This window comes from Meles meles, chromosome 4 (genome assembly GCF_922984935.1).
Source record: "Meles meles chromosome 4, mMelMel3.1 paternal haplotype, whole genome shotgun sequence".
Lineage (NCBI taxonomy): Eukaryota > Metazoa > Chordata > Mammalia > Carnivora > Mustelidae > Meles > Meles meles.
The window spans coordinates 89,981,543-90,053,631 of record NC_060069.1 but is presented as its reverse complement, the minus strand read 5'-3'; the positions used below and the strand labels follow the sequence as shown (position 1 = coordinate 90,053,631).

The following is a 72,089-nucleotide window of genomic DNA, read 5'->3' as shown; positions in this document are numbered from 1 at the left end:
GACCCAGGCCAGATGGCTCTGAGGGGACATGGCTGCAGGAGAGCTCACGAGTGGGATGGTGGTATTAGCCAAATTTGCACTGAGTCACTAGTCCTCGGTTGGATCCCCTAAAGAATGGTGGTGCAAGGTGTGTGTGCAGAGTTAACAAAATTTGCACTGAGAATAAACACAGGGCCAGTAGAAGAATTCCTGTGTGGGGTGCATGGGTAGCAGGACAGTTAGCAAGTACCTGTGCCGTGACACCTCTCAGAAGGTGGCCCTGTGTTTATGCTTGGAGTGGAGGGAGAAAAATGGCACTTGCCAGCTCCTTTGTTCCTAGAGAATTCCCCAGTGTGCTCTGAAGTCAGATGTCCCTTCTGTTCCATAAGCTGTTGTTTTTACGTTGTCTCATTTTGGGCAGTTGTCTCTTTAAGGGTGGGGACCCAGCTATCATTTGTCTGGGTTCACCAGGGCTGAGTCAGCTGATTTTAAAACTCCAGGTTCCAAGTCCAACTGGTTATATAAACTCACAGAATTTAGTCCCTGTGGTTGTCAAGGCCAGAAGTTATGAGGATTCATTTTTCCCCTGTGGGCTCCCTGATGCTTTCCTCTCTTTATGACTGCAGTTCTCGCCCTCCTTTAGGCAGCTCCCACCCACCATTTCTGCCCCTCCTAACCTCTCTGAGGCTGCTTCTTCTCTACACTTAGTTGGAGAGTTTGTTCTGCCAGTCTTCGGATCACTCTCCCATTTGTTTACTCAGATGTGTGTGATACCTAATTATAAACATGGGACAAGGTGAGCTTAGAGCCCTTCTACTCTGCCATCTTCACAAATATCTTCAGGTCCCAAACTTAAACCTTTGAAATAGAGCTTTCTCCTGACAGACACCTGTCCATATTTTTCACTACAATGTTCCATAATCACCTCAAAACTCACCTCGAATCACCTCAAAACTAATCCAGTAAGAGATGAATTTCCTTCCTTAACTTCTCTTCGGTCTGCATTCTTATGTGGATGGAAAATAAACTAGTAATAAACAATATTATAATGTATACTAATAATAAATTAGATACAAAGTTATTTCAGAGTGTTAAGTTTTGTCCTATTTAGTAATTTGACCCAAAGATATTTATTTCTTTCCTATATCCGGAGCTCACATCATTGATGTCATCTCAAATCAGAATATTACTGAATTAGGTGGAAGGGAATATTAACAGCCTAGAATTAAAATATGTTGGACAGGATCATAGATCCTAGGAAATCTGATATATGTTTATAGGTTAGACATTATGACAAATAAATCAATAAAAAAATTGAAATAGATATGCATAAAAGATGGACTCATTTTGAACACAATTGAAAAGATTAGGAGTAAAAAAAGAAAAAAGTGAGTTATTCTTTTTCTTAATTTTAATTCTTAAATTTTCTGTTGTATAAATTTAAAAAAATCACTAATTTTCTCTTATGAGGCAAATCTGAATAATTTCCTTTAAAGTGAGTTGCACTTTAACTATTGTATGTGTGTGGGCAAGAGGTAATTATATGTATATATGCATGTAATGGGTTTTGTTCAAACATTTCCAAAATATATAAGGTAATAATTAATTACCTCATTATGCTGGTCCCAACCCTGAAATAATCACTATTAAAAATTTGTTTTCATACAGATGTAGGTCTATAAGATAGACCTCCATTCTGGCTGTCATGCTTTTTAAACATATAACTAAAAACATTTTGTATGACTTTTATGATTGCATACCTGTGCTTCTGCTATAGCAAATAAACTTTAAACTTTTGCACTTCTCTCTCTTTTGTCTCTTCACACACACACACCCACATGTAATTATTTTTTATTTTATAAAAAAGTGATCATAATTCTGCATACTTTTGCAAAGTAGCTTGCTTTTCCTTCACCTACTATAATGTAGATATTTTCTATCCTGTCTGTCCATATATCTATGTATTCTATCATCCAACAGACTTACAATTTAATTTTAAGAAGAGAGAATTCCATTCTATGTGCACATCATAACCTATTAATTCATCACTATTGAGCATTTTACATATTTATTAATAGTCTTTTAAGGTAAAATCTGATATGATAAAAACATCTGTGGACATGAAGTAAAGAAAGGCATTTACTTTTTTTACTTCTCATTTTCTATAATTTTAATATAGGGGAGTTTTACCTGGTCATCTCCAAAGTTATGCACAACTAAAGTCCTGTTTTCTTTTGAGGCCCAGCTCAGGTCATTCATATGTGTGGGATTGCTTTGAAATACTCTAAAGAATTCTACCAATATATAGCTGATATTACTACCATTATTATGATTTTGCAGTCACTCGGTGAATTGGGAACTTGAGTTAAGGACAATAGACTAGGGATCTGCTCAGGCATCCCAGAGAAACACAGCTGTACTCTAAAGGACTCAGACTAGTGGTAGGTTTATTATAATAAGTAAAGCACAGACAGATTACTGAAAATTTGAATGCCCCATTTGGGATTTGGACATAAAAATGAAGTATATACTATTTCGTTAGCTTTGAGTGGGAAGTTGTTTGCAACACTGGCTGTGTATTTGTACTACTGGGAAGATTTTTAATAAAGAATGCATTACCCAGAAGACATGCCTAGGGATTTTGGTCTAATTGGTCTGGAATGAGGCTGGGAATTGGTACTTAAAAATTTCTCTACACTGGTATTTTTAAAAATGTGATTTTTTACATTCAGACTGGATGGAAAAATCACCTTTATAAGATAAAGTTGGTTTCTTTATATTTTACATTGCATTTCCCCCACTTCTGTTCTTCTCCTTGCACCATTCTGGACAGAGTATTCATTATGACTTTTGTGTTCCTATCGCTTTATTATCTGAAAAGCCTATTTAAAAATGGTGGGGCATCCTTGATCAGACCTAGTCACCCCTGTGTGATATGGAATCACCAAAGCTTGAAGAAATTTGGTCTGTGTATGTGCCTCAACTTTGCCTATACATTTCCTGTGAAGATGATCAAGATGCAACATGCAAGTTCTCAAAGTGAGGAGATTCCCTATATGATTCTAAATAATTTTAGATTTTATGTAGTGATCATTTAGCTTTTAAATGAGGAATAGCAAATCAGAATTGAGAATCTACTTTCAATTTTATGCTTAATCTTCATGGTTGCCTTTATTTAACTATTTGATAAGAGAATGTTACTCAGTTTCCTTGGAAATATAGGAATATATGCATTCACTGAATTAATTGAAAATGTATTCAGTCTGTTCATCAAAAACAATAACTACTAAACCTTTGTGTTGCATGTAATGCATATATAAAACCATCTAGGATGCTTGGGTGTGCCTCAGTCAGATAAGCGTCTGCTTCTCAGGATGCTGGGTGGTATCAGCCTGGCTCCTTGCTTACTGGGAGTCAGTTTCTCCCTCTGCCCCTCCCCCTACTTCTACTCTCTCTCTCTCTTTCAAATAAATAAGTAAAATCTTTAAAAATAAATACATAAAAACCTGTCTATTTCTTGTTTAATAAGAAAAATGACATCAAATTTCACCCTTCTATATAAAAAAAAATCAGGTTTTTTTTTTTTTTTTTTTTACAGATTATAGAAAGAAGAAAGTGAATACGCAATAGAAATTTGACTTTCCATGTGTCCGCTGGTATAGCTAAGCAGAACTGATAATGTGAAGCGTTGCTGCCATCTGCAGCATGAAAGACTTATTAAAGGCATGTTCCCCAGAAGTATATAACTGGGTTTTGAACTGCTTATTTAAAAAGTAAGAACCGTTTACTTCCTCTATTAGTCTTTCTATGTATTTTCTAATGCTAGATTTATACATACTTAAAAATGTAATAATATATTTTAAAACACTCCAAGCATGTGTGAACTTGATATAGGTACCAAAATGAATACTGACATTATATATGATTATGCTGAAATTAATTTTGAACAAGCAATTAAATGATAGACTAAAATAGCCTTTATCATTCATTGATACCAGGAAATATTTTCTGAATCTTTTATGTTTCACAAAGTTTTATAGAAATTACTCCAATAAAATTTAAACTTTTTTTTCAGATAGTTTTTTTTTCCAGGTTTACCCATTACTTTCTTAATTGTTATATAGATTAGTAATACAGGTATCCACAAAAAGGATGCCAGAATTATACTGTCAGGGAATGAAAGATTTTAAGTTGTTGTGTAGATGTTGCTTTCCCAAACAGAGATAGCACGTAGTGTTGAAAATATTACCGAGGCCTTAGGGTGATGACAACATTTCTCTCCTAGGTTTCTAAATTCTCTTTCTCTGTATTAAAAAAATTGCTCTTTGCCATTTCTTGTCCACTCATATTCTCACCATAGAAGGTAGCAAAAAATTAATGGTGCTGTGAAACTTGCAAGTTACTTAAAATTCCTGAACATTAATTTCCAGACCTGTGCTTTTGTGCCTATAATAATCATTTTGTTGTGTTGTTGCACTGCAGTTAACTGAGAGCTGAGTGTTAGAAGTTGAGCATATTCTACAACATGCTCATTAATGTTAGCTTTTATATTTTCTTTTTTTAAAAAAAGAATTTATTTACTTATTTGACAGACAGAGATCACAAGTAGGCAGAGAGTTAGGCAGAGACAAAGAGGGAAGCAGGCTCCCTGCTGAGCAGAGAGCCGGACGTGGGGCTTGACCCCAGGACCCTGGGATCATGACCTGAGCTGAAGGCAGAGGCTTAACCCACTGACCCACCCAGGCGCCCATAGCTTTTATATTTTCATGAAACAAGTCATTTAATCATGTTTAGTTGTGTCCAAGAAAATAACAAATTTTCATATTTTAAATATCTTATATTTCTATTGTAATTGATCATTAAAACTTGATATTTATAATTAAGTGGAAAATGCCAAGGAAATGCATTTTCAATTATTTTGATAATGGTATTTGGCAGATAGTCATAAAATACTGACTCAGTCAACAAAACCTAGTGTGATTATCTCCTTTTCTTTGACAAGATTTTTACTTTATTTTTTCTCCTTAAAATAAGTCATAGGTTCCTTAAATTACACAAGTTAAATTACTTAAATCTGTGGTGCCTCAATTGAACCCCTGGACAGATGGATAAGCTATAATACATGTCACTAAGTACAATGATCATTTGTTTTTTGAACAAAAAAATCATAGCATAAGAAGTAAACAAAATCCATTTGCATTCAGCAAATTTTTATTAAAAAGTCCTCTTCTTTTAAGATAATCCACAGATTCCAGATGTTAGAAGAAAAAATAAATAAATGTTTATAAAATAAATAAAAGAAATAAAAGAAAAAAGAAATAAATGTTTATAAAATACATAAAATAAATAGAAGAAAAAATAAAACAATAAAAAATAAAAGTTTATATAAAGAAAAATTGCTAAACTTGAGAACTCAAAATATTATATACAATAGGTTCTTTCCCCCCTCATTTTAATAACCAAACTACAGCAGAATGTTACAATAAGAGTCAGTTGTGAAGTATTAATATTTTATATCATTCAATATGCTTTATCCTCATTTTGATACCAAACAACAAATCTAAATGTATATAAATAAACCTCAATGAATGAGAATTGTAGTGAACTGCTCTGTACACTGCTGGGCTATATTCTGATGCTTCCGATCACCTATCAAAACCTCTCTTTTGTAGGGAAATGTGGGTGATTTATCTAATGAGTTTTCATTTCCTTCCTCCAGGATGTATGGATAGGGAAGGATAATCAAGGTTTTTGTTTCTGTTTTGTTTTGTTTTTCTCCAGTACCTGTGGTTCACTCGGACTCAGTTTCTGAGTTCCGTCTAGCTTCTAAATAATTTTTAATGCCACCAAAATATGCTTTGGCCAAGTATAGACAAAACGCATCCAGGAGAAGCTATTCTTAGAATCATGATGTAGCACTACTATGGGAGGACAGTTGCAGCACAGCTGAGTGGGAAGGGGTGACCTCATTGCTCAGGAAGGGCCAGTCTCATTACATGCATCCTCAACTCATGGGGCCTCTTCATTCTTATTTTTTAAGATTTTATTTATTTATTTTAGACCTCGAGAGAGATTGAGGTGTGGGGGCAGAGGGATAGGGACAAGCACACTCTGTGCTGAGAGTGGAGCCTGATCGAAGACTCAATCCCATGACCCTGGGATCATGACCTGAGCCAAAATCAAGAGTTAGAGGCTTGGGGCGCCTGGGTGGCTCAGTGGGTTAAAAGCCTCTGCCTTCGGCTCAGGTCATGATTTCAGGGTCCTGGGATCGAGCCCCGCATCGGGCTCTCTGCTCCGCAGGGAGCCTGCTTCCTCCTCTCTCTCTGCCTGCCTCTCTGCCTAGTTGTTATTTCTCTCTGTTAAATAAATAAAATATTAAAAAAAAAAAAAAAGAGTTAGAGGCTTAACCAACTGAGCCACACAGGTGCCCCAGGGTTTCTTCATTTTTGATGATAATTACACTATTTCTAACTCCTTTGTGTTTGTGCTGTGGTCTTGGTGTAGCATTTTTTCTTTCTTTCTTAAGCAACTCTACACTGAACACGGGGCTCAAACTCACAACCACAAGATCAAGAGTCGCGCGCTCCTCTGACTGCACCAGCCAGGCCCCCTGCTCTTGGCTTGGGATGTTCTCCTGGGTGTTCACTTCCTGACTTTGACCCCACCTGCCCAGGGGGCACACACTCATCTCATACATTGTTATCCACTCTCTAAGAGCTCTAATCTCTCACCCTAAATGCATTAAGTGCTTCCTCTTTTTGTGCCTTGATGTACATTCTTTTATCATGGCACCTGTAACACTGTATTGTACCAGTTATGGTGAATGGTGTGGCCATTCCTTCAGCTTCCCACAACAGAGACTGGGGCTGGGCAGAAATGGGGACTTACCCTTGATTTGTTAATACTCCTTACATCTCATGTCCAATCAAGTGCCAGGTTTTGTTAATTCCTCTTCCACACCCTGCCTTGCAAGGCTTTGTATGATCTAGCCCCTGGCCACTCATACCTTAGTTGCACAGGCTACCTGGATTTCTCAAACTTGCCCTACAGGCTCTTGACTCTGAACCCTTGAACTCACTTTTCCTTCTGCCTGGAACTCTGTTTTTCCACATATTCTAATGAATTGCTGCTCTTTTCCCCTTTCTCTGCTCAAATGCAACAGTAACTCCATTTTTCTCTATTTCTTTATTCTGAATTACTTTTCTTCATGAAAAAACTGATTGTTCATCATAGCAATGAGTAACAATCAAAACCAGTATTAAACTTGTTTAATCAGTGATTGATTACAAAAGTGCACACATGTATGAAAAAAATTCAGTAACATTCCCTGCAATCTGCTTTTGAAAAATCAGGTAATCAGCCACAGCTTCAGTCCAGTGAACATTTTTGAGAGTCAACCAGTCAGAAATAGTCTTACTCTGGGAAACACATTTCTGTAGCTAAAGGTAACACTCCAGCTTCTATACCTCACACTTTTCCAAAACCCTGTGTAAGCTTTCTCCTTTGCTTGTAAGCTATGTATTATAAATTCAGCTCTCCCATGTTCAAGCAAGCAATAAATTCACCTTACTGTTTTAGATATTGAGTGATGGCCTCTATCAGTATTTACGATCACCTACAATTACATAGTATTTTTTGCTATCTGTTGGTTTATTGTCCATCTGTATTAGAATATAGGCTCCAAGAGGGCAGGCACTTTGTTGGCTGGAACTTCATGCTGGTGTCATGCCTAGTACATAATAACAACATCATAAATATTTGTTGAATGTATCTTTAGAGTAGGAATAATTGCCACTTAGCATAGTATCTCCACTCTCTAATATAGCACCTAGTATATAGAAGGAACTCTGTAAAATATTAGTTAATAAGTGAATGAATACACTCATTGATCATGCATGTTTTAAAATATTTTTAAGGGGTGTCCTTGAAGTAAACCAATAATTATTCAGATCTCTGTGGGTCTCTGTATATGTCTTATATACTCATCTCTTTCTTCAGAAATACACAAGCTGAAAACATGCCCACTGGCCTGTTTGACATATCCTTTTGGAAGACTTAAAGGAATGACCAAATCAGTATGTTTAAATCTGCTCTTTATGCCCAAACCAGATCCTCTTCTTGTTTTCTCTCTGTCAGTAAGTGGTGTAGGCTAGAAACCCCCTTTCTTCCTCAAATCAATTTCCTCCCAGTATCAAATAATGGTGATTTTTGTCCCCTAAATATATCTTGAATCTGCTCACTTCTTTCTGTTCACTTGAGTGCCACATGTCCTGACTACCAATAGCTGTCACCTAAACTACTTTAGTAACCTACTAATTGGTTCATGAGCATCCTTTCCTACACTCTCCCGGATCTAATGTTTAGTCAGTTAACTCTTCTTATGAACTTTCATCAGACGCTTTGCTGATGAGACAGAGTCTAGAATCTTTACCATGGCTTCCAGGCCCTATTCATCCTCTTCTTGTACCATATTCCACCCCATTACCTAAACTTCAGTCACTGGCCTTCTTCAAGTCACATGAGATTGTCATGTCCTCCTCCTCCCCCATCACAGAACTTTTGCAAATGTTAGGACCTAAGCCAAACACATTCTTCCTTCTACTCCACTTATTCTTTGTATATTAAATATCCATTACTCCCTCACAACCTGACCAAGTCAAATACCCCTGCCCTACTTAGCACCTTATCCATCTCCTGTAAATACTTATGTTTTAAGTCTAACCTTTGTGTGTGCCATTTTTGGATTAAAAATGATCTCTTTGAACTATAAACTCCACCAAAGAACGTGGTACTTTATTTTTGGCATATGGGAAGGGGTCGGTAGATACTTATTAACTTGAAAGAAAGGCATTTGAAGCTGGCCATGTCTTTCCTAGTATATCTCAGAATAAACAGGGTTGAGCCTGTGTTCTGAGAGGTTGGTGGGGTCAAGGGAAGGCTGTAAACCAGAAAACTGTGATGTACAGAGGACCCTCCTCATTCTAGAACGACATTTTTTTTTTCCTGAAAATGTTACTGAAGAGTGAAAGTCTTGCTAGTCTCTCATGGACTCATGTTTGGTGGGAAAAGAAAAAAGAAAAAGAGCACAGAAAACATACCACTTATGTAGAGATCAATTTCACCTTTAATGAGGAAGAGGATACAGGATGGATCTTAATTTGTTGCAGTGGGCAATTCAGGAGCAAAGTACTACAGCAGGTTTTTGTTATATAATGTATAATATAGCCAACTTTGAAATAAGTGCTATATTCTAAGAAGGATTTTTATCTTTAGGGAGTCTTGTTAGAAGTAAGCACTTTAAACTTTTTACTGATTTAGGATTCATTTCAATATTTTTTTAAATCTAAATGTTTGTCATGTTAAAATGCAGTATTTATAAGTAGTGTTTTCCTCCTATTTTGCCCCACCATGAGAATGTCGAATGCTGCTGTTCTGACATAAATTACAAAAATCTTTCAGTTTAGAAATAAAAAGTATAAGAAGCTATGAACGCAGGTTCATCTTTAAGGAGAGAACTTGGGGAGGGGGAAAGATAGGGTGCCAGGCAGGCTTCTACATACTGCCCGATTTTCCTTTGTTTTTACTGCATTTTGTTCCCCTACCAGGAATTCATATGAAGCATTGTAATAAGCCCTCAGAAAATGCTAGCTATTTTTCTCCATCTTATTAGTTAAGAAGCATCAGCTTTAAAAATGACACTTCCGGGCGCCTGGATGGCTCAGTGGGTTAAGCCTCTGCCTTCGGCTCAGGTCATGATCTCAGGGTCCTGGGATCGAGTCCCGTATCCGGCTCTCTGCTTGGCAGGGAGCCTGCTTCCTCCCCTCTCTCTGCCTGCCTCTCTGCCTACATGTGATCTTGCTCTGTCAAATAAATAAACAAAATCTTAAAAAAAAAAGACATTTCCTTAGGTGGTTATGAATAAGTCACACACACATTAGTAAAATAGATCAAGGGGAAGGAGAGGAATCACTGCAGTCACTGCTGCTCTCCAGAGTAACATATGGGAAACCTGAGAAGGTTGAGAAAGACTATAGGACAAATTTACAGATGCATAGCTAGCATGGAGCAAAGCTAGACTCAAGACAATGTCTATCACACACAGGACAGCCATTTGCTTCTGTGACTGTACTGTTCCAACACTCAGGTCCTACCCGTGACACTGAAAGAATGGATGGGACCACCAAGAGAAAGACTGGGCTTGAAGCATAATTATTTTTTTGGTGCCAGTGCTTATTAAACTATTCTGCTCTACTAGTAAACCTTTTACAGTTTGTTTCAGCATGCCAATGAAGGGCGCTCTCAGAAAAGGTGATTGTTTTCCTTTCCATCTCTACAACCTAGAGCCCTGACCCCAGGACTAAATTGCTATTTGCTGGCTGTCTTGGGAACTTAACAGACACATACAGTGTTGTTTCTAGATAAGACATTTCTAATTCCAAACAATTAACTTAGTAACAGATACTTGGAACACATTTCTGTAACCAGGTGGGGGATTGTGTGGAGTTTCTTTAAACATCTTTCTAAGTGGATAGAAATTTGGGTAGTATTTATATGACTCTAAATTAGAGTCCAAATGGCTACATGTTGCTTTGCTTAAAACAAGTCTGTTTCCTCATTTTGGAAAGGGAAAAACTATAATCATTCTTAAAAAGAAATTCTAAAAATTTCTTCTTGTGTGGGCTTTGGAATGAATAGATAACTAGATGTAGTTCTTTAGAGGACTACAAAAACGTTAAAGCAGAAGGCATTAATTAATTGAGTTGACTATATGCCCTAATTTCTGCATTTGCCTCATGTGTTAAGATTTTATTTGTTTGTTTTTGTTTGCTTATTTTTAAGTCACAGAATTGTGCATTTTTCAGAGCCTTACATCCCTTTCTTGACTGAATTCACTGTAAGTAGATAAAGGTCCTGCTCTGTATCACTGCCTTTGCTAACTGAGAAGTCTCTTTATATGCTTATTTAAATCTCCGGTGTGCATATGTGTTTACAGCATACTTTGGTGTAAATATTGGCTTCCTTTTGGAAATATTAGTTCCTTACCACTAGAACAAATTGATTTCGTCTATCTTCTTCCTCATCTTTAAGCATATTACTTATCTGACTTTCAGCTTTTCTGATATAAAGTAAAAATGTCTCACTACAATAAGATTAACAAAGTCAAAAGTTTGCTTATGAAAAAATATTTTAGAAATCCAGTCCTTTTGATTAGTAACCAGCCTTAGTACCAGCAAAACTTCAAAGTGCTCTCTAAACATTGAATTTTCATCAGTGATGCTGCAAGCCTTAGTTCTCATCTTTCATGCTTACCCACGCAATAACTTCAAAAGGATTAAAAAGAAGAATGACAATCTCTCAAAGCAACCCTGTTCTCCGCCCAGTAATCTTGTCGTTAGCTATCATGCATATACAACCAGATAATTGCTTCATTACATTATGCTTTAATAAATACAATAATTAATATTTGTTACCAAAAAAAGCAAATATGCAAACCATTTAGAAATGAAATCCAGAGCCCAAGGGATTTCTAGAAGAAAATGAAAAAGAGTTAGACAGCGTCAAATATAGACATCTTCAAAGGGAAAGAGATCATTTAAAGTTTACTTACTGAAATATGTTCTTGCATATTTTATTGTTTTTGTCATCTTGCTTCTTATAATCCAGCCAGTGAATGTTCAAAGAACATAAAATCCTACAAATAAATAAAGTGGATATGAGGACATTTACAGAAAGGCAACAATTAAGACCTGGAGTCGCACATGTAAGCTTTGATTATATAAAGCAATTATGTTTCCCAGAGGTGTTGCAGCAACATGCAATTTAGCAGTAGGAGGAAAATCAAAAAGTTCTAAGCTCAATGATACTTTCTAGTTTTCAGAATACAAGCTACTTGGAAATCTTATCTGAATCAGCAGGGTATCATCAGTCAAAATCTTGGGGGATCAAGACAGTGCAGGCTTTGCAGGGCATTGTGTCAGTGCAGGAAGTTTCAACAGACACTGACTTTTGAGCAAGTATTACATACATCATCATGGACTATGTGGTTAGTAACTAGGTAGTCATCTCAGAAGTACTGAAAATTGTAACGGGAGGATTTTGAGAAGGGGTAGTTAGAGCTATGGGTTGTGGAATGGTAACATCAAACTAGAGGAGACCAAACATTAGGTTAGTACTTGTGAATTTTGCTGTTTGGATCAGTGAATATTCTCCCATCAGTAGTTTTCCAAAGGTCTCTCTGTCAGCACAGGGTAACGAAATGGGGACAGCATTTAAAAATTAAAAATATAGGGGCGCCTGGGTGGCTCAGTGGGTTAAGCCGCTGCCTTCGGCTCAGGTCATGATCTCGGGGTCCTGGGATCGAGTCCCGCATCGGGCTCTCTGCTCAGCGGGGAGCCTGCTTCCCTCTCTCTCTCTGTGCCTGCCTCTCTATCTACTTGTGATCTCTCTCTGTCAAATAAATAAATAAAATCTTTAAAAAAAATTAAAAATATAATTCTTCCTATCAAATTGTATGTAGAAATAAGTAATTTATCTTGGAAATACATATGAGAAATTGTTTTAAAAGCTATATTGCACTCCCCCCCCAAAAAAAGGGAAAAAAGAAATATCTGGGAACATTCAATATTCTCAGTAAGTATACTTCTCCCTGAGACAATGGAGTTCAAAGTTTATTTTTTCGGTGCCTGGGCTGTTATCTGAATCAGAGCTTCTCCAATTTATAGTGCATAGCAAATTGTTGATAATACATTTTTACCATCAGCCTGTTAGATAATATAAGTAGGTAGGGCAGATTAAAGATGATCTGTTTTTTAACTATAAACATTAAGTGCAGAGCTTAATCAGAAAGGCCAAATTAAGGTGTCAGGGAAAAGAGCCGTGTGTGTGTGTGTGTGTGTGTGTGTGTGTGTGTGTGTGTGTGTATCTGTGTGCATGCATGTTTGGAGGGATTGGTGTTGCAGTGCTGAATGATCAAAAATGGGAAAGGTGGGGCACCTGGGTGGCTCAGTGGATTAAGCCGCTGCCTTCGGCTCAGGTCAAGATCTCAGGGTCCTGGGATCGAGCCCCACATCGGGCTCTCTGCTTAGCGGGGAGCCTGCTTCCCCCTCTCTCTTTGCCTACTTGTGATCTCTCTCTCTCTGTCAAATAAATAAATAAAATAAATAAATAAACTGTATTGGAGAGGCCATCCAACATGGTACCTCTCAGTTGACAGACCTTTAAAAAAAAAAAAAGAAAAAAAATAATAATAAAAATGGGAAAGGTGAGCAGGAAATGGAAAATTAAAAGCCCTGTCACGTGGATATAGAAGAGAAGAGGAATGGAAGAAATATTAGGTCACAGGCAAGACTGACTGGAACTGGTTAGATTTATAGATGCAAATGGGAATTGAGGGTAAGTGACTACTTAATAAGTATAAAAACCTAGCACTACACATATACGAATTCTACCCTCTACCAGTGATAGGGAACCAATAAGTTAAATTCCTGGAAAAATATATGTTCTGTATTAAACTCTAAGTATCTATCAGCAATGTCACTAGGGAATTATTTTTGGTTAATCTATTTCCCAAGTGTCTTTAGAAAAAACTGAGTAGATGGAGCCATTTTTTCCTCCACGACAGCACACATTAACATAACCTTAAGATTTAGGATCCTAAAACCCTGAGGAACAACAAAATATGAGAGAAAGAATATAGGTTTATTTTAAAATTCCATGACGTTTTGCAGAGCATTGACAATGATATGCAATGAGGGAGATATTAGAGGAAAAATCATGAACAGGAGATGGCCAAGCATTTGGCACAGGTATCACTTGAGTTCTGTTCTCCTATTACTAATATCCACACCAAGAAGAAAATATTTTTAATGGAGTTTTAAGTTAGAAAAAAAGGGACAAAGACATAATATCTTTGTAATAATGGACGCTGATACATATTAACTCACCCCACTGAATCCATGTGTCTATGTTCATATTGGAAGGGCAAGACAGCTGTACTTTTCACATTCTGAATGTCACTTAATTCATTGTTAAACAATGAAACAGTCCTGACTCAGGATAAATAATGTGCTATTTACATATTTTTCAGTGAAAGCGAAAATGAGTAAAAAAATCTAAATTGAAATTGAAAGAGAAGGGTAATTAAGGTTTTGAAGAAACGATGAGTAGGATGTAACAGGGCACCAGTTCTTGAGGGAGAGGGTGTCTGAGGGCCAGTGGAGAAGGGCTGCCTATTAGAAATGCCTGAATTCTGACTTCTGAAGACTTGGTTCCAAACTAGACTTCTATGCATAATCCTCCCTGGGGGTGATGCTGTGTAAAATGAGATTGCCTCCATACTGATTAACAAGAAAAGGGAAATAAATCACTCATACTCTCTAAGACCATACTTACAAAGAGAAAACAAGCACCTATCATCGCTGCTTTGACTGTTACATCTAGATCTGCAGGAACGTGAATTCCGAAGTTGTCAGCATTGGTGAAGACATCATTTACAAAACCTGACCAGTATTTCGAAATTTTCCCAATTGTAAGCTTTTCATTAATCGTCTTCACCTTTGAAAAGAAGAGATGTTAAATCTAAAAGTGAAATAAATGGTTTTAAGTATGTTTGCTTCAAGAGAGAGATGAATTATTTTATTTATTATCATCAGTGACAATTCCATGGCATTCATTCCTTTATATAAGCATAAAGTTTGTAGATTTAACTTTATAGTTCACTCTTCAGGAATATTGCTTTTCTGACAGTTGTCTAATTCATCCTAATTCCTTTTTTTTTTTTTTTTTGCTTTTTGTATGCAGATTGAGAATATAATAGCTATAAATAATTAAGGCCAGGCTACCACAAGATGGCAGCAGGTACATAGACTCAATTACATGGTCTAACCTTGAAGGTAATTCCATTACCTGAGGTCCAGATTTCAAACCTGAATTCTTCAATTATAAAAAAAAAAAAGAAACTATTTTTGCTAAAGATTCTAGATAAGATTTTTAGAAGAAACTTCTAGGTATAATTTGTAAACTTTTAAATTTTTATTGCTAAGATTTTATAACTACTAACATACTTAAATATTATCAGCCATTGCTTCATCTCATTTTTATATTATACTAAATATTTACCAGGTCATTCCTTTGTTACTAACTCCAAGTCCTATTTTTCACTAAAAAAGAAAAATTCTCTGGGCAAATATATCACACAGGAAATGCAGTTTGACATCAAAAATCTATAGTCCTTCTCAGCTAGAAGGCATCTACAATTAAACTTTATCAACTATTTTGGTTGGCCTGATTCTCATGCAAAGGCTGAAAGTGATTCGGTATAAATTTTCACTTTCTGTATGGCGAGAGAAGATAGAAAATAGAGAAAGTTACTTAGGACGTTCATTACTACAAATACTAAAACTTTAAAAAAATTTTTAAAAAATATTTGATTTATTTGTGAGCGAGAGAGGATGAGAGTGAGGGATAACAGGAGCACTGGGAAGGGCAGAGGGAGAGAGAGAAGCAGATTCTCCACTGAGCAGGGAGCCTGACATGGGCTCAGGCTCAATGTGGGGCTTGATCCCAGGACATTGGGATCAGGACCTGAGCAGAAGGCAGATGCTTAACTGACTGAGCCACCCATGCGTCCCAATACTAAAAATTTCAAGTCTTAATTATAAGGCAAATTTTTAATCCTTTAGTTTTTTTGTCTGTTTGTTTGTTTTTTAATTTGAGAGAGGGAGAGAGCACGGGGAGGGAAAGAGAAAGGGACAAGCAGACGCCCCACTGAATGAGGAGCCTATCCTTAATCTTAGGAGAGTCATGCCAAGTCCTTTTAGAGTGGAGTGGAGTTAGAACAGCTCACTTTGCGGAATTTACATCATATTCTGGGTGAACAGTGTTTCCTGAAGTCCCTCAGACTGAATGTCCTAGGTGGGATATACATGAATATGTAAAGAAAGAAGGAATGAATAGCAAATATACCCTTTAAATTCAATCTGCTTTGCCTAAAATGCATTTCTAGGAAAGGCACTTAAGATAGTTCATATTCTTACAACCAAATTTGCAGCTTCCTATTGTTTTTCTTAACATGGCATTTACACAAATATGTTTATGTAAGTGTAGATTATTTTACAAAGTGAAGTTAGCAGGTCTTCTGGCCATAGTTTCTAAATTAGTGATATTTTAATGGAAGGTGCTTTTTAGATGAGATCTGAATTGGGATATGTAACTACCAGAGCTACAGGAAAGAAGATATAATTTAGGGTGATTCTAAACTCTGTGTATTTGCTTTGTACCATGGGTGCTGTAATTCCACACACATCAAAAAGTTTCAGCATGTTTTTTAAAAAAATTCTTAATATCTCTGAAATTATGAGTTATTATTGACATGTAGAATATGGGCTTATTACATTATTTCACAAGTATATTATCTTCTAAATTTATTTCAGAGATATTTCAAGATTTGAATATCTTAAAATTGAATTATGTTGCCAAAAATCAGGACCTACGTGAAAACATCCTTCATTCTGTCATCCATACCTCAAAATCCACATCGCCAAAACAGCCACATGGTGCACAAGGACCAACAATCTTCAAAATATCTTCTTTGTTTGCATTTTGGATTGTGAATTTAGGCAGAAAGGGGTCCCACTTCTGTGCAACATAACCAACTGTAGTACCAGGAGGGGCTTGGATTTCTAACTGTAAGAAGAGATAATAATAAAATAAGATTTTTCTAGGGTTTTTGTATTTACTGCTAAACCATAACTTTTATGAAATTATTTTTGTATTCTACAGACTATTCTGAATATCTGCTACAAGGAAACACAGCAGTGGATTTTTTCCCATTATTTTATGGAAACAAAGAAATTCACTCTGTAGATATGCTTGGCATTATTCACTGAAGGTCCATGTCTTTAATTTTTCTTCCCTGAAGAGAACCTATCCCAGAATTGTCTTCTGACCCTGGACGCTGACTTCTTTGCCATTTTTGTTCTGAGCGTGGCAGTTGGTCAGGCACGGAAGCTGTTTCCCATGAGGTATTTCTAATCTACTCCTTCTCCTGTGTTGCCATAACACACATCTATTTTTACCCCTCACTTACCAATTATTAGCTATTCATGATTGTTTTCCCTTTAGGCTGTCAACTTCTAGCTTCTCTGTGTTCAATTAAAAACAAATGCTTCTTGTGAAGGTACCGTTTTACATACCAGTTTGATTTCTGTTCCACTTCTTCCAAAGCGTTATAGACTAACAATTGCATTTTCAGGCTTTACTTTAGTATTTTACCCCATTACCTTCATTTCCTTAATTTCTTTATTTTTCATCATATTGTACTTCAACATATTTATGTAGTCAAATCAAAGCCATTGTGAAATAAACTAGAGGTGGGTAAAAATAATGAAAATTGTTTGCTTTTAAATCAAACCAACTCTTATAATTTGTTTACCTTTTGTCTTTAAATTTATTAAGTTCATAGTCTTATGTGTATGCCTTTAGTGTTCTTGGATCACCCCAGGTGGTTTCAATGAGAGTGCTTAGAATTATGTAGATCTGACTGGTTAAATCACTAAGTTGTACAGCTGACGGTAATGTAACATTGTGAGTCAACTATACTTAAATTAAAAAAAAAAACACTGAAAAGAAAGAATTATACAGATTTGTTCTGGGGTCATTTTTAAAATAACTGGTTTGATTTTGACCACATTTTAAAAAATGATTAATGGGTATCAAGGTACATCTTTTCATTTATGTGACATTGGGCTACTATGACATAAAACATCAATTATCAGAAACTTTCAAAGAGATATATTATACTGACCATACCATCTTAGAGCATATTAAATCTTAAATATCCTCAGTAGGAGGATGAAGATTTGGACTCCATGTATGACTACCTTCTCCATTTTATCACTTAACCAGGCAACTGCCTATAAATAATTGGAGAATTAGCTTCAATATGTATTGCTAGAAACTTCCTCAATTAACCCCCATTCATATTAATATTTATTTCTCATCATGCCAAGTAGAGTACTTAAACATAGGTCGTCAATAGAGAAACTGTTTTTTTTTTTTTTTTTTTTTTTGAGAAACGAGTTTGAATAAGGACAGTGGATCAAGCCCCATTCATGATATTTCATGATGTGAAGTTACTTCCAATGCCTAAGCCCCGGTTTTCTCAGTTGCTAAATGTGGAGAGTAAGACGTATTCTTTCTAGCTCATACAGATGTTATGATATCAAAGAGATTAAGGTAAGTGAATGTTGCATATTGACTTAACTGCATTATGTCAATGAAAGTTATTATTGTAGATCTATTAGATAATGATGAAAATCCATTATATATTAAAATAATTAAATGATTCCCTTTAGAACAATAACACAGTCTTTGTTCCTGAGAGAAGTTTGTCATAAATGGATGAATGGGATGGGAGATTCTGTATGAAAAGTAATACCTAACCAAGAGAACACCTTGGAAGGGTTTAGTATTACTCAGCCCTTTCTGAAATTTGCTACAGTCAGAGAATGCAAAGGGTAGATTTGCTTCTTGGTGGCTCTCATAGATATTATAATTATGTGCCTAATAGAGAGATTCAAGAGGATGAGTCCTTTTACATGACACATTAGCTGTCTTTTCCCATTCACCAGAAGCCACTAGAGTTTTTGGTTGGAAAGAAAAGAAAACAAAACAAAACAAAAACAAGCTAGTGAATCACCAAATCCTTAAGTTATTCTGCTCCTAAAGGAGCAACCTACTAAATCAAACAATCCAAAGGTGAATTGCCACATGGCTCCAGATGGGTGCCATTTATTAAATAATTGTTAATCTTTTCAAACGTAGAAAAATAAAAGTACACGCCCAGCCCATGACTAACCTCTTGCAGGTAGCAAGGGCACCAGCAGCTGTTACACCTCAAAGGCCTGTTTACTGTCATCACCTCCTGACCTGAGTTATCCGTGATCTTCAGAGCGCAAGACCGCAGCGTGGAACAGAAGGTACGATTAAAGCAGATGCTTTCCTCCACTGCAAAGTAAATTCTTTGTCCCAGGCTGTTTTTAATCTCATATTTGTTGGAAGTCTCAGTGCCAAGTATCACTAAGGGAGGAAAAAATAATTCATCAAAACAATGCTATTACCTAGCATCAAATCTTTAAATAAGTAAAGAAAAGAAAACGGAGTCACTACTAATTATTAAGTATACGGTATCTTCTTCACGCAAATCTGCTTTCATGCTCCAAAATTTGAGGGCTTAGCTTTGGAAATCAAAGTACTGAGAACAAAGCCGTGCAATGATTAAATTTTGATTCCAGATATATGACCTACTTGGAACACATAGTGCCGCTTTTCAACTGAAGAAGCAAGTCTGAAAAGAACCGAATCCTGAAATAATCCTTCTATCATTGCTGTGGAATTTACTGGGACAACTTACAGCATAGTAATGGTTTTGTTTTGGGATCTATTTGGCTGTATATCTACAGCTGGGTGCCATCCTGCCATCTGCTTATTACAATTTTGACATATTTTAGATATGTATAGAATATTAAGAATAAAAAATACTCAAGCAATTTGTATTCGGTTAGTCATCATTGTAAATCGGTGTATTGTTAAATAACAAGCCATCTGATGAATCACTGATTCAATGATAAAACATTGGATTTCGTTCGATGGGTTTCTGTTATTTATTTATTTATTTATTTATTTTTGGCTTTGTTTCAAGTTTTTATTTAAATTCCAGTTAGTTAACATGCAGTGTAATATTAGTTCCAGGAGTAGAATGGGTTTTTGTTATTTAGTTTCAAGCTTGATTTCCATTTCTGAAATTACTAAAAAAAAAATTAACAAGCATGGAAATGATCAAACATCTTTCATTATTTTACAATAAAAATAATGTTAGATTCCTGATAATAATATTACTAAAGACTTGGAGAGTTTTATGCTTTTATGTTTATCTGTATCAGACTAACAATTTGCTTTCCAATATTTATTTTAAAAAGTAGACCTACTGATCTTTTTAATTTAATTTTATCAACATTTAACTTTATTGTTTATGACCTATTTAAATGTAACAAAATTTCTGAAGCCTAAAATATTTTTAACAGTTTTAATAAGTATAGAATATAATATACTTACTTCCAAGAAGCTCCACCTGCTGGTGTATAATTATCAGGTCTAACTGTAAAGAATGACATAAAGGAAATAAAAAGCATTACATCACACTTTGAAAACCTTTGGAGATATTACTATCAATCTATTTACCACATGAAATTCTGTAATTTTCATGTTCTCTACTCGGAAGTGGTTGAAAACAGCTCACATTTTATAATGAAAAGGTATCTTTTGTATTCAAGTAAAAATAAAAAAAAATTACAAGAGTTCTGAAAATTTCCAAGGCAGAATTGCCCAGAATAAGAATAAGAACTGTGGTTAACTCTGTGTTCTTTCTGTGATAAAGGGATAAAAGAATAACTGTTGGAAATAATACTTGAAGATTTTTAAACAGTCTCTAAATAATAATGCCTAAAAGTTTTTTAAACTCATTTTTTTAAGCAATGGTCTGAATGTGTGGCCTCCCCTCTCCACCCTGCCTAAATCCTCTTTCACTCTCAACTCATTCCTCACAGAAATAAAATGTCTTTGTTAAAGCTGAGAGAGATCCTTCTATAAATTGTTCTCACTCATACCTTCCTCTGGATGAGAAAAAAAACAACCACAAGAAATCCTATTGATGCCTACAAAATATCCATTTAAGCAGAATAAGTTTTGCCAGTAACAGCTGACATAATAAAATCTGCTTTATGTAATTAAAAATGAAGTTAGCTTACAGAGATAAAGTAACCATAGATAGTTAAGAAATGACTATATTTAAAAGCATACAATGCAAATATTTAAAGGAAATATTAAAATATGTTCTTGGAATGAATTTTATTTTTTGCTAAGGTAAATTCAGGAACCATGAAGACCATTGTCTTCTCCAACACTTCATGTTCTATTTTGCCTCTGAATTTCTTTAGTTTATTCTCCCTTAACATTAATAAACTCCCTGGTAACCATTTAATGAAATGTCATTAGTAATATTTGGTATTGATTGGGCATCACAAACCCAGAAAACCTGAAGTTACATTACTTCCTATATTCTCCTTGTATATCCTGAGGTGCAGGTAAAACTAATGCCTCATCCTCTATTTAAATCTTATTATTCTTAAATGAGCTCATGTAGCCTTTTTTTTTTAAGGTTCACAAAAAATATTTTCCATAAATAATTTATGATTTAAGAGGTTCTAAAACCTATTTTAACAATAATGGCAATTTTTGAATATTAGAATCAGTCTTTTGTAGTGTATTATTGTTACTTCTGTTCTCTTTTGAGGCAAATGGAGAGTTGAGAGAAGAGAAAAGTCACAAAGGATATCCACGATTATTTAGCGGTGGGTCCGTTAGAGGTAACTTAGGTATGGAGAAGAACTATGGGGGCAAGACTAAAATTTGAATCCAAGAACTTTAATGTTAGTGGCATCGATCGAGATTTTAGTCTTGAAATTTAGAGACTATCAATTGAGATCCACTGAACATTGGAAAGGAAAGTTGTACCCCTCTGCTTTTTAATAATAGCAGTTGTTTATTTAGTGGCTACCAGGAGGTAGTCACTGTGGTAGATATTTTGACATAGTGCCAAAATATCAAAATCCTCATAAAAACTCAGAGAGGTAGATATCATTACATTTTATCCATGAAGAAACAATCCCAGAGGGAGTAAGTAGTTGGCCCAGGATTGCAGAGCTTGTAAAATTGTTCGGCAGGGATTTAGACACAGATCTTACTGCCTGACACCCATTTTGATATGCTTTCTACTCTGTTGTTGTATTGGCATCACTAAACTAATCTTAGGAACTGGGATAAACAATTCTTAAGTGATACTGTGGAACTTCTGAGTACATTTCCTTCCTAGTTTGTCTACCCTTATACATGCCCCAATCTCTGTGATAATATTTGATTTGATCTATCTCTGTGAGCAAAGCCCCTGGATTTGAGTCTTGTTTTGTTCTTGTAGTTTCCTTTAAGTAGTCCTGGGCACTTCTAAACTATGGTCCAAAGGAGTCCTTTCCATCCTTGGCTATTAAATGATGGGCTAGGAATTGTTGGCAACTTTAGACAGGTTGGATCATATATTCAAGTATCAGGGCAAGTAAAGCACTAACGTATGAAAACCATAGAGTGAAAATCTGATGAAAACTTTGGATATATAGCTTAAGAATAAATTCTCATGTGTAATTTATCAGGTTTACAGGTATCCGTGATTCCATTAAATATACGTACTTCAAAATAAATTGGATCTACACATGTGTCTTTGTAGAATTTAACTCACTACTCCTACCTCCAGGTAGGTGACTAAATTCTAATAATTATCATTTGACACTAATAGGATAAAATGATATTGACTCTTATGAATATGTTAATCCAGAGAGAGCATCGCTAGTTTATTCTTAGGTTTAGCTCTATATGAATGGTGTAAATATACATACATACATACATACACACATATACATTCATATATATGTATATTGCATACATATTTACATATACATACATGTACATATATATACGTGTATATATGTATTTTTGTTTATATACATACCTGAAATTTTATTTTCAAATTGTTAATGGAAACAAGAATTTCATTAGTCATAGGATGGACTTGATTAAAGGAAAATAAATGAGTTTTTACATTTTAACTTTGTTTTATTAATTTAGAAGGGTTTTTTGTATATTTTGTATATTTTCCTGTTTATTGAAGGATGTACTATTTTCAAATATTCATGATTTTATTTCATTCTTATGGTTTTTAGATAAAATTTAACACAGAAAATTCATTTTTTATATATATATATATCTATATATCTTACAGACTTGTGGTATAAAACATTCAAAATGCTCATTTATCCTGTTATAAGTACACTGCTTTAAAGTAAGCAAGTGTTCTTTTAGGATAAGGTGAATAAATTACCCTTCCCTTTGAAATAAACTATTCACCAATTTGTGGCCTATTTTTATTTTCTGAAAAAGATTACCAAAGGTATATGTCTGGAAAATTGACTTCATTTTAGAACCGAAGCCAATGGGTTCATATCTCTATTTATGGAATGTAGAAAAGAAATGTATTCATGTCAAGCATCTGGCTCCGGGTGTGTCATCATTCATGGATGGAAGAAGAATATGTGATGACCATATGTGATCATCAAACCTCAGCCCTCTGGCCCTGGTATATCACTTTTATACTCGGCAAAACCTTGTCTGACAACATTCCCAAACAGCTTGCAGCAGTTAATCAACTCCAGTCAGCTATTACAGCTGATCCTTTCTGCAGATGGAAGACGGTAGGTTAGCTTTTCCAGCTCTTTTACATATCTCCCTGAGCTCTCCAGTCTCTGAAGGACATTTGTCTGCCAGTGGGTTTCTGGAGAAGGCATCTGCAATTATAAACATTTTCCCAGGAACATATGCTGCTTGCAGCTTAAACCCTATCAGGCATAACAGAAATCTCTTGTACCTTAAGGGAATTAACACCAGAGATTTGATTTTGATAAAGGAGATAGACTTTATAGTTTGAAAGAATGCCAAAGAAGCTGAAAATAGCAGCAGATGTGCTGACATCTCAATATTAGCGCATTTCTAACCTTTTGCAGGATAAAATGCAAAAGCAACAAATACATATATATATATATATGCATGTATATATATGGCTCTTTATGTGCCACATAATTCAGATGATGGTATTTCTTGATTGAATTATTATAAGGACTGAATCACTACTCACCCTCCAATGACTATATCTAATACTAATATAATCTTTTAAGCAAAGCAGCCTGGAGATGCAACAGTATCAAAGACAATGATGTTAACTTGGTAAATTGCTTTCCCTTGCCTTTATAGCTACCTTTTGAGATTCAGTTGAAGACACTGAGTTCTCAGATCATTACTGACGTCTCTCCTGTGTACTTAGATCCTTAACAACCTTTCTCTCCTCTACGCACCTGCACACATTACGATGGTGTGTTTATCTGGCTTTAGTACATAGCCTTGCACTTTTTGTCAACATTCTTCGCATGCCGATTAGGTTGCAGAATGTTTAGGTGAGAGGGCCTAGGTTTTATGCTTTTTATATGTCTTGATGATAGCAAGTACTCAATAAATATTCTTTAATTAAATAGCTGTAGGTGACTAGATGTGTCAGACAATTCCTTGAGGATACATTTGCTTATACCTTGAGCAATGAGCAGAAGGAGGATAAATGTGCTAAAGAGCTCCATCAAAAATGTTTAGTGTCATCACTCTGCCAAATAAATAAGGATAATAGAAGTGGGAATAAAAAAGAATACATTTGTTTCTAAATAATAGAGATAATTTTTTCATAATTTCATGATTTATTCTGCTTTTCTCATTTCAGTGAGTGATTTGTTGAAGTTCTTCAACTGTGGTTGAAAAGCAAGAAACCAAGTCTGTATTCATTTTAAGGGGCGAACATGTGTAGAAATAAAGAGATAAAAACACCTGGCTTAAATATTCTAGACCAGGAGGGAGACTGCCTGGTGGAGGGAGAGCTGGCTGCCACACTTGGTTCCCTGGGTTGGGAAGTGAGACCTGAAAATTGTGGCCAGGGTCTGGAGCTCCAGGAAGAAAGCCAGGCAAACCTCTACTTCTTTGGTTCTGCGCATCTGCAAGAGAATGAAAATCTCAGCCCATATTTAAATTTAGGCCATTTCATTGAGTTTTTCTCATAGTATTTGTTACTTCTGAATTCAGAGAGTCAATAATCTCCTGAATTTTCCCTACTCACTGTTTCCTTCACTTAACCCCTACGCCAGAGAAAAAGGAATGCGGAAGACAGCTGATGGAAGTTGTATGAAAATGTTGGCTAATTCGGGCAAAATGAATGATTCCACAAAAATATATTTTTGAAAGCAAGTTAAACTGTTCAAAGAGCTGAAAAATTATAAACTCCAAAAGGAAAATAAATGGTAAAAAGAACTAGATACTCTCTACTCATAAAAAGATAAACATAGATACCAGTTTTGAACCATAATTACCAGTTTCAAGGCCTATTCTCCCTTCCTCAAATACTATGAGGGTACCTTGTAATTGCCGAGAATATTTTGTCTCTTTTTATCAATCCTACTGCTGTGGCTAGGTTTAATTCAGTGGTCCTTACTCTTTAGGCTCTACCACAACCACCTGGAAGGCTTGTTAAAAGACAGATTCCGGGACCCCACTCCAGAGTTTCTGATTCAGGAGTTGGCAGGAGTGAGGCTTCAGAATTTGCATGTCTCTCAAGTTCCCAGATGAGCTAATGCTGCTGCTCTGACCGTATACTTTGAGAACTAATGAGTTAATTCTACATCCTAGGAGAACATTCAAACTAATTTACGAGCTTAAGGGCAGTATAATATCTAATGAAGCTCTGATTTCCCAGTATTTTGTATAAAAACATCCAAACACTTTTGACAGTGTGAATCCCTTTGTAGCTTACTTAATATTATAAACGAGAAAATATTTACAGAATTCTAAAATGTTTGGCTTTGATTTTAAATCACCTGTTTTCTATATTATTGCCAGGTAAAAATGTTCTAATTCCATTTATCTGCTAGATTAAAATGTAGATATTTGCTATTTATCCTGCATTAGTCTGGAAACTGTAGTATTATGCATAACATATAATAATGTGTGGAAAAATCTTTTAAAAAATCATAAATTACTGCCTTTCTACTATCACTTCTCTTTTTTCTTTTTGCATGATTGCCGTTTAGATTTCTCCCTCATTAGATGCCATTTTTTTTCAAAGACTATCAGAGTTTTTACCCCTCATCTTTATTAATCCATAAATGATTGGAGTTCTCACAGTTGCATTCATTTGGTTTGATAACACTATGCTGTCTTAGATTGAGCGTAGGTATGGGCCAAGATCTGTGATAGATATTTTCAAATATTAGAGGGTCCATTATGAAAACAAATAATTCACACTATTCTAAAGGCACATGGATAGGAAGGACAAGAAAAATGGTCTGCTATAAGGAGAAGTTTATAACAGCTGCACACAGATTTGAGTAAGTACTCTCATTGTACTTATACTAAAGTTGGAGTGACATCTATATAATTCACAGTAGATTAGAATGGTTTATCTCTCCCGAATTCATGTAAGTTGTGTGTATGTGGGAGTGTATTTTTCAGAATTTTTAAACCTCTAAAAAATAAATTTGAAGAAAGGACTGCGTTTCCTTTGGTGATAGTAAATTCCCCACTATTAAGAGAATTCAAGCATACCCTGAATGAGTTCTTGGAGAGGGATTTAAAAAAAAAAAAAGCCAAAACAAACTCGTGAAGGGACATGGGCATCCAAGTAATGGTCCTTTGGACATTGACATAAACCATTTGCAGTAATAATCAGCTCATTAAGTTTGTGTATACATGTAGTGTTAATGAGATACAGTTGCCAGGTGATTCATTTATTTATTTAACCTTCAGGTTATAGGAATGGATGAAGATAGGTGTTTAAGTTTGTATTGGTCTGTGACATTTAGAATTTGGACATGCTTTAGTGTTAAGACCATATGGAAAAAAACTTGTCATTTGGCCTCATTAAGATAGAGCTCCATATAGGGGCGCTTGGGTGGCTCAGTTGGTTAACCTGCTGTCTCTTCTGCATGTGCTATGATCTCAGGGTTTGGGATCAAACCCCACATTGGGGCTCTGTGCTCAGGAGGGAGTTTGCTTCAGGACTCTCTCTCTCTCCCTCTGCCTCCCTCCACCCTTGCTCTCTCTCTCTAAAATAAATAAGTAAATCTATAAGTAACTAGATAAATAAAATAGAGTTCCACACCAGTATTAGCAGTTTGCCTCCCCACAGGACCCATCCTGAACTTCTCACATCTGAGCAGACAAAAAGCACAGGGGCTCAAGTACCCCTCCTCTTGGAGAAGTGGAGAAGGTGCCCTGAGTGGAACCTCCATCAGCAAACTGGGGAGGCAGACTGTGTAACACCATGTCTAATTTGGGAGAGGACCCAAACGGCAAGGTGAACTGGAAATAGTAACACGGAACAAACCATCCATTCTTTAGCTTAGTGCCAAAAGCACAGTTGTCATTGACTTTCAGAAAAAAATAGAGGCCAATTTATGATCTAGAGAAAACCAGTTCATAATGATAAAATTTAGGATAGAAGTTCATCCTGGCTGTGAATGTATCTGACTGTTGACCAAAAAGGGGACTTTATGAGGTGCCAGAAATGTTCTATATCGTAATTTTGTTGGTGGTTACATAAGCGCATCCTTGTTTTAAAAAATCATGAACTTAAGTTTGATGCTCTTTATGCAGTGGACGGTATGCATGTTATCCTTCAAATAAAAAAAAACCACATACAGGGATCGATGTCTAATAATAGCTGGCAGAAGATCATTAGATTCTCTCTCGCCAATTGTGTCGTTAGAAAGATTAGCAAATTACTTCGGTTCTATCTTGTAAGCTATATCTGCTGTGACAAAATGCAGATTATTGAGTGTCTTACAAGTGGCTCTACATTCTAGATGCAGGTCTTTGGGTCTTTAGACCTCAAAGCAGGTCAAGAAGCAGTGATGCACTGGGGGCCCAGGGCAAATCGTGTCAAAAGTCTGACTGGAGTCTCAGCCAGAAACTCTTGTCACCATGGTGACATCACTTGCTTCCTTTTCTGAGATTTCAGTTCATATTGGAACAGCTTTTAAAGATGGCTTCTGTTCAATTTAGATCATCCTGGAAACTCTCGTCTTTCTCAAACGTAAAATTTGGGACCAACTTGTTCTTCAATTGTGTTTATTTATACTAAATCAAGGGACTTCAGACCATGCAAGTGTTTCTTCAGTTCTAATGGCATTCAGTATTCAGACTGTGCTCTGGTTTAGTGGTGCTGATTCAACTGCCCACAAAATGTGTGAAATATCCAATGACTCTGTATTCCCTGGGAAATAGTAATTGCCACTATCATTCATGAGCCAGAAGACTTTTTCATGATGTTATGAATAGGGTCCTGCAACATATTTGAAGAAAACTCTCTACCAAAATGTTTTAGGTAAATAATTGATGATAATCTGATTTGCCCTCTCAAACCAGATTTCTGATTCAAAAGGCAGCTTTGTTTTCATTTCCTTTAAATAGAATAGAGTCTCTAATAGATGTTTTGCCCACTTCATGTGCTAAATAATTTAAGTAGGTTGCAGGAGTATTAGTTTTCCACCTGAAGTTTTGCCTCTAAGTTTAGTGGTGAGTTTTTATCATTATTGAACATCACTGCTTTTTTTGGTAGATTAATCATATTTTGATCTTACTGTGCTTTCCAGTCACAAGTTTCTTCAAAGACTCAGACCACCAGTTAAAGAAGGAACGCCTTTGAATTTCTATCTGGCTTTGAATTTCTATCTACTCTTTTAAAAATGTATAACTAGCTTATAAATATTTCACATACTCTGCAACTCTTTACCTTACAGGCTACGGTTGTTGCTATAACTCTTATAAAGTGAAGAAGTGTTTCGGATTAAGTGTTGGTGTCAGTCTTAAATGAAAGAAAAGGCTTGTCAAGTTTTTTTTTTGTTCACTTTCAAATATAAAAATGAGGCACATGTCTTAAAATTCATGATTTTTTTGTTTCATGTCTGTAGTCTACAATTTGTTTCAGCTTTCTCTGTGATACTCAGGGACTGGTGTACATTAAATGTGGAAGGAAAATGAAAAGATTACCTCCTTTGTTCCATATGAAATAGCATCCCAAAGTGTGTTTTGATAAAGAAAGCAAATAAGCAGGGGCGCCTGGGTGGCTCAGTGGGTTAAAGCCTCTGCCTTCAGCTCCGGTCATGATCCCAGGGTCCTGGGATCGAGCCCCACATTGGGCTCTCTGCTCAGCAGGGAGCCTGCTTCCTCCTCTCTCTCTGCCTGCCTCTCTGCCTACTTGTGATCTCTGTCTATCAAGTAAATAAATAAAATCTTAAAAAAAGAAAGAAAGCAAATAAACATATGTACTTCTTTGAAAGCTTCATTAATTTAGTTTAGGATATTTTAAATTGGTGGACTCTATTATCCTATTTGTAATTAGGTTAAAAGTTTTCTGCCAATTATACTAATCATAATTCTTCATGCTACAACTTTTTATTACAGGCTAGAGTTTAATGGTTAGTTCTGATAATGGAATGAAACACATTATAATCTCATTTTTATAAATTTCACAAGTGTTTTTAGTGAGACTGAAACTTATTGCCATCAAAACCAACCATATCTCTCTTTTGAGAAGTTATTTAAAGTAAGACAGAACTAATATTTATGCAGTTTTAGGAATTTGAGGGAAAAACTCCCAGCTTCCTGTCCAACAAAGTCCCCAGTTAATCTGCTTACTTAGATTAGTTATTTTCTGTTTGCTTTTTTATATATTATTTACTGTCAAAGAATTTTGGGAGATTTTTTTCATAATTCAGTAATATTTACTTCTAGTCCATTAAATTTATTAGAATTTACCAACAACACATATTGAATTCTTTGTAAGTGGCTATATCACAACAAATGGGGAATTTAAAAATAGCAAACTGTACTTTTAACACTTTTTAACTTATGTGTGAAAAGTTTTCTTCAAATCCCTTTACACTTGGAGTATCAACCTGTCCTGTGTTTGGTATTAAATACTGCCCTTCTAAATTCTGCTATGCAGCTTTTCTTATTAATTCACTAGATTTATATTCATGATAACTAAAACATTGTTTATATCTTAACTTTTACATTCAATCAGATAGTTTCTTTTTTAATTTAATGGATCATTTTCCTTGAAGTTAAAAATTCCAGTCTTCAAAATCGATAAATGACAGGTTTCAAAGTGTCGACCTCACTGATTGTAAGATCCCTACAACTAAGTACTTTTAGTCATAAATAAGGAAAAATTTATTAGCTAACTATATTTACTCTTACCTTTAGAAGCCATGAAGATGTCTGAGTCACTTCTTCAAAGGCAGCCGGGTTAAAAGAAAAGGTTTTCTTGTTGCAGCAAGGAGAAAAAACACAGCATGCATAAAAACTTCAGAAGGTGTCTGTCTACTTCATGTCAGCTTACAAATAACAGAGGAAACGAGTGCCTTACTGTATCCAGAGTGATGTATTTTATCACTTCGGACAACAGGGGGAGACGAAGCTATCAGCAAAGGTAAACGCTACTCAAATCATCATACTCTCGGTGTCTGAAGGAACAATATGAAAATAATAAAAACAGGAAAGGAAAATATGCAATACTCATTTTAAGAGGCTTGTATTCATGTAGTTATTGTTTTTTTAATATTTCTTGGAATGAATATATATATATATGTATATATGCCCTTGCTTTCACTATTATATCAGAAATACTCTATTTTTCTAGTTTCTAGAAATCTCCTGGGCCAGAGTCTATGATACATTATTCCATCCTCTGTAAGTTTCTGACAGTTATAAACACAATATTTTATATTTTGAAAATGAACTTTAATATTATTTCTCTCTCAGGATTTCTTCACGTTCTCTCCCCCAAAAGCAAAGAAGCAAGAAGAGAATTATTCCTTATGATTTGTGTAATAAATAAATCTATAATTTCATTTTTAATTGAATTTGTTCAGCCAGAGGCATCTGAAAATACATACCTTCAATAACCTCACAAAGTTAATGGAAACATACAGGTGATATTTAACTACATTGTACACTGGAGGGGAAGAGAAAGCATTGTCACCTAAATGCAGGTGACCAGGTAGCCATGGAGATTTTGCTTCCAAGACAATTGCCCTGGATGGCATGATTTGCAAAGGTTGAACTTCCAAGATACGCTGCATTATAAGTAACACTGTCTGCTTCCAAAAATAGCTAAGTGACCTGCTAAGCCATAGAGCATGATGAAAAATTGTAGTCACCTCACAGCTTGTTGACAGCCAAAATTTATGTTCTTATTGGCAAAGAGATATTTCTTTTTATTGTTGTGGCTGTTTTGAAGTAATAACGTTTATGTAATTATTTGTTAAAGATTTATTGATTATTTGTAATTGTAATTATTTGTTACAATTATTTGTAATTATTTGTTAAAGATTTATTGATTTATTTGAGAGAGAGAGAGAGAGCAAGCACACTGTCAAGCAGACTCCCAGTTGAGAGGGGCTAGGTCTCAAGACCCAGGGATCATGACCTGAGAAAAAATTAAGAGTTGGAGGCTTAATTGACTGAGCCACTCAAGTGCCCCAATATGATTAGTATTTTAATTAAATTAAATTAATGTTTCCTAGATTTCTTACTATTTTTTAATGGGCATTTGAAGAAACATTATTCCAAAGCAACTAAGTTGTTTTAACACTATCAAACTTGGTATTTTAATTTATGGCCATAATGGACAAATTAAATTTGATTTTCCACAGAGCACCAATTTTGAAATGAGAATCTGAGTGAATTCAACATGTATTTTGGCCTGTACAGGCCAACCATCCATGTATGTGGATATGGCCATATGACTGACTCCTGGAATCTTTCAATATTTAACCTGCAAGGGAGAACTTCCAGGTCACTTAACCTGGTGTAGTGTAGGGACTGCCCATTTCTTTCTTCACTCTTTCTCTCTCTGTCCTCCCCAAAACAGCACAGACACTGTTTTTTCTTTCCAAAGGCCCAGCAGATACCAACCTGAGGTTTCCCCTTCCTTCCATTCCTTTCTGTTTCCCAGCCTTTCTCAAAGAGATGCTCACAAATCGTCCTGATGGACTTCTAGGACATTCGAGTGTCCTACTGTCCAATGCTCCTGTAGCCAGGTGGTGTTGCTCCAAGAGCTGGCTTCGGCTTCTCTCCTGCGGTCTTTGCTGCTGTCATTTCAATTCCAGCTGCGTGGGGCCCTCAATCCTCCTCCCCATCTCCTGGCACCTGTTGCCTCCGCGCAAGCGCCCGGACCTCCCTTCAGCACACAGAACCCACACACCCACCTCTCTGCTCTGTGTGCTCTGAAGCCCTGGACTGTTTCAAGCAGCATCAATACCAGTTTCCCGTTGCTATCAGGCCGCAGCTTTCTGGTCTGCTGGTTTGATGCCACGAAATATAGTCAGTACAAGGTGGGCGTGTCCAAGAGACATAACCCGGGGCTTGAAGACCACACAGTGGGATTCGTACAAAAAGGGAGACTTAAAAATGAGTATCAGAAAACGTAAGTCAATGGGTCTGCCCCTTCTTAGAACACAACCCTCTCCTGAGCCTTCGTTCTGCAGCTCTGCTGCTTGAACGTTCTCCTTTTCTCAGGATGTTCTGCCCCCTCCTGTCCTTGTCCCTTCTAAAAGAAGGGCCTCTATACCCACCCCCAACTTCAGCTCCAGCCAAAAGGAAATGGAAAAATATACAGTTATCCCCTACCCATGGCCTTTCTGCAGGACATATCACAGATCTTCCCAAAGATCTGTTTATTCAATATTACATCCTTGTTAAGTTTCCCCATTATTTATTTAATAGTTAGATACTTGATTCAAATTCTCATGTCTGAAGAGACTCACCAAAATACCGTCTCAGTGGAAAGGGAGAGACTACACATTATTTAAATCTATCTAGTGGCAGATAAGCTCCCTGTTATGACAAAAACAGGATTATGCTTCAGACAGCATCTGCTGGGGAAAGGATGGGGAATGGAGTAGCATATAAGCCTATAGGTCTGGGGCAGGACCAAGGACCAAGTACTGAGAATAATTAGGTATATTTCATGGTTATTTTTGTTTTACTGTGAAATTATGTATTCCTAAAAATTAAATATATACATATATAAACATATATATATGTACATACATACATAATCAAATATATATACACATACATATGGAATGAGAGGGAATTATTTTTTATTAATTTATATAAATATTACTGAAATATAATTCCAAAACATATTTTATTCACTTGAAGTTATGTTTTCTAAAATTCATTATAATACATGAAGTTACATTTGCTTTTAACCGCTCCCTGTTATTGCTTTTTATAGATGTTATGGATACACATTTTATTACATTTTATATTATTGCATTTTTGTCCATTGTCCTTTTAATGGGAATTTTGATTATTTCCATGATATAAGACAATGGTTTTTATGCACATGTATGGCAGTCTTTTGAAGGTATATATCAAGAAATGAAAATGCTGGCTTATGGAGTATGAAGATTCTAATTTTTACTAAGAATCATTGCAGAATTTACCAAGTACTAAGCAAATACTAAGAAATTACTAAGTATCACTGAAGATCATTGGAGAATTGACCTCCAGTGTGCTTGTACCAATTTACATTCCCAACAGTAATGGGTAAGTGCTCCCATTTCCACATAGCCCTTCTAACACTGGTGTGGTTAGTAGAGGGGGGAATTAACGAGGGACTCCAAAATATTGATTTATAAGAAGTCAGCATCCAGAAGTCTGAACTACATTTTAACTAAATAATGTGAACACTTTTTGTTGTATGTATTTGTATTTTCAGCTATTCCCATCATACCATATCATATAAGAATAATTAATAACAAATTTTATGAATAACTGGCTAGAACAATAACATTATTTTTTTTAAATATTTTATTTGTTTATTTGACAGAGATCACAAGTAGGCAGAGAGGCAGGCAGAGAGAGAGGGGGAAACAGGCTCTCCGCTGAGCAGAGCGCCCGATGCGGGGCTCGATCCCAGGACCCTGAGATCATGACCTGAGCTGAAGGCAGAGGCTTTAACCCACTGAGCCACCCAGGCGCCCCAAGAATAATAACATTATTAATGTAAACTTGCGGAATGTTCTTTTTCTTTTTTTTTTTTTTAATATTTTATTTATTTATTTGACAGAAAAAGATCACCAGTAGGCAGAGAGGCAGGCAGAGAGAGAGAGGGAGAAGCAGGCTCCCCGCCAAGCAGAGAGCCCGATGCGGGGCTCGATCCCAGGACCCTGAGATCATGACCTGAGCCGAAGGCAGCGGCTTAACCCACTGAGCCACCCAGGCGCCCCAGGAATGTTCTTTTTCTAGGAATGTGTACCTCCTACTTCTGTTGCCATTTATCCATACTTTGTGAATTTTCTATCAAAGTGCATTTCTTGGGGCACCTGAGTGGCTCAGTGGGTTAAGCCTCTGCCTTCAGTTCAGGTCATGATCTCAGGGTCCTGAGATCGAGCCCCACATCGGGCCCTCTGCTCAGCAGGGAGCCTGCTTCCTCCTCTCTCTCTGCCTGCCTCTCTGTCTACTTGTGATCTCTATCTGTCAAATAAATAAATAAAATCTTTAAAAAAAAGTGCATTTCTTTACAAACTTATTCAAATCTGTCCTTTTGAGGCAATGCTTTATTCATTCATCCAATAAACATGTATTAACTTCTTACTATGTGCGTAGCATTATAGAGTATACTCACCTGTACTGATATGGCCTCCACTGGGGCATTGTGTATGCCAGTGGAGTGTCACAATATAGGATTGCAATATTCTTTTTATTTTTTAAAACAAAGAGTAAGTTACAACCTCTTGAAAATAAAATGGTGTAACTTATCCTCTCTCTGAAAAGTGAAACTAACTGGAATCAATAATGCATCATTCAAAAGAGCAATTCCTTGTTTCATACACGTCTTATTTTCCTTTCCTCTGTTCCTTTAAAAAAGGAAAATAATACCAGAAAGATATTTTTTCTTAAATAATGAAAGGATAGTGAACTGGATCATGCCTCTTAGCTGTTAATAAAAGGTGGATTTCTTACCCCCACTCATTCTGCATATTTAAAAAGATATTGATCCAAAGGATTAGGAGAAAAGGGGAAGAATCCTGGATACAGAGAAGAGTTTGTGAAACTAAGATAAAGCTGGTTCTGGAGCAGATCTAGAGGGGTCCCCATTCACTGAGATGACATGGAAAAGACTCCTCATGTAGAGTCCTGTGCACGGATTCCATGGGACAAATGGCATCCCATAATCAGTGGATTGTAAAGCCCAAGGCAGAAGCAAAGGTTTAATTTGTGTATAAAAGTTCTTCCTGAATTTTCAGCCTTATATATTTTCTTCAGGTGGGACTAAGTTAAGCGGAATGGAGTTGTTTGAAGTATCCTGCGTTTTTTGTGCTTTGTCTTCAGGCATTTGCCTGATCTCTTATGCATAATGCAAACTTTTAATAGTCCATAATGGTTTTTTCCTTTAAAGAGTCTTAAAGTAGGGGGAATTCTGACAGCTTCTTTCATTCCAGGGTATATTACTGGAAAAAGAGATTGAAATTACAAGCAGAAAACTTGTACAAATATATGGCATATCCACAACTACTTATTTAGATGTCCTTCAGGAGGTATGTTTATGCGTGTATCTGAGAGAGAGAGAGAGGAAGTTGAAGAGCCAGAGCCAGAGAGAGACAGAAAGAGGGAGAGAGGGAGAGAGAGTGAGCGAAACTGAAGCTACAAAGCATATGGAGGAGAATTAAAATGTTAAAAACCTTCAGAGACCTCAGTGTTCCCCACCAACAGCTACTTCGTCGTTTTGAAAATCTCTTGATTTCTACCATTATTTTACATATACTTACCTTGTGCCTTGCTCCTTGTGGTCACTTTGTCCTCCCAACATCTGCCTGCATGTCAGCCATCACCAAAATCCCGCACCAAAGCCTTCGGTCGCTGCAGCTGACAGCCCAGCAGTGCTCTGCATACAGCCGCCTCCCCTGACAGCAGCCATAACACGCACAGCAAGTGCGGCTGCAGTTCAGTGTCAGCTGGAGCACAGCAGCTGGGTTCTGCAGCACATCTTCTTTGCATTCCCAGCCGTGAAAATAAGCTCCAGCAAGCCTGGATTCCCCCAAGAGCACTGTTCCCAAGAAACTGTGATAATGATTACAACAAATATCCATGAACCATATAGGCAAAGTCCATTAATTTTGCTCCATAGTGCATGTTCAGTGTTTCCTTTGCTGCTCTGCATAGACTAGATCATCCAGAGAATGTTCCCGCATTTAAATGCATGCTTTGCGAAGTGGTGGCTGAAAGAGTGGGGTGCGTTCCTTAGGACATGGAGAATGTTGCTTGGCTGAATGGGGGTGGAGAAGGAAGGCCGGTTTTTGTTAACTTGTGTCCCTTCTTTTTGTTGGTGGTGCCTAATGCAGGTCCTGACCTGTTGTGGGCATTTGTGGAATGTAAACTGCAGGAATGATGGAATCCAAGTCACCAAGAGCATTGTCTCTTGTTCGGACCATCTTCTTTCCGTTATTTTGTCTACAGGCAAATGTAGGAACTGTGAAGAGTGGATGAGAATTACGATTGTGCTCCTGACTTCAAGTTGTGATTTGAATAAGATTTATACAAGTAAGCTATGGTGTTTGGGGCATATCTAGAAATAACTCTGTGTCTGCCTAAGTAAAGTATATTTATGCTTTGCGTCATTTTGTTTTTTTCTTTTGAACTCTCCTTAGTCATGTTTTTCTCAGGTCACTAAGCAGATTCTACTGCAACAGAAATATATTTTGTCAATAGAAGTGTATTTTGAGCCACGTATGTAATTCAAACTTTTCTAGAAGCTACATTAGAATTTACAAGCAGGGGAAGTTAATTAAATAATATATTTTATTTAACTAGCTATTTCAAACATAAAATTTCAACATGTGGCATTCTCTAATTTCCAAGGGCTCAGTATCCACATGTGGCTAATGACTACTGTATTGGACATGAGACTCCTAGTGTATTTTTTCCAGCAAAAGACTTGGCTGTTGGCAGCTGAAAGGTTGTTTATCAATCTTATGTGTTTGTTTAAATATATATGAGCTTTAAAATAGTTTTGAACTTCAGTTTTTTAATTGATATATTTTAAAATAAAAGTAGCACATTGATATGGAAAACAAATTCAGGTTACACTGAAAATTATAAAGTAAAGGTTATCTTCTTTCCCACACCAGTTTGTTCTCCCCAAATAATTAGTGTGAACTCTTGTGTATGTATTTTCAGGTCAAAAAAATATGCTTATAATATGAGAATTTATCTATCACTATGACATCTTATACAAACAGATCTATACTGTGCACAGCTTCAATAGTAAACAGAGAAAAATAAATGTGATATCATTACATACTTCTTAGAATGACAAAAATTAAAAGAACTGACACTACCAAGTGATGCCAGACATGGAGCAATGTTAACTCTTTTATGAGTATGTGTTTTGCTACCATATGTTGGAAACAGTTTGACATTATTTAATATGTTTGAAGATTCACATATTCAATGCCCTAGCAATTCCATTTCTAGGTATATATCCCGAAGAAACACTTGCTCATCTACAGCATAAATATATGTAAGAATACCCACAGAAGCACCCATCGTTATAACCCCAAATTGGAAACAACCATTGGTTGGCAAACTGGTGCCTACCACAGAGGGCAAGAAGAGACCAAAGAAAGAGGCAGGCTGCTCCTGATTGGTAGGTGGTAGTTTGAATAAGCAGTGGAATTTACTTGCAAGGCTTGTCTTGGGCTACTGCAAGACGGGTAGATCCCTGCACCTTCCTGCCAGATTCTTAGGTGTATATAGAAGTCTTAACTGGATTTAGTCACCTATACCATCCAGAAGGTCTCAATACCTTACTCTCTCAAGGCTGTGTTGCTGGGGCAGTGTCTTGTGGGGAAGGCAAGCAGGATGCACATTCCAAGGACTAGGGAGGGATGAGGAACTTCTGTCAGGGACTAGCTTGAGGGTCACCCAGAGATTAAAGCCTGTTGGTGACCTCCTTTAACACAACGATAATGTTCACTCAAAAAAAATTGATAAATAGTTGCATACTTATACAATGAAATATTACACATAAAGTGAATAAACTACAGCTATTTGGATGTAATATGTGTATTTCTTTCAATCGTGACATTGAATGCTAGAAGAAAGTCACACAAAAAAAATGCTCACATAGGGTGATTCCATTTCTATAAAATTTGAAATAGGTTAAACCAAAGGCATACATAGGTACTAAAACTGTACTTAAAAAAATTACAGCAAATATCAGATTTGTAGTTACCTTTAGGGAGGAAAGAAAAATATGTGAATAGGCAGAGACCTACAAGAGGATCTTTAGGTCCTGGCAGCATGCTAATTTTTAACTGGTGTGGTGATTAGACTGGTGCTGGCACTCTAGAGAGGAAGCTGGTAGTATTTGATTATATACTAAAGTACATACTTCAGTGAAATTCTTCCACAGGTCCATAAAGGGACACTCATGACCGTGAAGAGTTGAAGGCAACTCAGGTGTCCATAACTGGGACAATGTATGAGCAAAACATGATAGATACCTGCTGTGGAATAGCATACAGCTGTTAGAAGTAATTTATTAGGCGTACACACATTAACTGATATACGTAGTGGCAAAAGTGTTTAATAAAAAAAAAAAAGAAAGAACAGAACAAAGTTTATTCAGTTGTTGGGGATCTACTGATACTGCTTTTCTTTTCTCAACGATTTTGGACCTTGGCTCTCTGTCACATTTTCCAATGCTATTTCTATCTTATATCTTGAAAAACAGAATACACACATAAATGATCCCCCCAATTTAATGCCTTTTTACCTTCCTCCAGTGATCTTGTTTCCTATTCTACCTCAGTCTACCTTAAAAGAAGATATATCTTTTACAGGTCTATCTTAGCTATTTTTGTAACTAGTAAGTGCAGTCCTTCCATAATGTCAAATTCATGTATCCTATCCTCTATTTCTGGCTCATTCTCTCCGGTACTTTCACTGAAACAAACTTTTGATACCCCAGTGCCTTCAATCCTACCCATCATTCATTCCCTTTGATGTCTTCATTCTCTTGTTCATCTAGCCTAAATTCCATGGAGAACTGTTATAAATACATCCGTGAATATACACATTTCTTATTTCATAATACCCACTTAGCCAAAAAAAAAAAAAAAATCCTGGTTAAGTCCAACTCTTCTTCTACTAAATACATACAAAGCACACAAAAAAATGATTATTAGTTTCACTTTTATATTTATGATCTCAAAATCAAGTGGCTCTCAATGTTGCCGGATTATCATTTCATTGACTCTCTTGGATGCCTATTTCATACCTTCTCTCAAACAAGCGTCAGTGCCTTTTATCCTGTCCTATTCTCAGCTTATAATTGTGCAGCCAAATTCACTAAGAAAATGGGAGCAATCAGAAGATGATTTTAGGGGCACGGGGGAACTTTCTTCCTCTTCTCTCTCTGCCTGCCTCTCTGCCTACTTGTGATCTCTCTCTGTGTGTCAAATAAATAAATAAATTTTTTTTGAAGATGATTTTAAAAAATTCCCACTACCATAGGTAGTCACCTGCCAACAACACCCGTGCACATAGTCTGTCTTCCTCCGTGTGGCCATACATAATTTAACCACATTGCTCCCTGCAAGTGTGCACTGCATCTCAGCCTCTCTTGCGGACTCAAGGACCCTTAACTCGTATTTTCCTCCTTTCTCTCTCTTATATCAAGTTTTTGTGCTTCACATTAGTCTACTAACTGCCATAATGACTTCCATATTAATTTTTTCTTTACTTGACCCACTTCTCTGCCAGCCATGGCTCATTTCTCTGTTTCTTTTCATAGCAAAACTCCTCAAAAAGAATTTCCGTATTTGCAGCCTGTGATATCTTACCTTCTGTGTCCTCCCAACCCACTCCATTCAGGCTTTGGCTTTAACCATTCCACGAATAACTACCTTTGTTAAGGTTAAAGATAATTTCTATATTCTTAAACCCAGTCATTAATTTTTGGTTTTCATTTTCTCCTTTTACTTGACCTACTGGCAATGCTTGACAGAGTTGATCATACCCTCCTCCTTTACACACTTTCCTTAAGAGGCTTTTTAGCTTTATCGTTTTTTTTTTTTTTTTTACTGATCACTCCTCAGGTCTGTTTTGCTGGTATACCTCCTGTTTCAAATGTCTTTTTTGGAGTACTCCAAACCTAAATCTTTAATCATTTTCCCCCACATATTCACCTTCTTGGTGACCTTGTCTAATCTCATGGCTTTAATCTTTTATACATGTGATTACTCCAAAATATATTTCTAGCTCAGGCTGTAAAACAACATCTCAGACTCAGGTTCAAACTGAACTCCTAATCTGCTTTACCCATCTAGTCCATGATAATCTTACCTCTCTAGTTATGCCAAATCTTGTGGGTCATTCTTGATTCCTCTCTTTACTTATACCTTCTATTTCATACAGGGAATTCTTTGACTTTTTCTTCAAAATATATCAAGAATCTAACCAGTTCTTATCAACACTACTTCTGTCTTAGTCCAGCCACGATAATCTTAGGACTGGATTATTGCGGTAGTCTCATAAATGGACCCTGTTTCTACCCTGGTCCCCAATAGTTAATTCTCAGTGCAACAGCAAGAATGACCCTTTGAAAACATAGGATCAGATCACTCTTCTCCTCAAACCTTGGAATGATCTAGAGAGACCCTGTACCATCTGATCTCTATTGTCACATCTGGTCCTCTTCCCTTTATTCACTCTAGTTTAGTCTATTTTAGTCTATTCATTTTAATCTATTTAGTCTATTCATTCTATTCACTCTATTTATTTTGTTATTTCTAGACCATACCTGGGATTCTTTTCCTTTAGTTTTGCTCAAAACATTCCTTCTAATTGGAATATTCTTCTGCGGATATTTGCAGGTTAACGCCCTCATCTCATTTACATGTTTGCCTAAATATCACTTTTTTTTTAAAAGATTTTATTTATTTATTTGACAGAGAGATCACAAGTAGGCAGAGAGGCAGGCAGAGAGAGAGGAGGAAGCAGGCTCCCAGCAGAGCAGAGAGCCCTATGCGGGGCTCGATCCCAAGACGCTGAGATCATGACCTGAGCCAAAGGCAGCGGCTTAATCCACTGAGCCACCCAGGCGCCCCCTAAATATCACTTTTAAACAAAGTCTTTACTAATCACCACATATGATATTCTTACACAACCGCCATCCCCCAGAAGTCCAGCAGTTTTTTTTTCCTTTCTTGGCTTGAAAATTATAGACTCTATTTCTATTCTTTAAAGCCTAACTTTACATATTGGTCATGGGTATATAATAAAGTATAAAGTTATTTTCCATAACTATGTATTTTAATAACATTTGGTCTTAGTTCTATATATAAAACGTTCAACGCTTAGCCCTTTACTATAGCTTCACTGTATCATGATTAGTGGCTACATGTGTCCTCATGTTGTGTTTTCAAAAAGGGCTCCTGGGATTGTGTTTTATGAATTCATGCATATTTGAAAATTTCTTTCTGTTGTCTTTACACTTGCTTGACAGATTGGCTGGGTATAACACTCACGAGTTATGTTTCATCTCCCCTTAGAACTTTGTAGACTCTGCTTCTATTTTTTTTTTTTTAATATTTATGTGGTTGTCCTAAGACAATAGGCATTTCCTGCTTTGTAAATCCTTTGCTCTCCTTGCCTACATGACTGAGGAATTCTTTCTTTAGCCTCGCAGTTCATGAAGTTGACTATCACATGTGAGATGGTTGTTTGTTTTGTCGCACTGCTGTAGGGAAGCATGTAATCGTTTGATCCTTGCATTCCTATACACTTTTATGTAAGGAAAATTTCTTTTAAGAACATTTTTTTTTCTGTTCCATTAGTTGTGGTCTCCACTTCAGACACAAGTATTCTCCTAGGTTTCTTCATTATCACTTGCTCTGATCTATTACCTTCTTTCTAATTGTTTTAAGCACTTTGTTTTCTCTGCATTCACATTATTGTCTCAAGGTTCTATTATCTTTCCTATTATATTCATTTTGCTATATAACTTCTTTTAATCTAGTTACCTGCGTTACCTGTTAGTTTCAGATGATTTCTGTGTTCTGTAATGCTGTTTCTGCTCCCTCAATTTGGTCCTTAGCTCTGCGTTTTCCTTTTATCAAGCTATTTTACCATTGTAAACTAAGTATATTGATATCTTGGATCTGTGTTTTCTTTAAATTCTTCTTTGGCAAAGCAGTTAGAGATTTTTCTTTCTTAGGTGACTTTTTCTTTAAAAGTTGATTTTTTGAAAATTTCCTTTTACTTAAACAACCATTTCTTCCTCTCTCTGCTTCCACCAGTGTCTTCTTTCCTTTCTCCCTTTCTTTCATCTCTCTCTCTCTCTCTCTTCCCCGCTTTATTCCCCCCCCTTTTTTTTTCGCCCTTTCAATAGCCTTCTGCAGTGCTAACATGCTTCTTTCTTTCATCCATCTCTGTCATGACCTTCTGATTCCTTTGATGCAGTGTGGATAAATCCTCCATGATTTTCCTTTCCAACCTGATATGAAATTCACAGAGCTTCAGTTCAACGTCTCACTATTTTGTAATCTGTTACTTTTATGAAGCATCTGATCATGAAAGTCAAGAGGAAAATTCAGTCTAGACTCTGTGATATCTTATTCAGAGGATTTGGTCTCTGGGCCCCTTTTCCCATTTTTGTGAAATATTTTGTAGCAAGTCTCAGTGTTCTAAGTTGCCATGTATCCTGTTTCTGTTCTGGGGTGGATAACCTTCCATACCAAGTAAAGTGGGATCCTACAGCCCTCCTTTGCTTCTGAGATGATTAGGCAGGTTAGTTCTCTTGTCACTTCCTACAGCCGCCATTGTCATATACTCCCCAAGCACTGAGGCAGAAATACAGTTGGAAACTTGCTTTTGCCCACACGACTTCCAGAATGATTAGTGTACTGCCTGTGGCCTTTAGAGTTTAAGGGATTGGGACACCGCATGGTAAAGGTGAATAAGAGACTGCAGTTAAGGTGTCTAGACACATGGCCTTTGGTGTAGCCATTTCATGAGGCTTCATTCCCCTTTCCCAGACAATCTGCCTTGCTTTTTAATTCTTTGTCTTTGACTGCTTTGCCTCCTGGCTGGACACAATTCTGGGAAATAGAATTCATTGTGTTTTTCTAATAAACATCCTTCTCGCTGGGGAAATCTAAATGAAGAGTCTTAGATATTTTTCTTATTTCTTATGAGACTCTGAAGTGGTAGGGAGGGGCTATGTAAACCTTTTGTTTACATTTTTTCTTACCCTACCTAAGCAACATTTCAATATGCCCTTCAAATTGGGAGAAAATATTTTAAAATCATGGGATTCAAGGCACAGAAAGAGATCTTAAAACCATAGTTTCCTAACCAGTTACCTTGGTAGTTTTCAATTTCTGTGTAATTTTTGATAGTAAGTACTAATATTTACTTGTCAAGAAGAATAACAAGTTGAAAATAAAATGTTATGAGTACATGCAACTAGTTACAGAGATATTCTCTGACTCTAAAAATCTTACTGCCCTTATAACTGTATTTCTATTATACTTTTTTTCCTGCTAAATCCCACAACATAATTCAGAGATGTCAAATATATTTATTTTAGTCTTTTGGGTCATTTATGATTTAAGTCAAATAGTATTTTTTATGCTAATTTTTAGAAGTTCTTTATAAACAATTTAACATATTTTGGCCAGTTAATTAGGAGCAGTGATTTTGATTTACAGTTTCATGCTGTTATAAATTGAGATATTCTGTTCAATTTTTTTATGAAGGAGCAAAGGGATGTTTCATTAAATTTCAAAGGCCTGTCTTGTGTCTGACCATCAATGTGCTATTATTACACTTAATGTCTTGTTCTTCATGAGGGAAATCTTTTTCTTTTTTAATCCCCTGTCACTTTCCAAATCATCATTTTTGAGAATCTACCAATCAAAGGAAATTGTGATTCTTTGAGCCTCTCAGCTGTACTCTTTGTTACCATGGAAACCAAGCCAAACTGTTACCATGGTAACCTTCCTGAAGCCGTGATTTCTCTCATTATCAGTTTTTCCTTAGATTAATAAATTCATTGGAAGTTTAACATAAATCATGCTGTATTTGTGTATCATTTAGGGCTCATTTTTAACTCTCACTTATTTTAAATTATATATAACTGAATGTATGGTTCATGATGGAGGAACAAGCACACTCAGGTGGCAATATTTTAAGCAATTGATTGAATGTCTGAGGAGAATTAATTTGACCTTGATGCTGAGAATATTTTCTCTTTAGTGGCATGTATTTAGTAGCTTAAGGTGATTTTCCCCCCTTACAACTTGGCTCTGCAGTATTATATGTCTTGATATTATAAACAGTATTTTTGGTTTTCAATTTGAATAATCCTACAGATAAAACACAGAGGACATGGTTATGGATCAATAACAGAAGGTAAATTATAGATTTCTTGGGAACATAAAAGCAATTGTATCTTTATATATTTAATGTGTGGTGAAAGAAAGTGTGATTTGATTAATATAATCTTTTTTTATTTTTTAATTTGACAGAGATCACAAGTAGGCAGAGAGGCAGGCGGGGTTGGGGGGGGGGGAAGCAGGCTCCCCCCTGAGCAGAGAGCCTGATGCAGGCCTCGATCTCAAGACCCTGAGATCATGACCTTGATCTGAAGGCAGAGGCTTTAACCCACTGAGCCACCCAGGCGCCCAGAAAGTGTGATTTGATTAAATAGCTAATTTGATATTGTTAGGAGTCAATTGCTACTGTTTAAATGGGTAATTCAGGAAACTGAATGAACATACTTCAGAATAATTTTATAAATATTTTCAGAGATTTATAATATTTAAATACTTGAATATTTAAAATAGTTAAAAAATATCTTCTGATATGCATCCAAAGGGAGAAAAATTAAATAGTTAAAAAGGAAAGGGGACCAGGATTGGAGGTTAGAATATAAAATTCATTATTTTAAACTTTTTTATGGTTTGATGTTTATGTTTTATATGCTGACCATTATAAATAAGGATCAAATCAAGATTTTTGTTGTTCTATAGTTTCAAGTGGTATTTTTCACGTAAAAAGGAATGTCTAAGAATTTTTATTTCTTTCTAAATTGAATACAAACATAAGCATGTGTGCTAGGTTTTCTAGGAGAGTCCTATTCCTCATAAAACTTCATCCCAGATTGTCCCTTTGTTTCCATTTCTTCTATGAGGGAGAAAGTATGAACTCATGTAATCAGTGGAACTAAGGCCCTGGATTTGGAGCATGACCACGTGGAAGGGCTAGCGCGTGCACTGCCTCTATGTGATTGAAGGTGGGACCCCTGGGAGTCTGAGCACCAGTAACAAACAGATGGCACCTTCAAAATAGAACCAGATCAGGAATTTTATTTACAAAAACATTATTTTTAAATTTGTGGCTTTGGGGACCCGAAGGCAAACACACTTCAGTTTACTAGTCAGCCCCCAAAGACCAGTGTGTGACTTACAGTAGGGACCTAGAAGGAGACAGTCCCGTGGGGTTGGGTGCGGGGAGAGGGATGAGACAAGCAGATAGCTGTTCTGACCTCACCCTCCCTGGACCTTCTCATCCCCTGCCTCTTCACTGGCCAGTGACAAGAAGCCAGAAGACATGAAAACTCTGTTTTGTAGAACAAGTAAGTTCTTTGCTCTGGGCAGAAAACAGAATAGGTATAAGTGGAGATGGGCAGAGAATGGATTTTTAGGAGAAAAAGGAAGATATCTGTCATGTAACTCCCATCTTCAGACCTTTTGTGATTTTGTTAGAATTGTGATTTTATTCAGTTATCTGTCAGAAAAATTTTTGCAATGAATATACAAATCTGCCATGTCTACAATGTGAATAGTCTTTTCTTACTCATGGCAACATTGTGTACTGAGCCACCGGCAAGGTGATGGGTTCCTGCCTTATGTTTGAGTAAGAATTCAGAATGAGGAACCTGACCAGATTCCATGCATGGTGTCTTTTATTTACAGTGCCACAATGATCAAGAAAAAGGAGTTATTCTGAATTCACATTTCATGGCATCACCAGGGTCACATAGATGGAATCCAGAAAGTGGAGCTCTCTCATCCATATGCTGTAGGTCCCCAACCTCACCATCTGAAAATTCTTTCAAAGACCATTTTCTTTCTCTTTCTTTCTTTTTCTTCCTTCCTTCCTTCCTTCCTTTCTTTTTCTTTTTCTTCTTCTTCTTCTTTTTTTTTTAAAGATTTAAAGATTTTATTTATTTATATGACAGAGATAGCATAAGTAGGCAGAGCGGCAGGCAGAGGGAGAGGGAGAAGCAGACTCCCCAGTGAGCAGGGAGCCACCCAGGCATCCTGCCCCCAGTTTTGTTTTTTTATGGTCATTGTTTCTAGAGTAAGAATCATTTTGTTGTGTTTCCCCAACCAGGGGTATAAATTTTCTATAGAAAATGGTCTTAGAGGGGTGCGTGGGTGGCTCAGTTAGTTAGGTGTCTGCCTTCAGTTCAGGTCATGACCCTAGGGTCCTGGGATTGAGCCTCACACGGCCTGGCTCCCTGTTCAGCAGGGAGTTGGCTTCTCTCTCTCCCTCTGCAGCTCCTTCTGCTCTTCCCCTGCTCTCTCTCTGTCAAATAAATAAAATCTTAAAAAAAAATTGGGGGCATTGCTAGGGTCCTGTTTCACTTGAAAGAGGGAATACTTGAAGGAAGAAAAAGGGAGGGAAGGAAATTCACATGCTTTTAACATCTTTTGCATTAGATGCTGTGGGACAGAATTAAGTATATATATTTTATTTAATTTAGTTAATCACAACAAACTGATAAGGCAAGTAATTTTTCCTTTATTTTAAAACTGCTGTGTGTGTTTTCTATAGAATTTGGTTCCAATCCTGTTCTATGACTGCTGTTCAGCTGAAGGCAATTTTGAGGCATAACATACTAGGAGAAGAGAGGAATGTGAGAAGGTAATGGACTACCTAGATCAATGCATTTCAATATGTGTCTTGGGAAATCCTCATGTCCCAAGAACAGGCCTCTGGGATTTCTGAGGTGTGAAGGGCAGGGTAAGATTTGGGGGCTTGAGTGAGGCCCAGTGGGGAGACGTCAGATGCCTTCTTTTCTTTCAAACAGAGAAATTTGATGTGATCTGCTTTCAAAAATTTTCTTTAAAAAAAAAAAAACTGGCCGAGAAATTCTAAAAAATTGTATGATAAGCATCTTAATATTCACTCAAAATCACCTCTAATATGTTAGTGACATAAACCTTTCAGACTATATTACAGTTAAGTAGAGATGAAGCAATACTCAGCTTGCTATTCACATAAAAAACAGTATTGCTTATTTTGCTCCACAGAGGTTCATTAACTCATTTTAAGCCAGACACTTCATTAAACAAACATGTGACCAGACACAAGCAGTTCTTTCAGAAAGTGAAAGTGAGAAACCCAGAGTAGAATGTGAGCTCCCAGGGCAAAGATTCTTGTCACATTCTTTCTTAAGACCTGCCCATTTGTCTGTTCTTTTGGGGCTCTCTTTTTGATTGCTGTTATACATTTATCAAGAGAACAGCTTTGAGGAATTTGTGGAATTAGTAAGCAACAATATTCTGTCCATTTGTTGTATGAGTACTGCATTTTGATGACAATGCTGAGTCTAGAAGGGATCTGTAATTTTGCCCAGGCACGTGGAGATGTGCATTCTATCTACTCAGTTACACGGACAGCCTTAAGTGACCCTGCCACCAAGACATCTCAAAAGAGTGAGGGAAAAAGAATTTGAAATAGATTTTTTCTCATATGATCATCCTTATTCCATGTGTTTCTTAATGGAAATGTCATTGACATATAACACTGTATAAGCTTGAAATGTACAAAGTGTTGATTTAGTACATTTATGGATTCCAGTATGATTACCTCCAAAGCTTTAAGGTAACATTCCCCATTACATCCCATAATTATTTCTCCTTTGTGATGGGGACCATTAAGATCTAATCTCTCAGTAACTTTGAAGATGATGCTACAGTATTGTTGACTCTAATGCACCATTGTGCACGAGCTCTCCAGGCTTCCTTAACTACCAGTTCCACGTTTGTACCTTTAAACAGCATCTGCTCAATTCTCTCACCCCCTACACTTTGCTAACCACAATCCTACTTTGTTTTTTGAGTTCATCTTTTTTAGATTCCACCTCTAAGTGAAATCATACAATATTCGCCCTCCTCTGATTTATTTCAGTTAGCATAATGGCTCAAGGTCCACCCAGTTTGTCCCAAATGGCAGGATTTTCACTTTTTATTTTTGTTTATAAGTAACATGGGTTTACCAAAGTAGGAGACCCTAGGGGCTCTCTCAGAAGGAGCGCTCCCTTTTGTTAGGGTGTCAGGAAAGGAGAGTAGATAATTTACTAGTTTAAACAAAGAAAAAAAGCTACATTTGAGAGTTTCCAGTTTTAAAAATTGTTATGTTTAGTTAGAAAAGGGGGAGCTGGATAACAAAAGTTTTCACCTAATTTATTCTCTGGCTGATTTAATCCATTTATATTTGCATACATTAGCATACAAGAGAACTCACTCAATGAAACCAATTATTTAAGTTGAGCCAAACAATAATGGCAAGGAAAGAATGGGGGAAAATTGTAGTAGATTTTAACTGTTTAAGTATTTATAGGTAAGGAAATTAAAGTGAGGGCATGTATGTTCTCTCTGTTTAATATTTCCCCTCATATTTTATATTCTTTATAACTAGGAAGAATCTGAGAACTGTTACATTGGCCTTTCTTTCAGAAGGCTAATTAAAGTAAAAAAAAAAAAAAAAAGGAATGCTAAATGCTCAGAGTTGTAAGGGGCCTCCAGGGTTTAGGTGCTTCATCTCCTTACCCTCAGGCACATTTCACAAGTAATTCAGGCAGATAAACCTAGAGGAAAGGTGATTCCACAAACCATTTCTAGTAATTTATTGTAATGTTTAATTGACCTGCCCTTACTGGCAGGAATTTCTTACATCTGTGTGAAATGCTTTGTGCAGGCACTTAAATATCACATGAAAGAAAATCTGAAGCAGTATTTGTTCCATTTACGTCTGGGTCAGTTACAACCAGAGCCTTTGTTGCCTTCATTGGAATAGAAGCTTCCTGAAATATGTCAATATTTGCCTTCTCCACTTCCTTGCCTACCCACTATCACCATTCTTTACTTACACAAGTGCAATCCGACTTCTGTTTCCTAATTCAAAGACCTGTCACTTCTCTGAAGTAACTGTTTCCAAGGTAACACATGACCCTCTGGTTTCCAAACCTAAAAATGCTTTGAAATTTACTCGTTTGACCTCTCTTGGCATTTGACTGGGTCGACAACTCCTTTATTTCAAAACATTTTCCTTCTTTGACTGGTTTTGCTTTTACATTTCTGGGGATTTTCTGTATTTATCTATCTTTTAATTTTAGTGTTACCTATGCTCCAGCCCATCCTTGATCTCTCTCTCTCTCTTTTTCCCTCACCCTATACTCTCTCCCTGAACAATTTTATCCACATGCTGGTTTTAGTCTCTATCAACTCCAAATCCATATTAGTTCATACCACTCTTCTGGTCTTTAGATTTATACAGCAAATTTTATAAAAGTGTACTGATCAGTCAAAAAGCTCTGATGTTACATAAATTGTACACATACACTATCACCACCACCTCAATGAAAAAATCAGTTTTCAACACAAAATCTCCATTATGTGCCATTCTATTGGCCAGTCTTCATGCTGGGCATAAGACTTAGAATCAAGTCAAATACACACATGGCCTCCAGAAGCCTAGGTCCAGAGACCCTGAGCTCTCTCTTGGGTTTTCCTGCTAAGGGCTGCTGTGCCATCTTGTCCTTCCACATCATGGCTCATTACCACATTGCGCCATATCTGTCTGTTTCCTCATGTACACCTCTCACTTACAGTGGCAAAAGGACAGGAACTCCTTCTGTCCTGTTTATGTTTCTTTCTAATTTAATGTTGACTTAAATGAATGGATTTTCCCAAATGCCATTTATCCACCAAAGTATATGAATTTGATGTAAAAAGAAAATTCTTATTTGCCTTCCAGAGTTTCATTTTCGTACTTGTGTAATTATTTTTCTAGAAGATCAAGAACATTCTATTTATTATTTTTTTTAATCAACCTTAAAAATATAACAGTCAGTTATTTTACTAGCAAAAGGAGTTTACTTAGGAACAGCAGAAGAATTGCAATTGGGAACAAGCAAGCTATGACAAACCATAGTCAAGTCTGAAGAGACAAAGGGAAGGACCGATTTTATTGTATTTTAGGAGGAAATGGGGAGGGTTATTTTGAACAAAAATTCACTGGAGAAGAACGAGGGTTTGAGGTTGTGGAGGTTTCTTGTTCGCTGTAAATGGTGGTTAATGTGTTGTTGCCAGGGCTGGGAGAGATCTTTCTTTTTCTTAAAGGCAGGAGATAAAATTACTGTGTGGAGAGTGTGCTTCCTTGTCAAGATAAGGATTATCTTCCCTCTTGGTTTTTATGCAGGCTGCAACTAGTGGTCTGTGTGTGAGAACGCCCCCTTCAGGACTTCTCCGCTCGATTTTAAATGAAGTTTCCTTTGCTCATTTTCCCACTTTCAAAGTATGCATTGATATTTATGAACATAATAGACTCATGTAAAATACAGGTGACTTTTAGTGAATGTATGGCTTCTGAGAGCAAAGAAATATATTTATAGAAATATAACCTCAGATGTTAAAGGACTACCAACTTAAGAAAGCATCTAGAATTTATTTTTTGGTACCATTCCAGCTAGGTTATGAAAGAAGCCACAATTTAATTGAATCTGTAAAAAATTCTTACCATGTATTTTTATTGAGCTTATTTTTGTAATAAAAAAAACTTCTTTACTGATATTAGCCTATGCATTACAGTGAAAAATCTTGATCATAATTTCTAAGATTTTTACTTCTGTTAAGGCAACTGTATTCCGTAAAGTCTTTGACATTGTGTACAAATGTTGGTATATGTACTTAACTAATTATGTAGAGTAGGCTCTGTAGCTTTTGTCAGAATCTCAGAGAGGTCTGTTTTTCCCCAAATGTTAAGAAACGCAATGACGTAGTCTTTGTTCTACATTATATCTGGAAATTATCAGTTAAGAAAAGAATTTTTTAGGGAAGATACCAAATGAATTCCTCAGGCCAAAAAACCCCATCTTTTTGTTTTTGAAATTTACACTACACAGAAACACAAGCTCTCTTGATGCTGACCCTGTAAGGGCATTTCTATTTGTATCTGAATAGATTCATTCCCAAAATTGGAGAGTAGCCCATGTTCCATTACCGTGTAGCCCACAACATGCTTGAGATTGCTAATTAGGGTGCAAATTGTGGTAGTATTTCTGGTGACCTGGACATGTGTTCAATAGAAACAGAAATGAGCCCCTCAACTCTTTTCACATAGGCCAGAAAACATCTGCCAGATGGTTATAGCTTTCAGTAACTATTAAACTGGATCACATTTGAACAAATGACTTAGATATATAATGTTGGAAAGCTTATTCTGAATTTTCTAACATATCCATGGAGATTAGTCTTAATGAAAAACTACATTCATCTACCTCATGTATTTGATTAGCCTAAAATGGATAATTCCCTCTCACTTTTGCCAAAGTCAGCCCAAAAATGCCTTTATCCACTCTCATATAATGTTAACAAAACATCTGGGAGATTTATTGAGATAAGGATATCTATTAGGACATCAAAATTAATTTCAATTCCCGGAGGTATCTTATTTTAATTAACAAAAGCATGATCCTGTTCTATTAATTAGCATGCTGAGGGAATAAGTTTGAGATGAATTTAATTCTAGCAAAGCATTTATCTTCTAAAATAATAAAAAGACCATTAACCATCTCAATCTAATTTGTTTTATACTTTTAATAACAGTCTTGAAATTCCTTCTAGAAGAGTAATATAACTAATATTCATTATTTTTAATTTAAAGCTTCATTTTGGGTGTGCATATTTTTATAAGCCTCATTATTATTGGTACCGTAGTTCTAACATCGAATCATTTAAAGATTATTAATGTGAGCACAAGTTCATTTAATATGTTATATTATTAAACTTTCTGTTGGGTGTAAAGCTCACATTTATTTCACTCCTAGTGTTTTTTCCTCACTAACTTATGAACGTATCTAAGGATGCCAGAGTGCAACTAGGAACAAGGCACATAGAATTTGTAAATAACTCCCTGTTCTGCCCAAACATATAATTTCTGTGTAGTCAGATATTTTACTCTAGATTCCCATTATTGACACATCCTTGTATTTTAAATACAGCTAAAACATTTTAGATAAAATTAAATTAACATATTAGATTAATAGTGCATCTGGCACCATATTAAGATTACTACTATAATGGAGCATGCTGAACAATTTCACACTTTGTCTCATGTCAAGTCACAAATGATAGCTTCAGGTGGTATAAGATTAGGGGAACTGGATTGTAAAACCCTAAATGGCCTCCTTTTGAAACTCCTCAAAGAACTTTTTCACTTACATATCCATTTTGTTGCAAACGGGCTTGTATTTGAAGCCATCACAGAATGGTTTTCAAATCGAACATTGGAAAATAGAGTGTGTGTACTAATATCAGAATACAAGAAAAAAACCCCAATATTTTACATTTGATTGCTGTTTTTCAATCTTTCCTACTTATAACCTAAAGCATAAAGAATCAGATAATAAATATTTTAGCCCTTATGGGCCAAGAGGCAAAATTGAGAATATTATGGAAGCCAGGATATAGCAAGTGAGAAAACAGAATTACATAAAGCTTATTGATGACACTCAAAACATAATAATTAAGACAATTTTTGCCAATACAAGTCTACTAATAAGAAGAATGGAATTTTTTTTTAGAAATAATACTTTACTTAATTGGGATTCAAATTAATGTTTCTTGTTATCAAAATTAATTGTAAGTGTTTATCTGTCAATGCGGATCTATAATAAGATGTTATGTATTTCAACTTTGAAAATGTTTTTTCACAGAGATAGGTCTGGCAAATATTGATATTAACCCATGAACATATGGAAGACACTTACAGAATCCTCTTAGATTCTTCTCTAGATATTGGCCTCTTAGCATGACATTGCATTGGATTATTCTTGCCCAGTTGAAGTTTGAGGGGAAGTGTCTCACAGAGCTAAGTCAACTTTGAGATATAGAAATTTCCTTTGAACTTGGACTATTAGAACTTCGTTTGAACTTGCAATGTGTATCTCCTGCAAAACTATGGTAATAAAGGTACTTCTTTTCATCTTACCTTCTGGCAATAAAGTATATAAAACAGCTTGACATTATTTGTGATTCAAACAATATTAGTTGTCATCAGAATGACTTCATGCAGTATAAGTTCTGTATGTAAGTACTATTATTAGTACTTATAATTTTGCCTTGTAATTTTAGGTCACATTAATGAAATATTATTAAGCCTATAGGAAAGAGTTGTTTCCAGCTCTGTTCAGCATTCAAAAGTAGTGGGGCTTTTTTTTAGAGATATTTTAGATATTTTATTTTTTTAAAGATTTTTAAAAAAAGATTTAAAAGATTTTTAAAGAGACATTAATTACTTTTTTATTTGAGGGAGAGCATGTAAGCTCACAAGAGCAGAGAGAAGGGCAGAGAGGGAGGAAGAGGGACAAGCCAGCTGCACACTGAGTGTAGATTGGTCACAGGGTTTGGTCTCTGGACCCTGAGAGCATGACGTGAGCCAATCAAGAGTCGGATGCTTAACCGACTGAGCCATCCAGGCCCCCTGAGGGTGGTTCTTCTTGATAATAAAAGTTTTAATCTTGGCTCTAAGCTCAAGAAAATCACAAGGAAATGTCACTTTTAAGCTATATAATTGCCCTGTGGTAGAGCAAGTCAGTGAGGCCAGTTTCTATTTTTGGCACACATTCATAGAATTGATGATGATCACATCCATGAAAGCCAATGAAGATCAGTGCTGACACTATCTTAGTGGCTTACCTAATATAAAGTCATTTATTCTTTATGTATTTATTCACAATGTCAGTGTGTAAGTTTGGGTGTACACCAGTGTGGGATTAGATGTGCAAGAAATGTACTGGAGAAAACCCGAGAGGCACAAATAGGAAGGGACTGGATTAGGTAGGGAGAGACTTCAGACTTTAATACAGTTTTCACTCCTGTCAGGGAGGAAAGGAATGAAGGGAAGTTTTACACTGCAGTGTGAAGAAAGTTTCAACCACCCAGTCAGGAGTACTTGAGCCAAACTCACCCATCAGGAAGAGACCCTTCCGTGTTCCGTCTTTGACTGGAAGCATCCTGCCACAGCAGATTTACTTCTTCATACTTATTTGGAGAGACTCGCCTCCATGGTTCTTCTGAGTCTGTCTTCCTAAGGGGAAACTTGAAAGAGTGAAATTTGCATGATGGACTAAGCCCCAGACACTGCAGTTGATCTTGGGCTACAACTGGTACTCACTCACCCCTTTCCTCCTACACAATCCACCCCTTTCCTCCTACACAATCCATTCTAAATCTCCCTGTCCTCCCCTATCACCTTAGCATATTTTGATTACTTATGTAGTGGTGTGATCCAAACTTCATTTCTGAGAGTCTGAATGCTCAATGATCATACCTTCCACGGGCCTGCATATATCTGGTCATTGGGGCAAGGGAGTACCAGGAATTGCTCAACTGGAAAACTTGAGTTTCACATGTTACTCTCTTCCCTATTATGTAAAAGCAACCTTACCTTCTCCTGTCATTCAGAGTCACTTACCCTGTTAGTATGGTAGCTTCCATTCTTGTCTGCTAGTCCCCAGACATAAGGGATTCTGGTGGACAAGGTGCCTTGTTGACACCTGTAGCTTATGATATAATGGTATTCTTGCCAAGTCCATTAGTAAGAGCATATTAGTTTTTGGGTTTCAGAATCTCTACTCCTGCACAGACTAGTTGTAGGGATGGAAAGCTCAAAATTTCCAATAGATCACTGGAAGTAAGAGTACATAGGGTGACTCTTGCTTTTGTGTTTTGGTTCTTGTCTATTTTTTATCATTGAAAACACATGCCATGTTAAGAGCTCTGATTTAATACATATGATACATACAAAAGGATGGCATTCTGTTCTTTCAGAGAATTGCTTCTGAACTGGTATTGAAGTTAAACTTTTAAAACTATTCCAGCATTCTGTGAGGTTGGCTGCTTCTAAATGGTTTGGTATGTGATATGATTATTGGATTCCATGGTACTGGGCTCATCCCATATCTCTTTCACTGCAAAGTAGGTCCCCTGGTCTAATTTCATGCCATATGAAATCTATAAATCCTAAGATATTGGTGCTTACTGAAACCATGCAGCAAGAATACCTAACCCATACCCAGAACAGGCATCTGTCTCTCTAGGAGAAATTGGACTGCTGGCCTTTCCAGTACTCCATATTGAGTACATTGGAAATGTACCTGCAAGTGGTCTATTGGTCTCTTCATGTAGGAGAGTTGTCTTGTTGTTAAGAACTGTGAAGAATCTATTTGAAAGCTGAACTAGCCTCCCATAATTTCACAGATTTTTAAAAAGACTTTTTAAAAGATTTTATTTATTTGGCAGAGAGAGAGAGAGAGCACAAGCAGGGGGAGCAGCTGGGAGAGGGAGATGGAGAAGCATGCTCCCCACTGAGCAAAGACCCCCCAACATGGGGCTGGATCCCAGGACCCTGGGATCATGACCTGAGCTGAAGGCAGACTGAGCTACCAGGCACCCCATAGTTTCATAGATTTTGGCTTAACCAACTGAGCCACCCAGGCCCCCATAGTTTCATAGATTTTGGTAGAAGACATGAGACTCTTGGATCAGGGACAATAGACAGTTTAATATGTACAGCTGTAATAGTAGTCAGAGTATCTTCATTTTTGTGTTGGCTTCCCCAGTCCTAATTCTAGAACAGGTTTGAAAGAAGAAGAAAACAGAGGCAGTGAGCTGAACTATAGGACAAACCCCCAGAACTTAGGGAACTGGGTTTTAGAAGATAGGATTTAGAGTGATTTAATGCCACCCAGCATATATGGTCAGGACTCAAAATAGACCAGTAGTAGTAGTAGTAGCAGTAGTAGTAGTAGTAGTAATAGTATAAAGGTTTACTTCATATACCAGGGATCCCAGTAAAATTTACTATTTGTTGCTAGAATATAAAAATGTAACTTAAATCTTTTTGTAGAAAGTGAATTTACACATTTTCACAAGACAAAAGAAGTCAAACAAAGAAAAAAAAACCAAAAAGGAAACAAACCATCCTCTGTAGATTATTCTTTATTATTCTAGATTATTCAAAATTAAGCCACTTGGATTAAAAAAAAGAAAGAAAGAAAAGATCCTGAGTTTTTGCCTGGAAACAGTACATATTTTCTTTTAAAATGTGTTAGAGCTTTTATTAAGTTCAGTATTTGGTAACTGGTGGTAAATCTGGTACTTACCATGACAGAGAACCTATATTTACTGATAATTTTATTTTGGAGGCTAAATGTAAATCCGCACAACTGCACAATGAAGATGACTATGTAAGTCAAGAAAAGAAATTCTGAGGAAAAAGGCAGTATCACTGTTTAATTTTGTAAGTTATAATTGCATTATTAGTTCTAATGTGTGGTACCATAGAAGAGCAAATGACGTTTCCAAAAAGCTTTACAGATTCTGAAAAAGTTAAATGACCTTCAGGATTCTCATTGACCATGAAACTGTTTCAGATTTCAGCCTTGTTTACATATAAAATTTACTTTGCATTTTTCTTAAATAATTTATAATCTATATGAGATTTTTTTTTTTTTAAGATTTATTTCTTTGACAGATAGAGATCACAAGTAGGCAGAGAGGCAGGCAGAGAGAGAGAGAGAGGAGGAAGCAGGCTCCCAGCCAAGCAGAGAGCCCGATGCGGGGCTCGATCCCAGGACCCTGGGATCATGACCTGAGCCGAATGCAGAGGCTTTAACCCGCTGAGCCACCCAGGTGCCCCGAGATTTTTAAACATACTGTAAATATGGTAAGTAAATAAAAAAGCACTGGGACCAGGCAATATAATATCAAAATTTTATTCTTGGAAACATATTTTGAAGTACCTTGCAAAATTTAGTTGGTCATATCAATCTGATCTCCTAGGAAATTATCTCAAATTATAGGCTCCAAGGTAAGCAAAGACCATACTTCATAAATAAAAATGATTTCCTAACAGAGCCCTGCTTTTGCAATTCATGCAATAGTTATCTTCCTGCACCCCTCTTCTTTAATTCATGCAGTCCTGGGTAAAACAAATGCCATTTCATGCCAGTCCTCTGCTTGAAACTTTTCTTTGGCTTATGTACACCCTTAAAAAACAAGAAACAAAAAACAAAACTCTAAAATTCTTACAAAGGCCTTTCAAGCCTTATGAGTTCTGTTTCTTGCTAGAGTATCCTCTAAAATCCAGCTACTATTTGTGGTAGAAAAAATAATGGCGGGAAATAACCAAATACCTTCCAATCAGAAACTGGTGTATTCACATAATGGAATACTATGGAGCTGTAGAATCTCTGTCTTTCTCTCTCTCTCTTTGCATGGTATGTATATGTATTATCTATGTATATATCATGTATATCACATAAATGTATGTGTATATCTAATATGTATTCATCTACCCATATAATCAGGATGGAACAAGGGGGAGGAGGTAGGATGGCCTCTAGACTACACTGAATATACTTTGTTCTATATCTCTGACTTTTCTACTATTTACATTATTTCAATAACTCTAATGCTAACTTAAATTGAAAAATTCAATCCCTAAAAAGTCAAATTCAAAATGCAATAAATGAATCTGTGTTATTTTTTGGTAGCACAACCACAGAATAGAAAGGTCATTCTTTCCTGATGATTTAGACTCTCCTTTAGCTTCTGTATCCCAGAATAGTTCAAAGTTTTCTACCGGATCCTTTCGAAATCAATTCATATCCCATCATCTGGGGATCTCCCTGGGTAGGTGTGGCCTAGAGGAACACACACATGTGCTTGCTCACACTCAAAATTCATATGCTCAGATGACCCCTGCTTGATTTCTTACGTTCACTGATCTCCAGTTGAGAGCTAGGCACAGGCTTCAGCACTGGTGAACTCTAGATCATGTTCTCCAGGTGGCTGGGGTGAATCCCTTCTGCTTGTTTTGTGGGTAAGAAACATATTTTTTCCCCTTCTCACAGGACTGGGAGATTGCATGGCCTTCTGGCTATTCTTTCCAAAAATCTAATCTCTCCCAGTCATTCCTGAATGTTCTCACCGCATCTTATATACCTTTGTATGGGTGATGGGCTGAGGTGTCCACCTATTTTGGGGATGTTGCTTAGCAAGCTCAGCATAACTTCTCTGACCCCCATTTTTTTTTTTTTGAGAGTTTTATTTATTTATTTTAAAAATTTATTTATTTGAGAGAGAGACAGTAAGAGAGAGCATGAGAAGGGAGAAGGTCGGAGGGAGAAGCAGATTCCCCATGGAACTGGGAGCCCGGTGTGGGACTGGATCCCAGGACTCCGGGATCATGACCTGAGCCCAAGGCAGTTGCTTAACCAACTGAGCCACCCAGGTGCCCTCTCTGACCCCCATTTTAAACACAAGCAGAATTATCCTTTTTTGTTGACAGCTTTGGAACTTCAACTGAAAGCAAAAGTTTAGGTGATATAAGCATAATGCTTGAATGGCTCTGGACACATTTCTATAACAGTCACTGAGACTAGACCACAGAACTTTGACAAACCACCAGACTGACAGCTTTGGGCTACTCAGCTACCTTTAAGAATAAATACATAATAGAGTACTTAATGCTATTTGGTGATAAAGACATGTTCTTTTTGCAAAATGTTAGTGAAAGATAAATATAAGTTTTATCAGAATGGCATGAAGAATTTACTTTTTGCTTGTGACGTTCCCACACACCCTAGAGTCAAGAAAATAGAAAGAGATAGAAAAGGCCTGATTTTGAATTAAACCGTTATGAGAAATAGATAATGTCTATAATGTTAACAAAAAGTCAAGAAATAGATGTGAAAGTCTACAAATTAAAGATACAAGTAAACTACCAAAAAAGAAAAAAAGGAAGTAAAAAATTGGAATTGATTCTCATGGGGGATTAAGAAATGATAATAGGAGAGTCCTCTGATAATATAGAGAAGAAAGTAGTTTAACTGGTAGTATAGGCTTCCTCCTCTCTTTCTAACAATCTGTATAGTTTTCTATTGTGAAATGTTAAATGTTAGCATCATCTTATTCTTAAATTTACGTAATGAAATAAACTTAAAACTATCAGGAAAAATAAATTAACCTATGCATCTGCTTTAAGTATAACCATGGTTGTGTAATAGGTAAATTTTGGATTAGAAATTCTAGTTAACTATTTATGAGCAAATATTATACGAAGAAATAGTAGATGCAATGGAGGTATAAAAAGGAGCTAAAAAAACTATGACCAGTGCTCATTACATGCAAATGCCAGAACTAGCTAGACCTCAAACACTTTATGGTGCCCTGCAAAACTGTTTACCACAAGTAGACACTTTTTTTTTTTTTGAGACAATGAGTGAGCGAGTGCAAGCAGTGGGTAGGAATAGGGAGGGACAGAAGGAGAAGGAGAGAGAGAATAATAAGCAGGCTCCACACCCAGGGCCGAGCCCAACACAGAGTTTGATCTCAAACCCTGAGATCATAACCTAAGCCAAAATCAAGAATTTGATGCTTAATCAACTGAGCCACCCAGGCAACCACTGAGAAGACTCTATGATCTTCATATATCCTCTTAATGACTCACCTTGCTTGATAGAATTTAGAGTGATGCACAATTAAGTTTAACTAGAAAGAATAATTGACATCTAAATTACTGGAAAAACAGTTGTCTACCGATATATACATACATTTGTGTATGTAGGATAGAAATAAATATATTTGCTACTTTGAAAGTTGAATTATTTCCTTCATGTCTACTCATCAAGTCAGGTGCATGTTTTTCTCTTTATACATTGTAAAAGCATATGCTCACGAGCTGAAGGCTACTTTTTATTGAGAAGCAAATCCTTTAAAGAGGAGTCCTTTTCTAAACAAAAACATGTTAAAAGGTATTGACTCAATATTGATGAGATGGCAGATACCAGGTAATTTCGGCTAGATGGCCTTTCTATTTAATGGGCGAGTTGAAATTGCAGTCAGCCTCCCAACATCTGTGCATTCTTCACACTCAGTGCAGCTGCTCTGCAGTTTGTCCAATTGTTTAAATTTAAGACGTCCAAGGCAATTATGAAAATCCAGCTTCTCTTGTCAGTGTTCAGGAGCTCAGGCATAAGCCACCCAGTGCATTGCATTTTCTTGGTGACAGTGACTGGTTTAGGAACAAAGGTGTAACCTAAGTGGCCCAGTGAACCCAATACAATGGGATTTTATTGTGTTCTTAGGGCAGAGGTGTTTCTCTTCCTCTTCAGCTGGTCATGGACAAAGAAATACTTGATTTTGACAGGTAGTGGTTACTCTCTTAAAACCGCAAGTTAAAAGCTGCTTTAGGTTCCATCTGTTGATGGCAGAATGTAGAGACCAAAGGAGTTGGTTCTTAATGACATAATAGAACAGACAGATTATTCAACCCTGGACTGCTCGCCATGTAGCATGCATCCTTTCTATTTGGGCCATTATAAATTGGCTTTTGGGATCTCTAATTAGGGTGGAAGTTTGGTTCTCTAATATGAAATAGCTGACATAGAACACTCAGCTAATATTGTTTTCTTGCTTCTTCCTTTCTGCTTTTCATCACTTTCATATAATACATTGAAAAGAACTATAAATATTCATAATTTAAAAATTAAAGGGAACTTTCATAATTGAGCCACCTAGTGGTTAGAAGCATGTGTTACAGAGACAAAAATTATGGATTTTGAGATTTCACAGCAATTTTATGAAATAACATTTAGGAGAAAATTTTATCTTTAGAATACGTAAATAATAGAAAATATATATATATTCTTGGTTTGCCTATGAATTCAAAGAAAATTACTAATAACGCAAATTTTCTTCATGAAATAAGTTTTTTTTTAGGAATAGTTTGCAACATCGGTGGTAAGTAGGAAATATAGTATTATTTCACAAATATATAATTGGTCCTCTATTATAATGTTTGAATCACTGTACCATATTTGTTCCATCAGTTTTTCTGGGATTACAGATTTTGGGATCATGAGCATAAATAGGCTCAGAGCACAAAAATCTTTATAAATAATTCAGCTTGTCTTCTTTTATCTTTGCTTTATAATTTCAACTATATGTGTGTATATATTACAAATATATATTTATATGTGTATATTTCACTGTGATGTTCACGGTAGCCTAAATTACTTGATATGTGGTAAATCATAACTATTTCATATCTAATGATTCCCTTAAAATGCAATACTACCCTCTTTAACCATTATTAACTTGTTATATAAATTGTCATTTAGTCTTAATTATACTTATTTTTTACATTCATTGTTTCCACTTCATGTTTGAGTGATAAAACATATATGTTTTTAAAGGTCCAAAATGCTGCTCTTGGTCAGTTTTGGGAATGTGGTGGTTGGTTTGCTCTTCTAATAGAAATGTTAATTAAAAAAAAAAATACTCTTTTTTTTGGCCTCTTTCTAATGACTCAGGTTACCCATCTTGGAAGGATTGTGTTTCTACTCTCTGAGCACAGAATACAAGAATGTTAATAAATTTCCCAGAGTATTGTATCTTTGATTTGGTTTATATGTTAATGAACAGGGAAGTTACCACCCATTATCATCTCACAGATCAGTGCAAGGACAACTAGTACATATGTTAGGGCACTTCGGAATATGTGTTGTTTAACTTCCATTGGGACTTGAGGGTACCTCCTTAGTAGAAAAGTGTATCACTTGCTTTTATCTTTATCACAGTATTTAATCAAATATTAGCTCTTGGTTCTTTTAAATGTTGTGGACCTAATTATTTATTATCAATAATATCATAGACAATTGAAGATTCTCTTAAAAACCACTCTGGGTCCAGCTGTCAGGAGAACTGGAATGTCTTATTTCCCCACTATAGGTGTTTCCACTAAAGCATAATCAGATTTCCTCCAGCCCTAGGGCTATTTGCAGTTTGGATGCCAGGAACAGCTGTGGAGTCCAGAAGGCTTTTCTAGGATTCTCCCACCAGGGAGGGGTTTCAGGGAGTAGTTGAGCAGGGTTATAGATTTGCAATAGATTAGGGAGCTAGGGCTGCTCTAAAATAATCTTCTATAATATGTAACTGTTTCAAGAAGAAAATTAACAAATCCTCACACACTGAAATTTAAATTTAATAGAACATTGTAAAAGTGAAATAAAGTATGTGTTGCATGTAAACCAGATTACATGTGGGAATTGACACACTCAGCCACAAAATAAAATTAATATCTCCCTACTTAAATAGAGACAGTAGGTAGAATTTTAGATAATATTTCCTTTACTACAGAGACAGTAAAGTAGTCCTATAAAAGTAATAAAGTGCTATAGAGGAAGTGGGCCTTTATTTACTTCCTATTTTATGCACTTTCTTTAAATCATGGGGATTTCCACTGTCAAAAATTCTTGCTTATTTGCATTTATATGGTGAAATGTTGCCATCATGTGGCCACTCCATCTATCACATCTTTCTCTTTCTCTGGGTTAGCCTGAGTTTTTGGCTATTTTTATGTGGTGCTTGAGTATTTGGAGGTAGGTATGGTGTCTGTTAGGGTCATTATTACAATGAAATGACAAATATTTAAGTCTATTAATTTAAAATAGACTTAAAATAAGTTTACTGTTATTCTCGCACAATGGGATTTTAATATGGATCTTATGAAGCTCTTAGAAGTCTCCTTTCTGTGGGCAGATTATTCAAGTTATGAATCTTAAATAGCTGTTTGGAAGTGTACTTTTAAGAGTCCAGATGACTTCCCCCACCCATTGCTTTGAATGTCACCACAATTTATCAAAATGTCCATTTATTTGTATATAATTCGGGAACTATTTCTAATGCATATCACATTTTAAACGATAGGGGGCATTATGATGTCATGTTTTTGGTTTGCTCTATGATGGTAAGTATTTTATTTCATAGTAAAAATCCTGGATTTCCTCTTGATAAGAATATATCTCTAAATCCAAAAACATATTTGTTTTATTTTGACAGTACTGGCAATGAATATGAGCCTCATTATATATCCTTGGGAGAAATAATTTCCTAAAAGAAAATACTATACCAGTTTATCACTTTTTCAGTAAATGCGTACATTTCTAAATTGCTATAAAAATTCAAACCAACTTATATTTAATCCAGATAAAATTGCTTTAAAACAAACTTTGCTTGCTTCCTTATTAAATTGAGAAATGTTGGCATTTTCAAGGGCTCCTAAATCAGTTTCATTATGTATTATCATAAATGAAAACTTTTTTTAGTTAAGGTATAAGTTTAAAAATTGTGGAACTAGGGGTGCCTGGGTGGTTCATTCGGTTAAGCATCTGCCTTCGGCTCAGGTCATGATGTCGGTCTTGGGATCAAGCTCCACATCAGGCTCTCTGCTCGGAAGGGAAATTTCTTTCCCTTCTCTCTCTGCCTGCCTCTGTGCCTACTTTTGATCTCTCTCTGTCAAATAAATAAATAAAATCTTAAAAAAAAATTGTGGAACTATGGGGATGCCTGGGTGATTCAGTCAGTTAAGTGTCTGCTTTTGACTCAGGTCGTGATTCCAGGACCCTGGGACTGATCTCTGAGTCTGCTCCTTGCTCAGCAAGGAGTCTGCTTCTCCCTCTCCCTCTGCCCTTCATTTCTACTCGTGTTCTCTCTCTCAAATAAATAAATAAAATCTTTAAAAAAAATTCATGAAACTATGTTCTTAGTATTACAGAAGTTTGAAATCTTTAGACAACTAGGGTGAAAATTGTTAGAACACAAATATTTAAAATTATCAACTTTATGAAGTTAATTAAGGAGTTCTTTAAATGCATAGCATTTGGGCATTTTATATTTTCAAGCTTTACATGGATTTAAGTTTCAGATAGGATATAGAATAAACCAGGATTTAGTAGGTTAAATATTTAAGCTTAAAACTGAAAGTTTTAGATGGAAGAAAATATATTTCCCAATGGGAAGCATCTCTTTCATGTTTCATGAAGCAGAGAGAAGGAAACTGAAGATAAGACAACTTCAAAGATCATTTCTGTATCCATCCAAAACTGTGTAATAGTTGTCAGTGTTTTTTAAATTTTTATTGAAATTATATATATGCATATATATGTGTGTGTATATACATATCTACACATATAAGTATTGCATTACTATATTCTCTTTATCTCTTTATAAAAACTTAAAACATTAAATAATAGTCTAATGTCAACTTTTAATTTGCTTTCCCAATCTCAGTTGGCTACATCAGATAAGTGTAACCATCGTTATGAATTTGTTGTATATACTGAATTTTTAGTTATTCTGGTAAAGGTCACTGTGATAACATGTATTTTTGCCTATTTCTGGGCATTAGAACCCATATTCAACCAAATCTTTTTGACTTTTTTTGAAATCACGTGCTCTTATCTTGAATTTAGCCATTGTGGGAGTATTTCAGCAAATTCAGCAAATTTCAACAAATTCAACAAATTCAACAAACACAAAGAGCCTGTCACCAGTACACCAATGAGTGTTTCTTACTTGGGACCACTATCAGTAACTATTGATTAGAACAGTATTCTTCTGCAGGGTTTTTCAACCCATTGCAGAACGTTTAGCATCTTCGACCCTAGCCTATTAAACACCATGATAGAAAACACTAGTCACAGAAACCACTAAAAATGCCCCCACATGTCTCCAAGAGTTCCCTAAAATATTTAACCCTTTGCAAACGACACCCACTGCTGCAGGGATGACTAAGCAATGTAAGGCAGTAGGTAATGAAAACTCTCCACTGGGAAACTTAGACACAGAAACAATGTAGCAGGTTAGGTTTAGAAAAAAATAAATTGGGACTGATTATAAACAGATTTCAATTATAGTCTACATTGTTTCAATTTTCTGTTATCTTGTTGGTCTGCTTACTGATAATAGGAGAATGTGGAGAGACCAAAAACCAGAAAGCCAATTAAGGAAGCTATCGTATATATATCTGTTGTTTTGCCGACCAATAGCATTCATTTTTCTTTCAATAACAGGACTTCAAGTGCCCTCCAGACTTCAGAAATGTGGTGCCCAAAATGATGGTCACTAGCTGCATAGGTCATTAAATACTCAAACTGAGGTTAATGCAAAGGAGGAAATTAATTCATAATTGAATTATATTGGAAGTGTAAAATATGCACTGAATTTTGAAAAGGTACTCTAAATTTAAAAAAAGATGGAAAATATTTTAATAATTTTTAAATTTTGATAAGATGGTAGAATAATGTTTTGGACATATTGGATTAGAGTATTTTGTATCATATTATTAATATACTGACTTCATCTATTTCTTTTTATTTTTTTAATGTGGATACTAGAAGATTTACAATTATATATGTAGTTTACATTATATTCCTATCAGACAGTGCTGCTCCAGAAAGAATCATCTACTTTACATTATGGGTCCATACATTGGACACATTTTTTTCAGTTTAGTTATTTTTTACTAATCTCTACACCCAAGTGGGGCTCATACTCACCACCCCAGAGATCAAGATTTGCATGCTCTTCCAGCTGAGCCGTACAAGCACCATAGTTCTGACATTTGATTCCTTCACAGCTTTGGTGCTAGGCAAATGATTTAGCCCTGGCCAGTGAGAAGACACTGTGTCCTATCTCTTTGGGGATGGTTACATGGCCCAATTTCAACAAGAGAGAGTGATTTTACAGGATTTTAGCTCAAACTTCTGGGAAAAACTAGTTTTCTTTTTATGAACTTGGAACTGTTGCTTCAAAGTGTAGAACTTGTAGAGGCCATATTACCACCTTGAAAAAACTGTCGTGTTCAATGTGAAGCCAACACTGGAGTGCAGAGCCAAGAATTAGAGAGAGATGGACTTCTATTAAAAGTAGGTTTACCTCAGGACTTCTTAGTTACTTTGGGCAGTAGAGTACTTTGGGCTCAAGACTGTTTGGATTTTCTGCTACTTAAAAAAAAAAATTATTTGTGAGAGAGAGAGGTTGGGAGTGTGGGAGTGGGGTCGGAGGAAGAAAGGGAGAGAGAGAGAATCTCAAGCAGATTCTGCTCTGAGCATGAGCCCAACACAGGCTTAATCTCATGATCCTGAGATCATGACCTGAGCTGAAACCAAAAGTCAGGCACTTAACTGACTGAAACACCCAGGTGCTCCAGGTTTTTTGCTACTTTAAAAACAAAAATTCCTTATAAGTAAGAGGCAGAAGATATTTAAAAGTTAGTGCTTAGGCAGTGGCAGCAGGAATGGAGAATGTCATATCTATGACACATTGCAGTGAATGTAGCCCTCATTTGACTTAAGAATTCAAGGAGTAGAGCTAGGGAGAAGTTAAGAGCATCAGCCTCATCAACTGATTCTATCAAGTAGTAAATGTAAGTTTTATTAGCATGTGAGATTGAACTTACTTTGAAATTTAGTCTTTTCTAGTGATATACTAAATTCAAATCCTCAGTAACCCGGTTGGCAGCATTTAGAAGTGACTCTTAGTTTACTATGTGACCTTTTATTTGGTCTTTATTTAAAATGCTAGTGTATAATTAGTGAGATTAGGAATTCTGAAATATATATTTTTCAGCTCCAGACTAGTGATACATAGATAGCAGTCAATATGCATGCAAGTGTTACAGCATTATATCATCATCCAACCACCCAATTCTGCTTTTCTTTTTTTATTTATTTATTTATTTTTTTTTTTAAAGATTTTTATTTATTTATTTGACAGAGAGAGATCACAAGTAGACAGAGAGGCAGGCAGAGAGAGAGAGGGAAGCAGGCTCGCTGCTGAGCAGAGAGCCTGATGCGGGACTCGATCCCAGGACCCTGAGATCATGACCTGAGCTGAAGACAGCGGCTTAACCCACTGAGCCATCCAGGCGCCCCCAATTCTGCTTTTCTTGTAAGAGAGACTCATACATTCATGGTTCAGTCACTGTGTGCGACTCTTACTGATGAGCTCAGAGTCTAGTGAAACATTTTTCTTTTTAGTCAAGTGCTTCTGATAGTCATAAACTTTAAGAAAGTGTTGTACTTTTATTTATGGTAAATCATATTTTTTTATATTCTAAGATTCAATTAAATCTCTATTCCTCAGTAATCTTGAAGTATTTCAGATTTTAATGGTTTATTAAACTCTAGATTTTTAAAATCTAATTTTTTAGATTATAAAGGTAACATGAAAAAAATTGAATAGCTGTGCTTTAGTTTCTATGTCTGTCCTCTGATTTGTTATGATATTGAAAGACTTTGCCACAGGGTTTTTCTTCCCTACCTGCCACCTTGATAGGCTATGACAGAGCTGATTACTGGGAAAAAAAAGGTAGAAAAAGTTGAAATATTTTTTATTTAATGAAAGTTAACTACAATAAAGTAAGCTTTCTTTTTATGATAGAAATTTCTCAAAGGGCCTCCAAAATAATAATAATAAAAAATAAGTTCCCAGGGATTTATTGGTTATATTCAATTCAGATGTAAGTGATTGAACAAGTACAGAGAGTTCAGTGCTCTTGACACCAACAAAAACATTACCTTGTGGAAGAAAGATAGGTCTTTCTAATTGTATAATAGTGGAAAGATACTTGCATAATTACAGGGCTCCACTGACAGCTGCTTACCATGTCCGCTATCATACACTGCAGGTGGTAATTTACCCATGTGCTTTCCCTTCATTTGAATGGAAAACAGTAGGGGGTGGACTTATGAATCCCATATAATTGTAGACATTTTAAGCAACTATCATTGAAGTTTTTTTCATTTTAATATTGTGTAAAAATATGACTTATTATTTTAAACTAGACTTCCCTATTCAACAGAATCTTTTAAATACCATGCCTACAATTTTTGTTTCCTTATTTTTTCTCTGAAATCATTACTTTTTGTTTTCATATTCCAAGGCATAAATGAAAGGTAACAACAGTGGGAACAAAATCTGGGTTAAGATATGGGTCTAATGAAAATGTTGGGTAAAATCTTGTCTTTTTTATTAACATTCCTAAATGTAGTAAGTACAGTAGCATAAATATATCAAATATACAGTAATAATATAGTAGCATAAACATATCAAATATACTCTGAGTTCAGAGGGCTTGAGTTTATAAAATTACCTTTAATAATCATTTTATTTGCAAATTTTTTCAAAAGTCATTTAATAATATCCATGTACATGGACGTTCCTGGCTCTAATCTCAACTAGCTAGAAGAGACCAAGACCAGGAAATAAACAAAATGGTTCCTGTACAACTATAATTTCTGGCTTAAGACTTCAAAGTCAAACGCGCACATGGTCTTCAGAAGGGGTCTTTCATTTTACTTTCTTTCTTTTTTATTTTTAAGATTTTATTTATTTATTTGAGAGAGCGAGAGAGGCATGCTTGCACATACATGTGAGGTGGGAGGGTGGGATGTGGAGCAGAGGGGGTGGGAGAAGGACAAGCTGACTCCCCACTGAGCCCTGAGCCTGATTGGAGCTCCATCCTAAGACCCCAAGACTATGATCTGAGCTGAAACCCAGAGGCTGCTGCTCAACTTTCTTACAAACAAACAAACATAAGCAAATAAATGAACAGCTTTATTTCCTAATACAGGGGCAATTAAAAACATCAGAGAAAAGACTAGATAGGAGAAAAAGTTTAATTTTGGTCACTTACAGACTCAAATCACATTTCAACTGCATTCTTTTGGCTTTCTTAAATTGCCAGGTTTGGAGTTAATCACCTCATTCTCTCAGCGACCAGACACATTTTTTTTTTTTTTTTAATAGAGCACTTGTAGCACGTGTGTGGGGTGGAGAGGGGCAGAGGAAGAGGGGGAGAGAGAATCTCAAGCATGGAGTCTGTTAGGGGTCTGTATTCCAGGACCTGAGATCATGACCTGATCAGAAATCAAGAGTCAGCCACTTAACCGACTGAGCCACCTGGGCAGCCTGCTCCCATTTTTAAAAATAAATTGACATCATGATGAGGGTTGATAGTAAACATATTTAATGACTAGTACAGATGTGGGGTGCCTCTCCCTTTGCCCCACCCCTGCTCATGCTCTCTAAAATAAATAAATCTTTAAAAACAAACACACATGCTGGCCAAGTGCTGAAGTATGGAGCTTATCTATGCTGACTGTTAATATCTTAGCTACTGGATCCTGTAGAATTCCAAGGTGTCCCAGAGCATTGGCTGCTGAGTTTACTAGGAAGCCCTCAGCAACAATGGCAGTGTTATTTGCCATACGATATGGAAGAATATATATCTTCAAAAACTAAAGGATGAATGGGTGCAGAACCTATTTCTAATTCACTTTAACAACCCCAGCTGGCAGAGAAAAGCACAAGTTGTTAGTAACCCAAATAAGTAGCCTTTGGGTTTAATGTGTTTTAAAACATTTTATCAGAAAATTTCACAATTTGGAGCCATATCAGTATGTATTTTACTAAAGTTCTGCCTCTATAATTCTCCTAAAGTAGGGGACATTGTGTGTCACCAATATCCACAGAGTGGAGAGAAGAGAACATAATAGTCCGAGGACTTGGACTTGGCATGGCCAAGCAAACTTTGGATCACCAGTTCCATTTACTTGTTCTTGCAGATAAACAGAGACGCCGAAGAGATGGAAATGTGCTGATGAAAGTAAAAAACAACAACAACAGTATTTTAACAGATGTGGTGTCCTGTTATGAATTAAATAAGACATTTTGAAATTTGGGGGGTTTTATTCTTTGCTTTTTGGATAATGCTTGCATTTTTGTCAAAATTCAGTTTTCTTTTCATTTACTTCTTGTCTTCCTGCCTGTTGGTGTGCTATTCAGCAGAAGAGATGGATGAAAGTATTTGGAAGAAAATAAGATGTGAGTGAGGCAAAAAACCTAGTTATATCAAAGCCTGCAGAATACCCAAATTATGGGTTTATTTTTACCTACTTTTCATGATCAGTACAGATAGTAGCCTCCAAATGGTAACAAGACACAAGTAATATCATGAAATGAATGAGAATTATTTTGCCTAATTTTTCAAGATACTGCATTGTACCATGAGACATGTTTTTAGATATTTAGAACTGAGTGTGAAATGGATATCTGAACATTTACATTTTAATTATAATCATGGTAGGTAAAGTCCTTTTCATTGTGTATTACATTAAGTTAATGAACTTGGTGAGCAGAACTTGAACTAATCATCAGTTTCACTCCAATTCATTATAAAAGGTAGGGCTCGTTAATTCAGATTTCTATTTTACTTTATTTAAAGGAAGAGCAAAAAGTTTACTTCCACTATCTGCTCAGCTTGTTTCTTCACCACATAAGTGGTCATCTCTAAGTTACAAACCACAATAAGCATGCAGTTTGGCATCTTATTATTTGCATTTTTTTAAAGATTTTATTTATTCGACAGAGATCACAAGCAGGCAGAGAGGCAGGTAAAGAGAGAGAGAGGAAAGGAAGCAGGCTCCCCGCTGAGCAGAGTGCCTGATGCGGGGGCTCAATCCCAGGACCCTGAGATCATGACCTGAGCAGAAGGCAGAGGCTATAGCCCACTGAGCCACCCAGGCGCCCCTGCATTTCTTTCTTTTTTTATTTTATTTTATTTTATTTATTTGACAGAGAGAAATCACAACTAGGCAGAGAGGCAGGCAGAGAGAGAGGAGGAAGCAGGCTCCCCGAGGAGCAGAGAGCCCGATGTGGGGCTCGATCCCAGAACCCTGGGATCTTGATCTGAGCCGAAGGCAGAGGCTTTAACCCACTGAGCCACCCAGGTGCCCCTGCATTTCTGATCTAATTCAGACCTGACTGCTCTTTACAAAATTATGGAAAGTTTCTCTTTCCCTCTGTTTCTTTCTCTTTGCTTCTTTCCTTCCATAGTCTCATTGAGGCATAATTGATATGTAATAATTCGCACATATTTAACATGCACGATTTGATGTTTTGACATACACAGGTATACAGACACACACACACTGAGGAAACTATCAGCAAAATCAAGACAGTGAACATACCCATCACCTGATAAAGTTTTCTTGTATCCCTTTGTCACCCTTCCCTCACACCCCTCCCCAACTCCCATCCCCAAGCAACCGCTGATCTACTATGAAAGTATTCTTTATTCTGATAGTTTAGTATTGTGGATTCTGATTTTTATAAGGATATCGGAATGTCCAGTTTAAGGTGTTTAGTGTACAGGTGGATCGGCTTTATACAGTAAGCAGAACAGCATGAATACACTTCAGCCAAATAGACATAAGCTAAACAAATCCAAAATAGAATAAATATACTGTTTTATACTGATAGGAGCCATTTGATAACTATGGAAAACTAATGTTTGTTTTGACTGTTTTATTGACTGTTTTCAAGTAACTATTCAGAAACAGATCCTGGCATCTTGTATTTTCCCAGGGTAAATAGACCATTGAGTAAAATCAAAATTCCCACACTTACACGAAGACAGGTATTTGTGGATCAGGGTGTAATGGATAGAAAAACCAAAGTAAATATTTACCCTCTGAAATTCGGGTCTGAAATTTGTTGTTATTTAATGTTAAGGAATTCCCATTAGGTGGTATGAACTAGTCTTCATTTCTTAACTTTTTTTTTGTCTCTTCTTCTCCTTACTCTCATTTTGGCCAGAGGCTGGGAAACAAGTACTTTATGATGTTATTATAGTCACTTCACGCTTTCTAGTGAAGAGACGAAAGGCTGAGCAGCCTATTTCTGTCTTAGGCATGGGAGTGAGGAAGAAAGAGTTTGTCAGTCTCTGTGTGTGTGTTTCTGAAGAAATATAATGAGAATAGAAATAGAATTCCATTGCTGGTGGTCTTATGTTTCTATATCAGTAAAGTAACAACACTTACAAAGTTGTGTTAAGGTGGAGAGGACATGCATAGAAGAATCCTGGTACATAATATGTAGTACTCGAATATGTTAGTTCTTGTTATTACATAAAAACCTTTATATTTTAAGGCTATTTGAATCAAAATGTATATATACCTCCCATCCCCAACCTACTTGCCCTTTAGAAAATGGTTATTGATTTTTGAACTCTGGAAGCTACAGCTGTATCTGGTCAAGAAAATCTCCTGGATTGGCAGGCTATTGAGTTAGCTGCCTGGAAACAGCCATGAGTGGGGTGACTTCTGATTAGAAGTGACATCTAAGACTTTT

At 36.2% G+C, this 72,089-nt stretch overlaps 1 protein-coding gene across 1 annotated transcript; it reads right to left on the bottom strand.

The window, feature by feature from the left end:
• Positions 1-11,632: 11,632 nt before the first annotated feature.
• PLSCR5 (phospholipid scramblase family member 5) lies at positions 11,633-29,944 on the bottom strand. The gene is made up of 7 exons (XM_046003571.1): positions 29,932-29,944; positions 24,508-24,671; positions 20,092-20,134; positions 18,836-19,056; positions 16,501-16,662; positions 14,371-14,532; positions 11,633-11,671 (listed from the first exon to the last, which is right to left on the bottom strand). Exons 1-7 carry the CDS (start codon positions 29,942-29,944, stop codon positions 11,633-11,635), a joined length of 804 nt encoding a protein of 267 aa, XP_045859527.1.
• Between the last annotated feature and the right edge of the window lie 42,145 nt (positions 29,945-72,089).

Bases quoted from the DNA above. Each gene is read 5' to 3' on its own strand.
- PLSCR5 (XM_046003571.1), bottom strand. The intron at 20,135-24,507 runs GTGTTTTTATCT...CATTCTTTACAG, and splicing joins GTCTAGAATATTTAAGCCAG to TTAGACCTGATAATTATACA. The intron at 16,663-18,835 runs GTTAGTCATGGG...CTCTTCTTACAG, and splicing joins GCCCTTGCTACCTGCAAGAG to TTAGAAATCCAAGCCCCTCC.